At 49.2% G+C, this 72,089-nt stretch overlaps 1 pseudogene; it reads left to right on the plus strand.

The window, feature by feature from the left end:
- Positions 1-32,235: 32,235 nt before the first annotated feature.
- Positions 32,236-35,032, plus strand: LOC118671530 (annotated as a pseudogene).
- Positions 35,033-72,089: the final 37,057 nt, after the last annotated feature.

Consider the following 72,089-nt stretch of genomic DNA (forward strand, 5'->3'; position numbering starts at 1 on the left):
TCTACCATACCTCTTAACCTTTCAACCTGGAGAACTTCTACTCACCTGTCAATGACTAATCTAACAGTTTTCTCCTTATCAGGAAGGTTCTAGGAGGCTCTAGACTCAAATGCCCATGAAGTGTAGTCAGAGCTGGGGTGTGGTGGGTGCTGGAGACCTCATGTCCATTTCTGGGGCAGCTGTTACCTGGCCCTGGATAATTGTTGCCTCCTTAGATTGAGGACTCAGTGTGGCTAGACCTTCTGATTTTCATAGACAAGTCTTAGATTTTATGTGAAGTCTCCTGATTTTAAAATCTTTAAGTAGGTTATACAAGCTGAGTTGCCTCTGGAGGCCACCAATTTGCGGTTCCTGCCCTAAACTATTAGCCACCTCCCACCATAGCACATGTCACACAATGTTTCTAGAAAGCCTTCCAGATATGTAGAAATAATCTATATATATAAAAGCCTAAGCGACCGTTATGACTGGCAGACCGAATGACTGGTCAACCAGTCGACCAGTTGCTATGATGCGCACTGACCACCAGAGGGCAGACAGTCAACACAGGAGCTGTCCCCTGGTGGTCAGTGTGCCCCAACAGCCAACCTCCTGTTGGCCGGCCGGAATCAGCCCTGATCAGGACTGGGTGAGATAGCCCCAATCAGCCTGATCTCTCGCCAGACTGAGGGACCCCACCCATGTACAAATTTGTGCACTGGGCCTCTAGTTTTAAAGTAATGACCTCATAGCTGTGAACTCCCTGAGGGCAAGGGTGACCCTGGTGCTTGCCATCTCTGTAAGCCCAGTGATGCACAGAGGGCCCAATGAGCTGCAGGCTCAGGAGGCCATTTGTTCAGTCAGCACCGTGATCTCCACAGCCCTGTTCTCTGAACCAAGGTTCAGATGCTGACCTTCACTGTCTTCCTCACAGTGGCAGCCTGAATGGCTCCAAGCCCTGCCTCCTTTCTGATTCTGTCGCCCCTCTCAATTCCTTCTGCAGGCCACTCTTCTCTGAAGCAGCTCTATATACTCTGAAAGCTCCCCTCCTTCTGCAACCCTCCTCCTGCACCCCCTTCTCCCACACCCCCTCCACACTCCTGGTTGGCATCTTGGAGCCTGAGACAGTCAAAAGCCCTTCTGGCTCTAGTGTGTAAATCTGCTCTGAGATGGGTGCCTCTCCAGGCCTGTTGTCGTAGCTGAAGCAGGACACTCACAGCTGATTATCACACTCCCGCTGTGCTCATGTGCAGTGCAGATCCCCAGTGTAGACTGTCCAGCGCTGGGAAAATTAGTGCTTCAGAAGAGGCTGTCAGCCTCATTATGGATACGCCGTCATCAGGGTGTTCCAATGTTCTCCAGAGGAGTTAACGCCGCTGACAACATACATCAGACTGCCGTTCACTTCCACGTATCCAGATAAAAGGCGGCACATCCTGACGTGGGCACATCATCTGGTGATGGCAAAACATTATCTTTTCTCTATGAATAATAGAAGATACTGGGCTTGCTCATAATCTTTCAAAGACTGTAGCCATAGTAACATGTGTTTTGCCCGTTAATATGAGATTTCCCCCTCTTCAAGACAACAGCCTATTTCCTACAATGTGCTATCCCCTCACCAGTACAATATCCACTAGATTTGCAACTTGGCAGAAAAGAGATAATAAAACATTGTCCTTGCTACTTGTTGAGATTCTTGGCTATTATCCCTGTGGGGTGACATAAAAGCCAGATTCTTCTTGGCTCCAAATTGTGGTTCAGAACAAAAGAGAAAAGTGTTGATGGAAAGTATCACCAGTCATTGACATGTCTTGGGAGGTGATCTGCCTATGTTTGCCATTTTCCACAGGAAAAACTCAGGTTTCAGGAGAGGTAACCAAAACGGAGGAGAAATTCCAGGTGTATTCACACCCTAGGGTGTCCTTGCCTCTAGCATCCAGGTGGTCCTTCTGTGCGGTCGTGGGGGAAGGGAAGGGGTGTTCCACAAAGGCAGGGCATAGTTTCTCTTTCTGTAATTGACACACTTCACTAGGGGAATGCGGAGTTTGGAAGTTTGCCTCAGGGTCAGAATGATTGAAGGAAGTGGGGTCCATTGTCTTGGAAAGAGCAGCAGGTGGGTCTGACGAGACGTGATGACTAATTTCTTTTCTTTTTTGGTGTGGCTTTATTGAAATATAAATGACAAATAGAATTGTAAGATTTTTAAAGTGCACATTGAGATGATGTGATGCATGTCTTCATTGTGAAAGGATTCATCCCATTGAGTTAATTAATGGTGATGGCTCATTACAAATTCCTGAGAGGCCATCTTGGGGCAGAGGGATTTGAGCTGTTTTGTGTGGCCCTGGGAGAATGACTAGGTACCTATGGACGAGAAGACACCACAGGGAGGCATATTTTAGTCTGAGGAAGAGCTTTCTCCTTGTTGGTTATGCCCAGACAAGGGGATGGGATGCATGAGCAGTTGTGGTACCTTGGGTTAGGTTTCCTGGGACACAACTCTGAGATGTATTTATGGATGCACAAGTTTATAAGGGAGTGTCCTTGTGATCAGTACCCGGAGGAAGGTGATGGAAGCCTGAATGGGCAGAGGGAGGAGTTGAGCTGTGAGGAGGCAACAGAGGCTTTAAGCTTATCCCACAAGGAGTGCTGGAACAGAAATGGCCCTTTAGTGCCATCCTGAGTTGAGGCAAGGCAGCCAGCCCTTTGGAACCTTGCACTGACTAGTCACTGCACGCAGTTGTCTCCCAGGGAGGGAGATGACTTTGGATGAGGCGGATCACCTCAGCTGAGTGAAATTCCAGGAGAACAGTTCAGCTTAATCATGAGCTGCCTACATTCTGGGAAGCTGGAGGGATAAGCCTTGGTCCTTGGAGAGGGATCTGGGTAGTGCACCACGGCATCAGCTAGAGATGACAACTTGATGGGGACATTGTGACCTCTCCATCACACGACTTCTAGTGATCTTTACAGTTTCCACATTCTACAATAATACGAGGTGTATAGAAGATCCCACTTATTCCCCATGGGGCCTCCAGCACGGATCCTGGATGGAGACAAAAAGTGCGTTTGTATAGCTTCTAGCTTAAAGCTCTTGGCTCCTAGACAGCATCTGCCCTGTAGTCTTTGGTTCCAGAAATAACAGTTCATTCATTCAATTTTCATCTAAATAATATTAATCAAGTGCTTTCCTCTGGGAGTTAGAAACACAAGTATGAACCAAGTCTTACCTCTGATGGGGTTATATTCTAATGGGAGAAACAGAAAGTAATAAATAAAATAATCCTGGTCAGGAGACGTAGAATGATTGTGCACACTTACTCAAAGAGGGAAGTAGTGCTACTGAAACTTTGAGTAGTGATACCAGAATAATCTGAGTGCTATAAAGGAGCTGTGTTTATGAAGATCTGGGGAACAGAGTTCCATGCAGGAGGAATAGCAAGTGCTAAGGTCTTGAGGCAGAAACAACCTTGGTGTTTTCAAGAAGACTGGTTTGGCTGAGTAGGGAAAGGTGTTTTCTGCAGGCCAGCTGCTTCATAGTTGCATTGGGGGATGTAAAAGGTATTTTCAATGTTAATTAGTAAAAACCATGCATGGCTCTCATAAGAGAAGACATCAGTTCTGCTGTAGAGTACTGACGTGAGACTGTCCGTGGAAACGGACATGGTTTGTTGCCTCATCTAAAAGTTGGGATGATTGCAATTTTCACCTTGTAGGATTGTTGTGAGGTCAAAGGCTGTGATGCATAAAAGTACTTAACTAAGAATCTGGCTCAAAGTAAGTACTCAATAAATGCTGGCTCTCATTTGTGTTGTTTGATTCAGAAAGCTGAAGAGCTGGAGCTGAAATCCAAGATTTTAAATTCTATTAAAGTCTTTTCTCTAGGAGATCTCTCTCTCTCTCTCTCTCTCTCTCTTTCTCTCTCTCTCTCTCTCTCTCTCTTCTGACTACCAATCTTAATCTTTGTCTCTCTTAGTCTTTACACCTCTCTCTCTTTTTTCTGTGCATGTCTCTTGATCCATCTTTATGACTCTTGTACTCTATTTCTGCTTGTCTGTCTGTCTTTATCTGTTTGTCTTTGTCCCTTACACTGTTGTTTTTTTGTTGTTTTGTTTTTTGTTTTGTTTTGGTTTCTTTATGTGTCTCTGTCTCTTTGTCCTTCTCCCCCCACCACCTTTTTGCCTCTGTTTCTCTCCTTTCTTTTTGTCAGACCTAGAGCCCAGCCGAGCTCCTGCAGGCTCAGTAGCAGGCAGCTCTCCATGGCGCTGACGAGGAGGGTACAGTTCAGGCTTCCATCCCTCATTAGGGAAACACAGATGGATGGCTGTGGTTTTTTTCCTTGAGCAGCCAATCAGCAGGGACTCTCCATCTGGTGGTAGAGGTAGAGGAACTCCCCTTAATGGGACCAGATTCCGTACAGCACACTAGACCGGCTTTGGTCATAAGAGCAGCTGCCTTTCTGCCCCCTTCCCATGAACACACTTTATCGTGCCTTAGTCTTGCCTTCTGCATGCCCATACAGCCTCCATGGGGGTGTGGTGGGGTGGGGAGAAGGGGTGGCTGGAGCCGCAGGTTCTTCCTGGCCTCTGAGCTGCAGTGAAGCAGATTGGAAGCGGATTTATTTTTCCTGCTCTAGTGGTGCATCGCAGCTCCCTGGTGAGGGAGCCAGGGCTTGCCTTCTGGAAACACAGACAGTTTCTTCATGGAAACCCCTGTCAAGGAGAATGGTGGCAAAAAGCTGTGCCATTTCATCCCTCAAAGAAGCTTTTTTTAATGTTGCCTGAAGTGAATGAAATGAGGAGGGCCTTGGGATTTCATCTCTCCTGATCCTGTTCAGAAGGGGGTGGGTGGGGTGAAGGGCTCAGGACTGGGGGAGGAAGGGAATGTGATCCAGGAACTTAAAGCAGCCATGCGCAGATTTCAGTCCTGGCCCATCACTAACTCTGCATGATCCTAGGCCAAGGATAGATCCATTTCCCCACCTAAAACTGGAGGCAAGAATATCTGCTTCAGCTTTCTCATTGAGTTCCTCTGCGGATCACACAGAAAACGGGATGAGAGAATTTGGAAACTAAGAATTTGGAAACGAAGAAACACCTCAATACCTCATGGTTTTGAGTGCTTTCTAAGGCCAGACATGCTAAGCACTTTACATACATGATCTCATGTAATCCTTAACATTTTAATGAGGTAATTACTATATTGTCTCATTTAAGGAATGAGGAAATTGAGCCCGTGAGTTGTGTCCTCCCCAAAGTCACTAAGCTATTGAGAGAGACAGGGAGAGATATAGAGCTCTCCAGAGCAAGAGAGAGAGAGAGAGAGAGAGAGAGAGAGAGAGAGAGAGAGAGAGAGAGATATGGGAAATGAACTCAGGTCTGTTTGACGTTCTTGCGTCCTTACCACATCCCTGTCTTGGAGGATAAGCTGCACCTGAAGGTTCTGCAGCCCCTTGGCCCTGATGCACTAACCCAGGCAGATGGCAGGGTTTGAGTTGGCAGATCCAATGTAAGATGTCCATTCAGCTGACCTTGGACACACCAGAGGGCACTTGTAGGAAGAGGGTGTGGAGTTCCTTACCTCAGGGAGGGCACCATCTGCTCTGTGCACTTTCAGATCAGTTACCTTCAGAATTTGTGAATTTCACTGACCCTTTTGGGCAGCAGAGGTTAAGGGGATCAGGTGTCTGCTGCCTTATTGGTCTAGAGAGAGCAGAGATGTGCCTGAAAGAAGAGCTTCTCAGAGTCTAGGAGGCACCTCTCCTTGGCAACAAGGGCCCGGTCTGAGGATTCTGCAAATAGCGAGAGCTCTTCCTCCTTCTATCTGCAGCCTCACCTTCCCGCTCCAAGCCACAGCCATCAATGGGTGGTACTTGCTTTTATTTTGAAGAAACCAAATATGTTTTTGAATATCAGGTTCAAAATTCTAAGCAAGCCTTTCTGGGATAGACATATACATGGGAACTAGAGGGACCTAATCAGGGGAGGATTCTAAGTGAGCTAAGTGTGTACAACTAGGACATCTTGCTTTATAGGAGTGGGTATGAATATGGTCACATTTCATATTTTCAAATCAAAATGGATTTAGCAACCCTCCTTCACACTTGCCATATTAAAAAAAATTTCAGCCAATCTCCTCGAGCTTTTGGATGATAAAAAAAAAAAAAAACCCACAAACAACCTTCAGGTTGTACTTTATCCAAAATGGTCATCCTGGTGCCCACATGCTTGTGCTGGTAGAGCTGGAAACTCTGACCAGTCCACCAGCAGGCAGGCCGAGCTTTAGCTGCCGTTGATGCCGGTGTTGCCACAAGGACGGTTGTTGAAAACTGGTCCAGTACAAAGTGATGTTCTCCTGCCCATGCCAGAGATGCTGCACGTGCCCGGTCAGGTCCCTGCACTGGGGGTGGTGATCCTCTTTCTTCAGTGTCACCCTGGGCTCTGGGTGCTCCACTCTGGAACTCCTGAGCCAGCAGTTCCCTGGGTCACCTTTGTGTCCCCAGCCACACTGCTGTCACATGGCGGCAGCCATGGGATTGTGCCATGCCTGGTGCAAGACCAACTCTCTCTCACATTGGGTCGCCTCTTCTGGCTGCCCTTTTCCTTAGGGAGGCTCTCAGCCTCACAGTGTCATTTCTGCTGTTGATCTCAGTCAGGAGCATTGAAATACATCAGCGATTCCAACAGGTTTGAATCTCAGAATGGAAGAGGGCAGCAGGGGTATATTTGCTGAGAAGTTGTCCGAGGAGTCAACCTCCAAGATTCTTTCTGCTTGCCGGGTGGTATTGGCACCAGCAGCCAATACTTCGGCCAGAAAAATGCACAGTTGCAGCCCTTCTCTAACAGGCAGCAGGCACTTTCAGATCCCTGACCTTCAGAATCTGTGAATTTCACTGACACCTTTGGGCAGCAGAGGTTAAGGGGTCAGGTGTCTGTTGCCTTATTTGTCCAGATATAGAGAAGTAGCTGCAACATTTACATTTCACTTCCCAGAAATGTCTGAATTCTGCCCAACAGGTGACCCATTGCACTTAGACGAAAGGAGGAAGAAGGTCTTACCCTTCAAGCCTGCACTTCCTGCTCTGCCAGGTTCCTGAGCCTGGGGCCTGGGTCTTCGTTCAAGCCTTGGACTTGGTTTCTGCTCCAAGTTCTGGTGATCAGCTTAGTCCCTGGCCCCCTTCCTAGAAGGAAAGCCTTGCCTTGCTCTGGCCTGTTTCCCGTCTGACTGGCCCTGGTCTTGATGGTGATGGTGGTGGTGGGAGTGTTCTATTTGTTTTTCCTTTTTAAAAGTTGTAATCAATCTTTTATTTCGGAGAAATTCTAGGTTTACATAAAAGTTACAAAAGTAGTACTGAGAGTTCCTGTATCCCCTTCACTCAAGCCCTCTGATAATTACATGTTACATAGCCAGGTTCTTTTGTCAAAATTAAGAAATTAACATTGGCACAACACTATTAGCTGAACTGTAGACTCTATTGGAATTTCAACAGTTTTTCTACTAATGCCTTTTTTCTTCTGTTTCAGAATCCATCCCAGGGTACCACATTGTATTTGGGAAAAGCGTCTGCTTTTATTACTGTGTCCCTAGAGTCCAGCCTAAGGCTTGGCACAGAACAGGCAGTGTGTGTGTGTGTGTGTGTGTGTGTGTGTGTGTGAATGAATGAGTGAGTGAATGCATGAGACCAAGTGCTAACCAAGAGCAGCCCTTCCACCCTGATTAGTCGCTACTAAGATGTGTCTGGTGTCCCCCACACATGCTGGGAGACCCCAGTGGTTTACTAAGGTCCAATCACCTGAGGCCTGGTCATCTGCTGCTTGGGACAGCCCCTCAACGCTTGTCTTAGGTCACCCTGCCCCTATCACCTTGGCTGCTCTGCCAGGCTGGGATAATAGTCCAAGACCCAATTCTGAATGCTTCCATCCCACGCCTGGAGGGAGAGTGTATGCATTCAAGTGGATGTGTGGGTTCATTCGATATAGGAGCAGCTTGGGAGATGGTACATCCCCACAACATTGAGAAATGGTCACAGACCCCTGGAACTTGCTGCAGGGGTGGCCAGCGTCCTCTTTCTCCCATGAATTCCCTTGACTTCTGTATCAGCCAGGGTCAATCAAAGAAGCAGAAACATGTTGAGTTTATAGTATAAGGAATACATTATAGGAAGTAGACAAGGTGATTGTGGGAGGTGGTTAAGACCTCTGTGTAAGGGTGTTGCTTCCGTGTCTGGTGTTGATCTCAGTCAGGAGCATTGAAATACATCAGAGATTCCAACAGGTTTGAATCTCAGAATGGAAGAGGGCAGCAGGGGTATATTTGCTGAGAAGTTGTCCGAGGAGTCAACCTCCAAGATCCTTTCTGCTTGCCGGATGGTATTGGCTGCAGCAGCCAACACTTCGGCCAGAAAAATGCCCAGTTGCAGCCCTTCTCTAACAGGCAGCAGGCACTTTCAGATCAATGACCTTCAGAATCTGTGAATTTCACTGACACCTTTGGGCAGCAGAGGTTAAGGGGTCAGGTGTCTGTTGCCTTATTTGTCCAGATATAGAGAAGTAGCTGCAACATTTACATTTCACTTCCCAGAAATGTCTGAATTCTGCCCAACAGGTGACCCATTGCACTTGTTGGGTGTTGGGTCTGAAGTCACGTTAATTTAGAAAGGCCAGCTGGTGAAAAGGAAGCTGGATGTGCAATTGAGAAGAGCAAAGATGAGCTGGAAGCCATGAAGACCACGGGAACCAGTGGTGGTGGGGCTGGCTCGGATACACCTGTGAGGGCTGATTACCAAAATTCAGGAGTTTTGTAATCCAGTTGTTAAACACAGTCATTATTAACAATGGAATTACTGGTATATAAATTTACAATGGAATAAATTACATTAAAAACAAAGGCGATAAATACTCAAAATCCAGTACTTTCTAATTATTTTGCTGTCTTTGTATTACCTATGCTCTTGAGGTTATTTATGGCCATTATATCTGTACGGCAGAAATATTATTTGATGGCGTGCGACTGCGCACCTGCTCTCAGCCTCGTGTTCAGTGATGTGATGTTGGTAGCTCTAAATTAGCCCACGTGGGAGTATTTCTACCATAGACATCGATACATTCTACAAATCAGTCTCTGATTTATTATTTTGCTGATTGTCTAGACCTGAGAAGGTGATGGAGAAAACATTAATAAAGTAAATTAAACTTTAAAAGTGTGTAGTATTTGCAGCAGTGACATGGTGAAGAGAGGAAATAGTCTTTTGGCACTCAAAACTGTTTTTCAGTGTATCAAAGAAGTAGCTTACAACAATGATAAATAAAATTCCAACACACATCTTCCTTGTTTCACTTTTATCTTACGTGTTATCATAAGCAAGAACATCAGCCAACGTTCATGTTGGAGCTGCACCCGCAGAGCTCGCTGTCAAACACTTACCAGCACATTATCAACTGCGTCTGCTCCCCATGGCCTCCTTCTGATCTTGATGACACCGGTGACTTGGAGGAGAAGCTGGCATCCTTGATTGCAGAGTTGAACATATACCTGGCCCAGGACTTGAGAAAAATGAAGGGAAGAGACCCATTAGGAACTGGAGGCTAAGCCAGGTGTTTCCCCACACCTGCCAGGTGAGCCCGCATTTGAGACCTTGTGTGTGAGCTGCAGCACTGCCTGGCACCCCTCAGTGACCTTCTGCAAGGAATGGCTTGTGCTTTATTTCTGCTTCTCCAGCCTTGTGCACATTTCTCCTGGGGCCACCCTGAGCCTGGGAGCATGTAGGACAGGGAATCTCAAGAACATAGCTTGAGCTGAGCTAAGTTATCATAGTCCCATATCTTCCTTGCCTCCAAGACATGACTCAGTCCCACTGGGTGACAGCTGGCTGTTGTTCGTGTGTAGGGGGTGCATCCGCACAACCCACAGCCAGGATCAGGGCTGTGTGGAGCGGTCTGCTGTGCCAGCACTCTGCCGTTACTGTCCATCCAGGACCTGGGGTGGGCCATTTTGGGACCCAGGCTTCTGTAGGAACCAGTGGAACAACTCACATTAGAGCCATCTAAATATTAGGCTTTTGACGAGCACCCTGTGCTAATTGCCATGCTAGGTATGATCACGTATCTGAGCTGAGGGGGTGTAAGGGCAAAACCACAAACTTCCTTCATGGAGAACTGTGGGATGAGTGAGTGCTGACCTCCTTCATGCACCAGCTGAGTTCCATCATCAGGGACGAGGCAGGGGGCTCACGGAAGTACCTGGACGCTCTGGCCTTGGGAGCAGGCGCCCTGAATTCTCCTCACTGGCTGGCTTTCAGACTGTTTGCCAGCACCTGCCAAGGTTTCCGTGAGCCTCACCTGCTTTGCCAAGCTTTGCCTCGCCTGGCTGTCAAGGGCCAGGTCTTCATTTGCTTGGCTGTGAGCATAGTCAGATGGGCCAATGTCTGCTCTGGCATCGGAACTGGGAGCTGAGCGGAGAGGCTTCAGGCAAGCACGACCTTGGCCAGCTGGTGTCGGAGCCAGCCTAGCCAGGGGAGGGTGAGGTAGTTCCTGGGGGCTGGGCCCTGGAAAGGCCTGAAAGGGGACAGGTGGGTTGGTTCAGCCAACCAACGTGATCATGTCCTGGATGTGCCTCACTTTCCTCCTCATTGAATGTGATCTAGAAACTTCCCCTGGTGCTCTGTGAGACCCCTGTGTCCCACAGCCAGTGGTGATGGAACTCAGGCCCTTGCCACTTGCCCCATGGCAGGTGTTTCTTCACATCATGGCCACGTGAGCCGGTGAAAGCAGGGCTGCCGGAGGTGTGTGCAGAGGTGCTGCCTGCTGCTTTCAAGCTCACCCCTCTTAGACCCAGTGCTCCTGCATCTGCCACCTGCCCATGACCCTTGCCCCTGGATGACTTGGCTTCCAACCTGCTGTCATCCTCTTGGTTTGGGGTTCCAGCAATAACCTTTCCCTAATGGGCTTTGGGCTGGGTGTCTGGAGCCTGCTACGTGAGCAACACGTCAGCTCTGCACTCTGGGCCAGGTCACCAGCACCCGGTCCTGCTTGGTTGTGTGTACTTTAAGGATGATCCTTGGAACACAAAGATTTTTCTGACAATTCTGGTGCTGCCGATTGACCAAGCTGGCCTTCTCCTGGGGTAGACAGGGACTCATTTGTCACACAAGGCTGGGGGAAGGTAGAGGGTGAGTGCCCTTCAGGAAGGCAAAGAACAGTCTCATTTGGGCTGAAATTCTGTCCATTTCCTTCTTTTCTTTCCTCCTGTCATCTCTCGCCTTCTCCATGATGCAAAGGTATTGGTGTGCATGAGATGGTGTTATTGCTGGAGGACCCAGGAACTTCATTCACTCACATGTCTGGTGGTTGCTGCTGCCTTTTGGCTGGGGGGTGCATTTCCTCTCCATGCGGTCCACATGGGCTAGTGTGAGCTCCTCATAGTATGACGGTTGGCTTCTCCAGAGCGAGCATTCCCCAAAGATGTGCTCTGGGACAGGTGGAAGCTCTATCCTTCTTCTGACCCAGCCTCAGAAGTCATGTGGCATCACCTCCACAGAACTCTCTTGGTTGGAGCAGTCCCAACCTGGCCAGTTTTAAGGGGGTGGCGGGATAGGACTGTGGAAGTCACATGGCATGAGGGACATGTAAGATGAGAGACATTGGTGCATTATTTCGAAAAATGCCACCTGCCACAGACTCAAGATAACCCTTTTTAAAGCAGCTGAGAGTTTGATACCGAAACCTCGATGCAGAATTCCAGTGAACTGGCAGCACCCTGCTGATGGCTCTTCCTCCTAAGCTACTTAGGTCTGATTGGCTTCAGACCCAAGGCCAGGAGCGTCACGCTGCCTATTTTATCCCTTAATGCTTAAACCCAATTCTTAAATCGTGTTGCTATGGTGCAAGGAAAAGCATTTCCTCTAAGTTCAAGGGCATAAATACTCCAGGCTGTCCTCCCCCTGCCCTTCCAGGCCTGGACAGTAGCCTTGGGCCTGATGAATGTGTTTTTCAGGATTCTCTGGAGAAACAGAATCATGAGAATGTATATATATATATATATATATATATATATATATATATATATATTCACAAAGTTACAAATAATAATTATAAGTATGATTAATAGTAATTATTGTTATAAGGAATTGGCTCATGTGTTAATGGAGGCTGACAATTCCCGTGATGTGCAGGGTGAGCTGGGAAGCTGGGGACCAGGATTGCTGATGGTTTAGCTTCAGTCTGAGTCTGAAGGCCCGAGACCCAGGGGAGCTGATGTTTCAGTTGGAATCTGAAGGCAGAAAGAAAGCGCCCAGTGTTAAGGCAGTCAGGCAGGAGGAATTCTCTCTTGCTCCGGGGAGACTCAGCCCTTTTTTCTACTCAGGACTGATTGATTGGACAAGGCCTACCCACGCTGGGGAGGGCAATCTGCTGGATTCAGTCCATTGACTTATATGCCATCTTATCCCCAAATACGCTCAGACACACCCAGAGTAATGTTTGACCAAACATCTGGGCACCCCATGAACTTACCCATCGCACTTCTAGGCAGGAGAGAGGGTTTAAAGAGCAGAAGCAAGTTGGCCCACTTGCTTTTTTTTCCCCCCTAAGGATTTATTAAACATTTATACCCACTAAAATTATATGCTGCATTTACTAGGTGAAAATCAGTTACTCAACTGATTCGGGGTTAATAGTTCACATAGTTGATATTATGACATAGCACAATACAAATAACTTGGTCCCACCCTCCTCTCTTCTAGCACTGGTCGGGGACTGGTAGATCTATCACTTTCTTTGTACTAAGAGAGCCCTTTCTCAAAGACAGACTGGGAGGCTCTGAATGTCTGTGGCTCTCCTGATGGGGTCCATCATGAACATGTCACACACAGACTCCTTCAGAAGACCCCTGCTGAGACAGGAGACAATAACATTCATTGTTGAGGTGTTAGCCATTCCTGAGGGTGGACCATCTTGGCATGAACTCACTCTGTTGAAAATCCTGCTCTAGAAAAATCAGTTCAATCACTGTCCTGAAATCCAATGAGCAGACCAGGCCATTTCCTCCTTAGAAGAAACTGCCTTCCTCCTTGCATTTGATTCAGATCCATCCTTGTGGGGAGACAGGGATAAGGCGGGAGGAGCTTTGGGCCTTCTGGCAGTTAGACTCATTCCTTAGCCGACCACCAAGCTGGGCCACGTGCTGGGCCCTGGGGACCAGGAGATGGATCTGACCCTGCCTGTGAGGAGCTCACAGTCTAAGGAGGAAGAGCTGTGATGGGAAGTAGAGAGAGATTGGCCTCCAGGATCTCCCATTCAGTTCTCCAAATGGTCACCAGGTTATCTTACCCACTGTATTCCTCCAGAAAAGATGATGGCTCCCCGACTGCTTGTCCAGCTCCTTGGCATAGAGCCCCTCCCTTGATCCTCAGCCACTTGCCTAACCACTCACCAGTGTCCCTTCACTTTCCTGGGCTCCCCCACCCACTCCACTCCGCTCTAAGGTCCAACAGGATAACCAGTTCCCTTGGCCTAGAATGTCCTTACTGCTCACTCTGCCTCCTGAGGTCCTCTCATTTTCCCCAATCCCTCACCAGCACCGCCTCCTCTATAACCCTCCCTGTTCACAGCCAAACAATCGTCCTTTTTGTTTCCCTCCCACATGTTGTCTTGTGCCTTTACTCAATACCGTTGATGATGTGTTTGTTGATGGCAATAGCCACTATTCGCAGGGAACCCAGCCTGGGGCAGGCACTGTGCCAAGCCCTTTATGGGAATTATCTCCATTTAATCCTTTCACAAACCCTGGAAGCAGGTGTTCTGATCCCTTTTCACAGATAAGGAAATGGAAGCTCAGACAAGTTCAGCGTGATGTCCCCAAGGTCACACAGCTAGTAAGTGGCAGAGCTGGAATCTGAACTGAGGCTGCTGTTAACTACATACTGCCTGCCTATTTTTGTTTATTTTTGTTAATCCTCACCCGAGGATATTTTTTCCATTGATTCTTTTTATTAAGGAGAGTGGAAGGGAGGAGGAGAGACACAGAGAATGAAACATTGATGTGAGAGACACATCAATTAGTTGCCTCCCGCAGGAGCCCCAACCGAGGCTGGGGATTGAGCCTGCAACCTAGGTATGTGACCGTGATCAGAATCGAACCCTCGACCTTTCAGTCCACAGGCCGACAGTCTAACCACTGAACCAAATTGGCTAGGGCCTGCCTGACTGTTTAGTATAGCAGGGGCTCTAGGAACGCCAGTTCCCAGGGCTAAGATTGGAGAGGAAGTAGGAGAGCTGGGGATTTGGTGGGTCTGTGTGAGTGGAGCTGTTATTCAGAAGGTGGTAGGGCTGTGGGCTGTGGCCCCCGGAGAGGACGCGTCCTGCTGGAGCATCCTTCAGCCAGAAGGTGGCTCAGCTGCACAGCAAACAGGTCCCGCCCCAGCTGTTTGAAGGAAACCAGCCCCCTTGCATTTGGTGTGAGAATGGCTCCCAGGCACAACTCCCGCCTCCCACCTCCTCAGGCTCAGACAGGAAGCCTGTCAGCCTCTTGTCTGACTGAAGACAGCAATGACATGTGTGTGGGAGGCCCTGAAGCAGGAGATCCCTTAATAGATCAGATGCCTCTCAGCCCTGAGGCTTCATATCCCCTTTTGGGGGAACTGCATCAATGGGCATGCACAAAACTTGTCACCCTCTGCAGGGCAGGGACTAATGTGAGGAGAGTGACACACTCACTGATTTTAAGGGGCACCAAACACCTCAGTAACCAAGAGGAACGATGTTTTAAGGCAATACTTGAAAACCAAAATTAATGCAAAATCTCTAGGACAGAAAGGCTTTTCCTGACTTCGGAAGGCCACAGCTGTGTGATCTGATGAGCAGGTCAGCTGGTCTCCCACGGCTCTGAGTTTCCAGGGGCCTGGACGCTCTCCTGTCTGTTCCTTCCTCCCTGATCCTGTGGAGCCAAACTGCATCTCGTTCATTTGTTCACACAACGAGCACCTATGGAGTCTTTAGCAATGTGGATAAGCATGCCATTTGAAAATAATGATACATTTATAATTATAGCTTCCTTTCTAGTTCTCTTTCTGTGTTTCTCTTTCTCCTTCTCCCTCTCACTCTCATTAGCTACACATCCAGTGCAATATTGAATAGTGTTGCCACTAGCAGGCACCCTCGTCTTTTTCCTGATTTGATTGAGAAGGGAGCTTTTGGTATGCATGCTTTATTGGCTTGTAGAAATTGCGTCCTCTTTGTATTTTGTTAAGAGTTTTCTCCCTTAAAAGAAAAAAATCAGAATGGATGTTGAATGTTATTGAATGCTTTTTGTACATCTTTTTGATAGGATTATATAATATTTTATCCGTAATTGGCTAATATACTGAATTATATGAACAGATTTCCTTATATTGAGCTGCATCTCCATTCCTGGTATAGCTCCCTATTGGGTCATATTATATTTTATATACTGCTGGAATGGAGTTGTTGCTTTTTATTTAGTATTTTTAAAATCCGTATAACAAACAAATTTTGAAGTACAGTTTTCTTTTTAACACTGTCCTTGTCCAGTTTTGGTAGCAAGATCACACCAGCCTTACAAAATGAGAAGGCCAATCCCACCCATACCCCATTCCTCAATGCTACGAAATAGCTTGTATAAAATGGGAATTGTTTGTCTCTTGAGGGTTTCTAAAACTTGCTTCTGTCACTGGTTTGGCATGTTTGGGAAGGGGAAATATTTTGACTACCTATCGTATTTTAAAAATGTTATTGGTTTATTCAAGTTTTCTATGGTTTTCAGGATTTATGTTTTTATGGAAAATTGTCCACATCATCATCATCTTGAAGTTGCCCATAGATTTTCTTTTAATGATTTAAAATCTTTGTTAAATCTTTCCCCCCTGCTTGAGGTTGCATATTTTGCTAATTTTAGAGTCAAGTTTTGATTTAATCTCTAATACTTCCTCCATTTTGTTAATTTCTGCTGTCATCTTTATTATTTCCTCTATTCTACCCTGATTCTCTTTTCCTAGCTTCTTGAGTTAGATAGGAACTGGTTTGCTTTTAATTTTTCTTGGTTTTCTTAGTACTCTGAAGGCTAATTGTTTCCTTTCGTCAAACTTTAATCATGTCCCACACATTTTACATGATGTACAGTCATTGTCATTTGCTTCTAAACATTTCTACTGTGAATTTCTTTTAATCCATGTTATTCAGAAGCATTTTTTTCTTTCACAAATGCATTTTAAAACTACTTTCAATGTTGCATCCTATATAATAAAAGGGTAATATGCAAATTGACCCTAACAGCAGAACGACTGGGAATGACTGGTCACTATGACACACACTGACCACCAAGGGGCAGATGCTCAATGCAGGAGTTGCCCTCTGGTGGTCAGTGCGCTCCCACAGGGGGTGCTCTGCTCAGCCACAAGCCAGGCTGATGGCTGCCAGTACAGCGGTGATGGCGGAAGCCTATCCTGCCTCCTCAGCAGCGCTAAGGATGTCCAACTGCAGATTCGGCCTGCTCCCCGCTGGCAAGTGGACATCCCCCGAGGGCTCCCAGGCTGCTAGAGGGATGTCTGACTGCCAGCTTAGGCCCGATGCCCTGGGGAGCAGGCCTAAGCCAGCAGGTGGACATCCCCTGAGGGGTCCCAGACTGCGAGAGGGCACAGGCCGGCTGAGGGACCCCCCCTGAGTGCACAAATTTTTGTGCACTGGGCCTCTAGTTTTGATATAATTGCATTGGTTGGAGGACATGGTCTGTGAAATGGATTCTTTCCAACTTGTCGATACTACCTTTGGGACTTGGTGCAAAGTCAATTTTTATAATGTGGTTTGTGAGCCTGAAAAAATGTATATTCCACGCTTACTGGGAGCAGGGTTACAGATTTATCTGACAGGTCAACCTTTTAATTATCTGGTTCAAATAATCTATATTCTTATTGCCTGATCTATTTGTTTCTGGTGGAAGCATGAAACTCTTCTTCTGCAATTGGGTATTTGTCAATATCTCTTAGTTTCTCTTCCAGTTTTTATTTTATATATTTTGAGACAGCATATTTCGATGCATGGAAGTTCATGCGTTATTATGATGTATTGCCCTCCTTTATTTCTCTGATCCCCCCCCCCAAATTTTGTCTCACATTAGTATTGTTTTCTTTGAATATTTACCTGGCATGGGTTTTTTGTTTTCTCTTTATTTCAGATTTTCTCTGTCACTTGTAAGCAACATGTAGTTGGATTTTTAAAAATCCAAACTCATAGTCTGTTCTTTAACAGATGAGTTTAACCTGCTAACCCTTTTTTGTTTTGCTATTACTGTTGTATTGTTTCTACCACCTTATTTGTGCTTTTCTTTACTTCTGTTTTGCTGCCTTTAAACTGTTAGATGGTTAGATTTTTTTCCCCATTCCTCCCTCCTCCTGTTGACTTGAAAACTATAAAGTATTACTGTTCTTTTAGCAATGACCTTTATATTTTTAGCATTTCTATTTTGCTATTATTTTTTCTAATGAAGTGAAAGGTTATTCGCTATTTCTATTCTCTATCAGATAGCATATCTTACTCACAGAACCCTCATGTCTTTTGGTCTAGAAATTATTACTTAGTAATTATACAGTAGTTAAATAGAATTATTTAACAAACAATTAAATCTGTCCATGTGTTTTTACCAATTTCTGAGTTCACCTTTGTTTCTTGCATGACACTTTTCCGTTGATTTTACTTCTTGTTGCTTGAGCACAATACCTGCCCTTGCTTCATTTCTGTTTGCTTTGGTTTCACGTTTCCTTATTGTTATGATTCATGTTATTTCTCCTTTATCCATGTGGACCCTATATAACCAGAACAGTTGTTTGCTCTATCACCCTACTTTGGCCTGGGTGAATTAGCCTCCTGAGAATTGGCTTTCTTTCTTAGTGTTAGACTTCCTCACATCCTTTGGAACTTGGCTTTGTAGGATTATCTTGAATGGGAAGCCCACCCATTTCCCCTGCACACATTCACCTTTATAGTCATCTCCAACAGCCACCGAGGCCCCCATCAAAGGAGCTGGTCTCGATGGGTAGTTAAGGCTCCAGTTCTCTGAGGGGATGGAAGAGGATGCACTTCAGAGCCTGGCTGGGTGTCCCAGGGCCTGGCTGGAAGGCTACACCTCCCTACCTCCACCTTCCTACTCACAGAGCTTCATGCGAACCCAACCCTGGGCCGTGGTGCATCACAGTTTGTTTTTAACTCCTTTCTCAAGCGCCTGCCAGGCCCAGTGAGTTTGAATCAAAACCCCTGCCTTATGTTCGACACTTTTAGTCCCTTGTACCCCACGGGCTAGAGCTCCCGGCCAGCTCTGCCTGCCTCTTGGCACCAATCCCAGCACAGCTGCAATTCAGCCAGCACCTCCTCTTGTTTTGTCTTCTATGTCGAGTCCAGAAAGATGTTTGCCTTGCTTTTGAAAATGGCTCTGTCTTATTCATTCTCACAATTTATATTTTATCTATGAGTGTCATGGATCAGAGGGAGAGCCCAAAGCATGAACTTCAAGTGCCATCTTGGCTGGAGGCTCCTGTACTGTTTAAACCATTTTCAGTTCCTTACAGAATATTATCACTTGCAACCTTAAACATCCTTAACTGATAGAGGCACCTATCTGATAAGGTTGTTTTGAAGATTACATGGGATTTTCCAATGTACATTATCTGAAATAGAGAAAAGCTAAAAAGACAGCAATTGCTTTGATTGTGTTCATTGTCTACTCTCACCCCCACCACCCCCGCCCCCGCTTCTGCTCACTCTGGGTTCAGCTCAGCAGAACCTGTAGGCGAGGCTTTCTGTTGGGCTATATCTGCCCTTTTTTCACCAAACATACTAGTTTCTTTTGACATCTCTTCCTTCTCTTCCTTTCTCTTTTCATGTTAGCTATTTCAGAATGAATGTTTCCTCAATTTCTAGACGATTGTTTGGAAAGAACAGTCACCCATGAGTCCCGAGCCCTTGGCTTCAGCCCCTCCAGTGATACTTGTGGCAGGACCCCGGGAAGACCACCCCCTCCCCCTCCCCCGTGTGATTTCTGTGAGATACTTGAGGCGAAGTGCTTGGCACACTGGAACACTGTGCAAAGCTGAGGAAATAATTATGTTCCCGTTTATGAAACAATGCATTATTTTAACTCTCAGACACCATACAGAACTATTTTTATCCTTCTTTTAATGAGTTAGGGTTAGAGAAGAATAGTGACTTGATGAGATTATTATACATATTTTCCATGTATTTTATGAGTAAGAATTTAGGATTCCTCTTCCAAACTGTGGCAGGCCCTGGAGAGAGGGCGTAAGGGAGTCTGAGTGGGACATTTGCTGGGAGTCAGGTCCGGGGACTGGTGGCTTTGAAAAGAGAACTTGTTGCTGAAGGATGTGGGGGGAGATGGCCCATGGAGCAAGGTGACTTCTGGCTGCCGTCTCTGAATTGCCCTGGCACATGCTCGTCCTGTCTCTCCCAGGATTGCTATGGAAACCCAGATGGAGTCATTCCCTCCGTGTCAGGCTTTTCCTGGGTGTTTTTACTCCTAACCTCAAAGCTTACAAATCATTCTTTCCTACATGGAGAGCGGGTGATTCTCCTGGGCCCTGTCTGGGCAGGTGACTGACAAGTCAATTTGGTCAGACAATTGCTTGGGCTGATTATTCCGCTGAAGGGAGTTCCTTGTTTTGGCTCTGGGCAAACTGGGGTTGAGCTGGGACCGGGAGCTGGAGGTTTGGGGTTCAGGAAGGCCAGGCAGAGGACCTGAGTGGGCCCTTTCTTTTCCAGGAGGGGCTGAGAGGGAAGCTGAGGCTCTAACACCCCCAGGTGTGAAGCAGGGAGCTCGGGGCATGGAGATGGGGTGGTGGTGGCGGCGACATCATTCCCATTTTAAAGATGACTAATGGAGGCCAGGGAGCTGAGCTACTTCCCCCAAAGCCACACGACTGAGGCAGCTGAATGAGAACTTGAAGGCTTGGCCCTGAGCACAGCACTCTTTCTGTGCCTGCGTCGAGGCAGAACTGAAAGTGACAGTTGCCTGATTCTTGGTGTCTGCCTCCTTGTGATGAGGAAGGAGAAATAGCCAATGTTCATGAATCTGCAGCCGATGTTGCCCAAAAACCTGAGTGTGATTTTTTTTCAAGAGAACTCATGACAAATCTGCGTGTGAGGTGACCCAGGACTTTGGGGCGCCCCTGGATGAAACCTCCTGAAGGCCCCGCACAGCTCAGCATGCCCACCTACCAGACAGGGAGCTCAGGCTGTGAAAGGGCCATTGAAGCCGAGAGGAGAAGGCTTGCTCCTGGAGGACGGGAGATCTGGGGTTTCCTCTCGCTCCTGGCCTGGCCATGGGACCCTGTGCAAGTCCCCAGGCTGCACTGGCCTCCCTGCTCCTCCTGCCCCAGAGTCAGTGTTCTCTGTCCACTCAAAACTGACCAGGAGGCCCAGCCCTGAGCTGCTGTGTTCTCACCTAGAAGTGGCTCTTACCAGCCTCGTCTAGAGAGAGAGGCCCTGCTGGGGTCCTGAACAGGGTCTCTTGGTCTGAGGCGACCTAGACCATCATTTTGCCATGGGAGTGATTGGCAGCCCCACTGCAGGCTCAGTCCCAGCTCAGGCCCCAGGACCTCTCCATGCCCGCCCAGGCTTAGGGAGGAGGGACTGAGGCCATTCTAGTGTCCCCAAGAACTCAGCAGCAAGGCTTGAGTTGCTAGTCTGGTCCTGCCTTCATGTACTAATGTTACAAATGTTAATAATAATCATTCTAAACTATGCCCAGCAGGCATGGCTCAGTGGTTGAGTGTTGACCAAGAGGTCATGGTTCAATTCCCAGTCAGGGCCTAAGCCAGAATTGTGGGCTCAATCCCCGGCGTAGGGCATGCAGCAGATAATCAATCAATTATTCTCTCTCATCGTTGATATTTCTATCTCTCCCTCCCTCTCTTTTCCTCTCTGAAATAAATAAAAATATATTTAAAAAATAAAAAAAAATCATTCTAGACCAAATATTGTGCTCATGTCACATTAATTTCTCTAGCGATTATAAGAGGTAGGTTTTATTTCCATTTTATGAATGAGTAAACTGAGGAACAGAGTGGCTAAATGGCTTGCCTGACATCCCCAAATGCATGAGTGTTTATGGAGCCAGGAGTAGAGGCTAGTTTGGACTATACCCCAAATTTGTCCTCTGAACCACACACAGGCTACCTTATCCATTGCGCTCAGTTCACATACTCCGGCTGCAGCTCCTTGGTCAGTGTGGACCCACCTTGAGCTCCTGGTTGGGTGTGAGAATCACCTAAGGTTCTGTCACCATTGATGTCAATTGTCATGCTCCTGGCAGTCTCATCTGCTGAGCATCCCCTGACTCTTGGTTCCCTGGAGTTAAGATACAGGCTCCTGGTGTCCATTCATCTGCTGACAGGTGGCATTGCCTGTTCTAATCCTTGGCCCTCTCTGGGCTGAATAAACTTCCAGCCCCAGTGCTCATGCTCTGATTCTAAGGTTCTGAGTAGCAGAGTTCCCTGGCCTAACTGAGACGGGCTACACAGAAAGCTTGCAGGAGAAGTCTTAGCCCGTTAGCACACTAAGAAAGATACCTTCCCAGAAAGGAAAACACCTCTTATTTTCTTCCAGTAAATCAAGAATGGGAGGTGCATTTGTTTAATGGGCTCTGTCCACAGCCGATCCAATTTGATAAGTGACTGGGGGTGGGGTGGGGAAAGATGCTGACCTGACCCTTCGAAGAGTGGACTCAGAGAAGGGGCTTAGGCGGCGATACACATGGGAGTGTGAGCAGAAGAAGCAGAGGACCTAATTGTGGGCCAGGGTTTCCTGTCCCTCCCACTGTGACACATACACAAACACACATGCACATGCACATGTCCACATACACGTGCACTTCTGTGTCTGTGCTGTGCTGCCTTTTCCTTCTGGGTCTGAACTTCTGCCACATGTCTTTCCACCTGTCTGTCAGCCTGTTGGAATCACAGCTCACCAGGATTCTGAGGCCAGACTCACCCACCAACGTAGACAAGTAATGAGCATATTGGGGTGGGCAGGCATTCAGACTGAAGGATGAGAAGGGTGGTGGACAGAATAATGACCCCCGTCCCCCTAAGATGTCTACATCCTACTCCCTGAAATGTGAATGTGTAACCTTACATAGCAGAAGATGTGATTACGTTAAGAGTCTCAAGATGAAATTATCCTGGATTATCAATATGGATCCAAATGTAATCACAAGGGTCCCTGTAAGAGGGAGGCAGGCAGGTGAGAGCCAGAGAGAAGATGTAGTGAGGGAGGCAGAAGCTTGAGATGTGTACTTTGGCGATGGTGGAAGGGGCCATGAGCCAAGGCATGGAGGCAGCTTCTGGAAGATGGGAAAGTGAAGGAAACAGATTCTCTTCCAAAAGCTTTAGCTGCTGACACCTGATTTAAGCCTTATATATCTTTTATTTATTTGTTATTTACTTATTTATTTATTTGATATGGAATCAGCTCACGTGATTGTGGAGGTTGGCAAGTCCCACAAGCTGCTGTCTGCAAGCAGGAGACCTGGGAAGCTGGTGGTGTAATTGCAGTCTGAGTGTGAAGGCCTGAGAACCTGCCGAGCTGAGGGTGTAAACCCCAGTCTGAAGGGCCAAGGAGATGAGATGAGATATCTCAGCTCAAGCAGTGAGGCAGGAAAAAGGGGAGATTCCCCCTTCCTCTGCCTTTTGTTCTATGTAGGCCCTCAGCAGATTGGATGAGGCCCAGCCACACTGGGAGGACAATTGCTTTAGTGAGTCCACCGATTCAAATGCCCACCTCATCAAAAATGCCCCCAAACACACCCAGGAATAAGGTTTCATCTGGGCACCCCTTGCCAGTCAAGCTGACACATAAAAATTAACCACCACCGAGGGCATGGTTAGATCAGAAGTCACAGACTGGGGCAGTCGGCTTGACACTGCTGGCATGTCACAGTTTTGTTTTGTTTTTTTAATATTTAGACCAACTTTTACATATAATTGCATTTCCCGTTAAGTGTGAAGTTCTGATTTATCTTAAAATGTGAGGTGATCTGTCATAACTGGACCCGAACCCCTGCCTATTTCAGAGCCTCCCAGCCAATTCTGGCTGGAGGTGGAACCTTCCCCGGGGGGCGGGGGCAGGCCCTGTAGCTAAGGAGGTGCAGCCGCACTCAGCCAAAAGGAGACATATAGGCTTTTTAGATCTGGCCTCGGGGAGCCCCAAGAGAAAGTTCCTCACAGCACTCGGCCTCCAGATGCGGTTTGACAAGTGCCAAGTGCAGCGGAAGCCTTAGCCACATTGATCCGGACACTAAACTCCTATTAATGTAGTCACAGAAGGCAATTGCTTTCTGGGCAGCCACTCGGAGCTGACAGCTGACAGCTGACACAGACCTTCCCTTCAGACAGAGGCACCAGACTGCCCCGGGGGAGCCCCTGAACCTGACTTCCCTGCCTGGTGCCAAACCTCCAGCAGGCTCTGCACTCTGACCTCGCCGGCCTGCGCCTTCACCTCTGCTGCCCTTCAGTGCTGTCCTGCACTGAACCTAACCATGTGCAAAAGGGCTGCAGGATCCCGGTGCAGGGCTGAGAGTGTGCTGCCTGCCCCAACCCCTGTGGCTGACTTCCCCACTCACTTCCTGGGTGCCCTGACCCTCCGGCTTCCTCCCTCAGCACATCCTAGCCCCCTGGGTGACCTCGTTGGGATGTCTTCCTGGTTCTCTCTCAGACTCACTCAGATGGATACGGTTGTGGTTCTGACCTCTGGCCCTAAGCAGCTTGGCTGAGGCAGAGCCACCCCTTGGCTCTTGCTCTGTGGGGTCTGTCACTGGCCAGGCCCCTCCTCAGTCACAGCAGCACGGCACACTCTCCTGCCACCAAGGCGTGTCCGTTTCATTTCCTGCTGTCTCTTGCATTTGTCCATTTCTCTCCATCTCCATCCTAACCATCACCTTCTCACTTGGACTGTTCCCTAACCTCCTACCTGGTTTTGCTGTTCCAGGTGTTGCTCTTTCAACCCATTCTCCAACAGCAACCAGAGCGCCTTCTTTAAAGGCAAATCTGGCCACCGTCACCTGTTCAGCATCCTTCACTGGGTCACCACTGGCTTCAGGACAAAGCCTGGGGACCAGGCGCCCATGACTTGGCCTCTGATCCCTCCTCCAGTCTCTCGGCTCAGCAGCATCCCCCTACCCCTGCCTCATGTCCATGTTCTAGCCTCACTGGTCTATTTGCAGGATCCATTGTTCTCTCCGAAATGCGGACTTTTGTGCATATGATTCTTTTTGGACGGCATCTGCTCCTGTCCCACACCCTTCACCTGGGTACTTAACCTCTCAGTGTGGGTGCCACTCCTGCCCCCCAGGCTGGGACACCAGTCCAGCGCTCCTATGAGACCTGACCTTCTAGTCATGGCACTTGCCACCCTGCGTAGCGATTGCTTCCTGAGTTGCCTGTCTTCCCCACCAGCTGTAAACACCATCAAGTCAGGGACCAGGTCTGCTCTGCTCTCCATGATATCCCACCGCCTGGCGTAAGTCTGGACACAGCAGGTGCTTGATGTGTGTATAGGACTGAAGGAAGGAAGGAGGGGTAATGAGGGCAAAGCCAAGAGCAGGGAAAGCCCATGCGGGTAAATAGAGACCTTCCCGCATGTTGATCCCAAGTCCCCTTTAATCGACACCCTGTGGCCGCACCCCGTGCAGGGAGTTCTCCCGGTGAGGGTGGGGTGAGGAGCAGATTGTGGGAATCTTACCAACTGCAGCACGACCTTGTCCCCACTTCTCCGCCTTGTCCATGGAGAGAGCATGGGAGATGTTACCAGCTGCCTCGCCTGCCTCGCTGAGTCCAGGGACATTCCTGCTACCAAACCAGGGAATGAGCTGACTGGCATAACTGGTGTCAGGAAGAACAGAGAATGCCAAGCTCAGCTGTGTTAACACTGTCCCCTCCTCCCTGAGAGACGGCAGGGATCGGCTGGAGTTTACCTCCATGGGGTGGGCAGACAGCAAAGACCTGAGCCCTAGTCTTCCATGTGGGGCTGTGTGACTTGAGGTGAATTTCTTACCCTCTCTGAGCTTCCTTTTCATGTCACCTAATTGTCAGGGCCGTTCTAGGACTCAGCTTCCATTACTGTGGGGCTAGAGAGGGGCAGGGCCCGGGCTTCTCTAGGTGGGGCTGCCTACTGCTCAGCATGTGGCCTTGCCCATTAATAACAGCCTGAAGACGTGACTGTTGAGCTGAGAAGCTCTTTGCAGCCCACCCCCACCCCCCGAATTCCGGACTTTAAAAAATCCTTCATAAGTGAGGCGCTTGAGCTGGGTTTTGAAATGCACTCTGTCCTCACTAACTGGACAATTGCCGCATGTCACTGATGTGTGTTATTATTTCCTCTGCTACAGTGCGTGTCCTTTTAGAAGAAAATCAGGACTGTCAAGCACCATTATGTGATGAACCCCGCAAAGGGGCAGCCAAAGGCAGCGCATCAAGCTCACATCCGGCAGAGGTAGCCACGGGGAGTGTTCGCCTGGGGCCGTCACCGCTGATGTGAGGACAGCTCCACGCAGAGGTTTCCCTCTCGGGGACTCTCTCCCCCCTGGTCCCTGCAGCGGAGGGAAGAATTTGGTACGATCTCTGGCTTGAGGACAGAACTCACCTATGAAAGTGCCCAGACTCCCCTGCCTGCCTCCTACGCAGAAACCTGCGCAAATGAGAAAGGCTGAAGGGTAGGCAGGCACCATGATGGGAATGTCTCCCTCGGGCCCCTCAGATGTCATGGCCCCATTGTGTAACCCTGAAGAGGTTGGTCCCTTTTGGATCTGAGCAAACAGACTTGGGAAGAGCAGAACTGGGCATGTATGCGCTCTCCATGTGCCCTGCTGCCTGCCTTGCGGGGCCTGTGAAATACGGGTGGGGAAGCCAGCAAGAGAGGGGCACGGGGGCTCTTACACAGGGTGGGAGGGGGCCAGCCTGGGACTCTGGGGATTGGCCAGCCACACGGTCCTTCCTTTCTCCTTGTGTTGGCTGGTTGCTGGAAGGGGCCACCCTTTCCTTGGCCTGGATAGACAGGACACACAGTCCTGCGGTGGTGGCTAAGGAATGGCAGCTTCACGCTTTGTCCTCACGGGCCTGCTCAGTGGCTGAGAGTCCCATAAGCCCCACAATATTCTCAGGGCTGCCCTGTCCCTTTGCTGCTCTTCCTCCTCCTCCTCCTCCTCCTCCTCCACCACCATCACCACCACCACCACCACCACCACCACGTCCCTCCTCCCCTGGGACAGCACATGGAACTGGGAGAAGCGAGGGCCGGTCTCACATGTGAGGGAATAAAGGCTGAGCTGTGACGGTCCTGTCTGCCTCACAAAGAGAGGTTTCATGTAGTTTTTGGCATTTACAAATCCTTTGTGAAAAGGTCACCTGTTCTTGGAATCCTTTATTAGTGCTGAAGACTGGCCCCGGAAATGTCATGTCTTTTTACCATGATATTTACTCAAAAAAGTATGACTAAGCATCTGGACCTGGGCTGGACTGGGGGATCCTCAAGGGACAAATGGATGCCGATCTCCCTGGAGCTGTTGGGGCTCCACCTCCCCACCCAGAGCCCGAGTGAGGGAAAGAGAGAGGGCCAAGGGCCACACATCTGCTGCCCACTTCTCCCTGTCATCCCAGCTCTTTATCACCTCCACGGCGAAGACCCACATGCTAGAGCTGAAAAGAATATTGTAATCAATGCCCTCATTTCATAGTTGTGGAGACTGAGGCCCAGAGAAGGGGAGGTACCTGCAGTGACCCAAGCAAGTAGGGGGCAAAGTGGAGACTAAGACTATGAATCCTGGCTCCTAAGTCAGCTCCCTTTCTCCCGGGCTGTCACCTGGTCTCACTCTCACATTGAGCCTATCTCTCTATCTATCTCTATCCCTATCTCTATCTCTATCTCTATCTCTATCTCTATCTCTATCTCTATCTCTCTCTATCTCTATCTCTATCTCTATCTCTACCTCTACTTCTACCTCTACCTCTATCTTTATCTATCTATATCTATATCTTTCTATATCTATCTATCTATCTATCTCTATCTCTATCTCTATCTCCATCTCTATCTCTATCTCTATCTCTATCTCTATCTCTATCTCTATCTCTATCTCTATCTCTATCTCTATCTCTATATCTATCATCTATATCTATAGCTATCTGTGTGGGTTTGTGTAAGTCCGTATGTATATATAACATAAATGTGAGCTGAATGGTGAATAGAAAAAATAATCTATCTACATTAACAAAAGAGAAACATGCAAATTGGTGTCACTCCACTATGCCCACCAGCCAATCAGATGAGTATACAAATTAACCCAACAAAGATGGTGGCTAATTTGCATGCACAGGCATGGAGCAAAGACTGAAGATAATGTAGAAGGAAGCCAAGTGCTGCAGAAGGGAGCGAAGCTGCGGAGAAGCAAGTGGGGCTGTGGAGGTGGAAAGGAAGCAAGCGGGGCGGCGGAGGTGGGAGCTTACTTCTCTGCTTCGCTCTGGCCGCAGGAAGCCCTATTCTTGCAGGAGTCTTCCTGCAACAGGCCTCTAGTCCTATCTAATAAAATAGAAACATGATAATTAGCCTTACCTCCGCTACACTTTCCATTGGCTAATCAGGGTGATATGCAAATTAACTGTCAGCCAAGATGGCGGCCAGGAGCCAGGCAGCTTGAAACGAACATGAGGCTTGCTTGCTTCAGTGACGGAGGACTCCAACGTTCCCCGCCTGCCGCTGCCGGCCTCTGAGCTTGCAGTTTGAAACATTGTTACAAATATAGAAGCTAAACAAAACCCCAGAAACCTGCTTTCAGCCAGCCGGGATCTCAGAGCTGGAGTTGAAACAGTGTTTCGATTATAGAACCCAAACAAACCAGATACCTGCTTTCAGCAGCCAAGGCCTAAGAGCTGGAGCCAACCCTCAGAGCTAAAGCTGGCCCAGAATTTTAAAAAAAAGCAAAAAAGGAGTGGTTGGGAGCTTCAGTCACCCCCAGCCTACAAGCAGCCATCATCCCCTCATCCAGGCTGGTCAGGCACCCCAGTGGGGACCCCCGCCCTGATCCAGGACACCCTTCAGGGCAAACCAGCCAGCCCCCACCCGTGCACCAGGCCTCTATCCTATATAGTAAAAGGGTAATATGCCTCCCAGCACTGGGATCAGCGGAGCCGCGAGGCCTTTCAGCACCGGGATCAGCGTGACAGGGTTCAGCGCCCAAACCCCCTGATCACCCTGCAGCTCTGTGTGTGACAGGGGGCGGGGCCACAACCTCCCTATCCGCCCTGCTTTGTTCATGACAGGGGAAGGCGCCCCAACCCCCTGATCAGCCCTGCTCTGTGCCTGATAGGGGGGAGCTCCCCAACCCCGATTGGCCCTGCTCTGTGTGTGACAGGGGGCGGTGCCCCAACTCCCCTATCGGCCCTACTCTGTGAGTGACAGGGGGAGCTCCTCAACCCCCTGATCGGCCCTGCTCTGTGCATGACAAGGGGGAGCTCCCCAACCCCCTGATGGGCCCTGCTCTGTGTGTGACAGGGTATGGAGCCACAACTCTCCTAATGGGCCCTGTTCTGTGAGTGACAGGGGGCAGCGCCCCAACCCCCTGATTGGCCCTGCTCTGTGCATGACAGGGGGTGGCGCTTCAACCTCCCCATCGACCCTGCCTTGAGTGTGACAGGGGGCGGTGCCCCAACCCCCCAATCGGCCTTACCCTGAACGTGACTGAGGGTGGCATCGCAACCTCCTGATCCGCCATGCTCTGTGCATGACAGGGGGCAGCGCCCCAACTCCCCAATCAGCCCTGCTCTGAGCCTGACCAGGGGCAGCACCTAGGGATTGGGCCTGCCCTCTGCCACCCGGGAGCAGGCCTAAGCCAGCAGGTCATTATCTCCCGAGGGGTCCCAGACTGCGAGAGGGCACAGGCCAGGCTGAGGGACCCCCTTTCCCCCCGACTGCACAAATTTTTGTGCACCAGGCCTCTAGTATATATATAAAAGCCTTAGTGACTGAACTACTGGTCGCTATGATGTGCACTGACCACCAGGGGGCAGACACTCAATGCAGGAGCTGCCCCCCGATGGTCAGTGGGCTCCCATAGCAGGAACACTGCTCAGCTGACCGACTTACAAATTTCTGTTTCACACCCTCATTGGATAATTGGGAAACTGAGGCCCATACACAGGCAGGGACTGTCCGAGGTACATGACATTCAGAGTCCGGAGTTCAGGAATGTTCAGACCTTCCATGCCAAGGCTCCCACCTCCCCACAGAGTTGGTCTGGAAATTAGAAATCCTGACATACTGGGCAGCTCCTGCCTGTTCCTCCCTATGTGGAGGCCGTTTTGTTCTGGGATCCAGAAAGCGAGCTCTGGCATGTACACACACACATACACACACACACGCACACACACACACACTCTAGATGTGATGATCTTGGGTGGGATTAGAAGAAAAGCAGACACAGAGGAGGTGACAACAGGAAGGAAAAAGAGGTTGGAGGCACTACCTACATGTGACTGTTCTCCTCCTACCTTACAGCTCCTCCCCCACAGGAGCCTGAACAGCCCTAAGAAGCACTTGCTCCATAACCCATTGTGCAGGCAGGAGAGACAGGCCCTGACAGGTACTATGACTTATCCAGGATCAAGAAGAGGTAAGAATGAGGGGTTGAGTCTGAACCCAGGTCAGTTTCCTCAAGTCTGGGACCCTGGCTGCACCCAGAGCTTCTAGGGGGCTGGGCAGAGGGGTGTGCTGGTGCCACTGTGTACAGATAAGGTGTTTCATGGAGAGGGGTCTGCAGACAGCAGCCCACAGGACTATTTGCATAGCTCTCATGAGATGAGGGGACTCAGGGAAGACAATCCCAAGTATGAGGTCAATATCCAATAGTACTTGGAAGCCCCGTAACCAGGCACCCACATCTAGCCCACCAGGCAGCTCACTTGCCAAGAGGCATTTGCCAGTGCAAGATGTTCTCTTGCTGTGTTCCCAGTGATTGGTGCTCTTGCTTCCGGAGACCCCACAGTGAGAGCTTTTCCAGACGGTGCCGACGTTGGTTCAACCCTCGTCCCCGACGTATCTGGCCATTTTCTAGAATATGGCCTCAGGTAACACAAGGTGGCCTGGGTCAGAAGAATCCTGGCTAGGCCACCTCTGTGCGCCATCCCTGTGCAGCCCACATACCCCTGGGAGAGAAAGAGGTTTCTGGGTCTTGGGTAACCTAGCAGTCCTGTCATGGTCACACCCCAGGACAGGGCAGGCAGGTGGAGATGGGCTTCCAGAGGGGTCCCTTATCTGTGCCAATGGGAATCCTAGGCCCTCAGGCTGTCACGCCTTTTCCTCCCCTTAGGGGACCTAAGTGGACCATGGTGTGTGTGTGTCTGGAGTGGAGGGTCACAGGGGCAGAACCAGCAAAACAGGGCTCTGAGGCTTTTCCTGGTGACTGGGAACTGTCTTTACAGAGCTCCGCACAGGAGAACTGAGAGGAGCTGACAGATGGGGTCCTCAACTCCATGCCCCTGCAGGAGGCACAGGTGCCCCATTCATCCTCCAGCGTGCAGTACGGCTGCAGGGTGAGTGTAGGTGCTGGGTTGACCCAGACTCCATGATCCCATGTAGTCAAAGGGAGCCCTCAGGTTTGAGAAGGCTCCCTGCTACTCCCCTGAGATCCCTCCTGAATTCCAAATTCCAAAGGAATCTGGGTCCTCGTCTCCTCCCCCAACCCACTCTCACTGTCCATCCTCTTTCAGATGAGTTCAAAGTCACTGTCCACAAAGTTTTAGGAATATCAGAAGAGAGACTTTTGTACCATTTCACATCATGCTCAGTCAAGAGTATTTTTCTTCTTTTTACAGAGTTTCCCTTTTAAGGCCCGTGTCCAAGTGCCCATGTTGGCCTGACAACCCTTACACACCTCCCACTCTGACACATCATTGTGATGAATAGGGATGCTTTTTCCAAAAGGATATGGGGCTCATGGTACCAAGTCTGTTGCTTTGCCATTTGCTGCCCCAAGGACCGCGTCTTCTTGGCCCCTCCAGGTCAGGAGCTGGGGCCTCCCTGGGCTACACAACATACCAGGAGGGGGACCTGTTATCAGGGCTGGCGATCCAGCTGTTCACTGCTGTGGGACTGGACGTGATCCCATCCTGTTGTCATGTCAAGGTGCTGCCCTGAACATCCCATTTGTCCTAAGATCCTGACTCTCTCACCCCAGGAAAAGCCTCTGTGTTCCCATGTTAGAGTGGGATGCTCTGTCAGAAATCCCCAGGTGACCTTGTTAACACAGGGAGGTGCTGTCCATCCTCTGCTAAGAAATGACTAAGATACGAATGTTTTTCAGTCCTCACCTACAGTTCTACTTTTCCTGCCAAGAACCCTTTCTCTTCTCAATGTAAGAAACATTCAAACCTGAGAATTTTTGTGAATTTCTTTGAGTCAAACTGCTGATGATTGCAGGAAGCCAAATCTTAACGGATTGAGATAATGCTCTGGAGAATGGCAGTTTTGCACCTTATTTTAGACATTACAATCAAAAGAGGAGACATATGTGGGCTCCATAAAATCCATGGGTGATAGATTGGGGAGCCAGGAGAAAGCGAAGGGGGGAAACCTCTGGGATTCGATAAACACTAAAATCATAGACACGCACTTCTTTCACTTAGGTGTGTGCAGGGTAGTTAACAGTCAACAATGAACTCAGTAACAATGAGGGGATTTGTGGTCTCTGCAGAGCATTGCCTATGCTTTGAGGGGCCTGGAAATAGGGAAATTCCTTTGACATTCCAAATTATATGTTATTGTAGATGCCAAAAGGCAATAGACAGGCTCAGTTAAGGTTAAGATTGACCTTTGTCAGGGAAGATGCCAGCCTAGGACATGACTACCCACCATAAACTGCTTTTAGTTTAAAAGTTTTCATTTCAGAACATCCTTTGTGATAACTTTAGGTCTCTGACTTTGCAAGAACACCACACAGGCCTTCCCTGAGCTAGTCAGTGAGCATGTGGTTCCTTTTCACACACACTGTCCTTGGAACATGTCCCACCTCCTGACAACAATCACTGAGTGCTTAGGGGTTCAGTCTGCACTTCAGCCCCCAACCCACCTGGCAGTTCATAAGCTGCCCCTGAGGGAATGTCCCTCCTCTGTCCCAACACAGGAAGAGAAACCATCAATCCCGAGTAGTAATAAGACCTCCTTGATGCCTGCAGCTGCAGCTTTATGGCTGCCCATGGGCCTGGCCAGCATGCCCACCACCCTACACAGGCCTGTGCCCTTGAACTTCTTCTCTACCTGGGAGGTGGACTGCTCCAGCCCCAGCTGCGTGCCCAGGTTGTGTAGCCTGACTTTAAAGAAGCTGCTGATCTACAAGGAGCTGGAGAAGGAGCTCATCACTGTGGTGATTTCCGAGAAGATGCAGGAGATTATGCTGCCTCCCAGTGGACAGGTGGAGACTGACTTGGCGCTGACCTTCTCCCTGCAGTACCCCCACTTCCTGAAGAGGGAAGGCAACAAGCTGCAGACCATGATGCAGCAGAGGAAGTGCAATAACAAGGGGACCATCCTGGTCTACAATTCACTTGCCTTGGGTGCCATCGACATGGCTGAGGTGATGCAGCGACCCCTCGAGGTGGCCAGGTGCTGAACCTCAGGAGCAGCATCAAGGGGTCCTCCACCAACGTGGCTGAGGTCAGCATCTCCTCCCTGTCCAGTCAGCCCATCGAACACAAGGACAGCGCCATGCAGGCCAGCCCCACGGCCAAGTACAGGGTTCATTACTCTGCAGGGGAACATGAGAACTTCTTCTCTGAGCAGGAGGCCAGCGATGATGCTGCACAAGGACAAGAGCTGGATGAGGACGACATCAACGTGGAGAAGCCCAAGAAACAGTGGCCAGTGATTATAAGAATGATGTCCATGATCAGGCACCAGTACATCAAGGAGAAAGTTGGGGCTTGGCTGAGCAGGGCCCAAGTGTCAGAGGAGGACCTGGACCCTGAGCAGGAACCTGCAGATCATGTCCCTGCAAGTAGAGGAGAACCTGCACCTTCTGTCTAACATGCTGGAGAACCTTCTCAGCACCACCAAGCCCAAGCTCAGGCCATACTGCGAAGGCCTGTCACATTCCAGCTCAAACAGGAGCATCCACAGTGTCCGGAGCAAGGAGGAGCCTCCGAGTTCGCCCTACATGACCAAGAAGACGTGGGCCTCAGACGGCAAGCAGCCAAGTGATGTCTTGGACTCAGTGCCCCACAGAATGCCCACCCAGGGGAGCAGCCAGCACCGCCCAAGGACAGCCCGGAGGCAGAGACCTCAGCCCTGGACATGCTCACCAAGAAGATGCTGCTCACTAGGCGCATCACCAAGACTGAGTCTCTCATCCCCTCCACCAAGGCCAAGGGGAAGCATCCCAGCCACCATGGCTAGGCAGGTACCTGAAGGAGTAGCAGAGAGCACATCCATAGGATAAGTGAGCCAAGAGACCAGACAATGAGCATGGCCAGACCTAGAGAGCCAGCTGCAGATCCCCAGGAAGACCATGTACAACCAGCTGAACCGCATCCTCATCTCTGATGACCAGCTGCCAGAGAACATCATCCTGGTCAAACCTCTGATTGGCAGGAGCAGTTCCCCTCAGACACCCTGCAGGGGCTCATGCTGCCTGTGCTGTGCATCTGCTTCATGGCTGACGTCCGGTGGCCTTCAGCTTCACCATCTGGTGGATACAGAGATACTGTAACGATAATTCCAAGCCCCTGAAGCCGGTGAAGATCCTGGTGGCAGGGGCACAGCACTACTTGAGCGCTGTGCTGCGGGTCTTCCTGGAGCTGCTGTCCTACAAGATGCTCGACTGGCTGGGCTATGTGCACTTCCTGGTCATCCCGCTGGGTTCCAACCCTGTGGCCAGGTACCTGGGCTCCATGCATTACCGCTACAACAGCTTCTTCCAGGACCTGGCCTGGTGGGACCTGTTCCATAATCTGGAGGCCCAGAGCACCATACAGGACACACTGGACATCGTGACGAGAATCACACAGTACATCACGGGGACAACTGTGCCTCCCAGCTTCCCATCGAGGAAGCCCTGCTCTCCTACAAGCAGAAGAGACCCAACAGGAGTCCTTATAGTTCATTCTTTTCAGGGAGGCAGGTGAAAGCTGGGATAGTGCAACAGTCCTCAGACACGTCAGGAGACTCAGATGATGGACCCCCTTGGGCTGCAGCGTGCTTTTATCCTTCCCATTGTCCCTACCTCTGTTCACCAATGAGGCCTTGTCATCCCATTCATCTTGTCAGTGAGTGGGTTTTGTCCTCCCCCAGCCAGGGCGATGGCGCCAAGCTGATGGAGCGGCAGGTGGATTACTGGACGGCAGCCCAGCCCACAGACAGGAAGAGAGACTCGAAGAAGAAAGACCTGCCTACCGCCAACAACACCCTCAAGTGCACCTTCCAGTCTCTCCAGGTCAGCAGGCTGCCCAGCAGTGGCCAGGCCAAAGCAACACCCACCATGTGCATGACAGTACTCACCAAGGAGAAGAAAAAGAAGGTGCTGTTTTTGCCCAAGAAAACCAGGACAAGGTCGTGGAGTCCAAAATCCAAAAGCCAGTGCCTGGAGGGCATAAGCCACCTGGTCTGCAGGGCGAAGCAACAGGAGAACATGCTGCGGGTCCTCATCAAAGGTGTGGTGTGGAATGACGTGAAGTTCTTCCAGCTGGCAGCCCAGTGGTCCTCCCGCATCCAGCACTTCCCCATCTGCATCTCCAGACACTCCGACTCCACCTTCCAGCCCTGCCTGCGGCCCTGCAGATGCCAAGCACAGGAGGGCCCACCTGCTTTTCTGTTCACCTTTCAGTTTAGTACAGAAACCGACCCTGGAAACACAAAGAGAAACCTTCTTAAGTACAAATGTGCTCACAACCCTGCTGCCCCCACCTCTCTCTCTCCCCAGGGCCATCTACTGCCTCCTGGGCACCTTGCTGGACCAGTACCCTGAAGATTTTTTCAGCCACCAGAAATTCCCAGCCTGATCATGCTTTTGGCCTCCATAGAGCTTACCTTTACAGTCCCAGACCTGACAATCCAGGCCCAGTATCCCTACTCACAGCTGGAGCACCTGAGCCCACTGAGGCAGAGAGAGAGGTTAAGGAAGAGTCAGAGAGTCTAAGCTGGCAGAGGGGATGGGGCTGGGCCACACAGAGAAGAGCTCCCAGAGGCTGGGGTTAAGCAGAATCATACAGTTGCTCAGGTCAGTGCCCAGGGCCTGCAGTCTGGAGGACTTCCTGGGGTGGGGGCTTGAACTGGGACTTCAGTGATGAAGATGGGAGGTTCCTTCCTTGGAAGGCACACAAAAGGCAGTCATGGTGGTAACATGGTCTCTTCCTGGATCTACAGAAGCAGCTCCAGAGCAAGATGAAGAAACACCTAAAGAGGAAACGCCAACTCTGGTGCCCTCTCCTGAGCCAGAGCAGGCTCCAGGCACAGCTGTCCCTGAGCTCCCAGATGTGGACCCACCTGCAGCTCGCGAGCCACTCACCTCAGGTCCTGTGAGGCCTATGGTGCCAGATCCTGGGGCTCAGTGTGTGTCAGTTGCCATGACAGAGAGGGCTTCCCCTCTCCAATAGTTGCAGTTTTTAAATGTTTGTGTTTATCTTACATATACTTAGAATTTTAATGTATTTTTCTTATACTATTGAGTAAAATAAAATGTATTTTCAATAAAATTTAATAAAATATTATTGCAATAAATTTAAATAATATAACATTTAACTCTATGATCCTTCAGAGCATCAATTCCAACATCATGAAGCACATTCACAATTTTTGGCCACCGTCACATCACATTTTTATCCAGACCAACCCAGGATTTGGTAGTCCGTCACTGCTCATCCTCCCCGCACAGGCCCTGACAATCCCTGATCTCCTTTTGTCTGCATGGATTCCCCTATTGTGGGTTTTCATGGAAGTGAACTCTTAGCATATGCAGCCTTTCATGTCTGACCAGGTAACTGGGGAGAAGAGACTGACTGTGATTGTAAATCAGTGGTACTCATTGTGCTTGTACAGTTTTCACTGACATGTGCAGAGTGGCAAAACTTTTTTGGCTTTGATTTGTTAATCCTCACCCGAGGATATTTTTTCCATTGATTTTTTTTTAGAGTGGAAGGGAGGTGTGGCGGGGGGGGGGGGGGCGGGGGAAGGTAAGAGAGAGAGAGAGAAACATCTATGTGAGAGAGATATATCAATTGGTTGCCTCCCACATGTGCCCTGACCAGGCCTAGGGATTGAACCTGCACCCCAGGTATGTGCCCTTGACCAGGAATAGAACCTGAGGCCCTTTCATGCATGGCGCTGACACTAACCACTTAGCTACACCAGCCAGGACAATTGGCACCTTATTAACTGCATTTTATTGCATGCCTCCCATATATGGGAGCTCCATGGACATTATTCCAACGTTGAAGGTAGGTATTCTTGTTCCCACTTTGGAGATGAGGAACCTGAGGACCACAGATGATGTTACTTTACTAGGTTCACAATTTGGTAAGTGGCAGATCCTTGCCTTTTCACTGTACACATATTTCTCATTAGGACCATGAAAATACACCGTACCTTGAGCAGCATTGAACAACTGTACAGGACTGTCATTACACTATCCATCAATTTTTAGTGATGCTTTTTCTTTTACTAGTTGAACAAATACCCAGCCACTTGTGCAGGTCGACAACAGCAGCGTTGCCTACGTGGCCCCAGCTGTCTCCTATAGGATTGATAACAGATCTTCAGCCCCCAGTGACCACAAGCAACTGGGGGACAGAGGAGAGCGGGTTTTCCAAACTGCCTCAATTCTACTTCCATTAGCCGGCTGCCTGAGAAAATTCCAAGCTTGTCTTTCCCCGCAACTCGAAGCCACTTTGTTGCACTGGCATAATTTCCTACAATAACATTAACATATCATCGGAGCTCATTACCTTTGGTGTAATAGTTCCCTACTGAACTGTGTCAGACTGATTATGTCAGTTCCTTTTCATTCCAGTTAGTGCTTCTCCAGAGAGTCGCAGTGCAGCACCGCTAATAATGATGAAGCTGCTGTCGGATGCTCCGCTGGACGTCCACACCAAACAGGGGAATGCCTCGCTGAAGATGGCACTCACGCGGCCCTTGTACTTGATGCCATTTGGTCCTTTCAAAGCCATTACCGGGCGGTCATTTCCACAGGACCATGGGGGCTGGTGTTTCTTGGGGGCGGGGAAGAAAAAGGCGACTCAGGGAAGGACATGGCTCCGCCAGGCGAGGCAGGGTGAGCAGGGGCAGAGGGGACACAGGTGCTTTCACTGCCCAGTGAGCCCTCACGTTCTGATCGGAGCCAAGCTTTGCCACTCAGCCGGCAGGGGTGGGTGTCAGGGCGAGGCCAGGGTAATGAATCAGGACAAGCCAATATGAAATGCTTAGAGCTCTGTTGCTGGTGTCAGCTGAAGGAGCCCGGGGAAGATGGATGAAAATGAAGTCATTTTCACCTTCCTGCGGTCTCGCACGGAGCGCTGTGCTGCAGCTGAAATCGAACATGCCTCTGTCTTTTTGCCTAAAATAGGAGGAAGGAAGTCTTGCGCTTTAACAAGAACATCCACAGAAGGTTGGTGCTCCTCTCCTGAGGATGCGAACCTCTTCAGAGCACCCGTTCTTGATGATGATTGGTGATCCTAATAATTGTAACTATTGTCTGCTGAGTGAGCGTTTTGTGCCAGGCATTGTGTTAAGGATTTCCTATCTGCTGGCTCATTTAATTCATAAAATAACCCCATCAGGTAAGAAACCGGGATGCAGGGAGTGTAACTTGATCACCAGATCTCCCATATCTGACTCCAAAATCTGTTTGCCGAGCTGTCCTCCCTCTTCATTCAGTCAATCACTGTGATTAGGGCCCATCCATCCTCCAGCCTTGGTCTGTGACCCTCAGACATATTTTGAGCCTCATAGATAGTCTTGGCCTTCTTGGGGCTAGAGCTCAGTGGTTAATTTCAGTTCAGGGTGATCTGTTCTTTGACTGGGCAAAGGTAGAGGGCTCCGATAACCCTTAGTTCAGTCCCCCACAAGGATTTATTTGAGTGCCTGCATGTGGCAAACACTGCCCCAATCATTCATTCATATCTACTCAAGAGAAATGAAAACATACACCCTCAAAAAGACTTACATGCAAATATTCACAGCAGTGTTATTCATCGTAGCCAAATGCCTGGAAACAACCCAAATGTCCATCAATCCATATGTGAATGAATTCACAAAATGTGGCGTATTCATACAATAGGATGCCATGTGACTATAAAAAGAATAAAGTACTGATACATGCTGCAACATGCATGAACCTGAAACACATTTCGCTAAGTGAAAGAAGCCAGACAGAAAAACCCACATATTGTATGACGCCATTTACATGAAATGTTCAGAGTAGACAAATCTACAGAGAGGGAAAGTACATTAGTGGTCTCCTAGGGCTGCAAGTGGGAGGGCAGGTGGGGAAGGGTGGGAGTCACTGCTAATGCACGCACCTATTTCTCTTTGGAGGGATGGAAATGTTCTAATGTTAGCTTGTGGTGACAGCTGCCGGATTCTGTAAGGAAACTGATAATCAGTGAACCGTACTTTTAGATAGGCTAATTTGACGGTATGTAAATTATACCTCCATATCGCTTTAAAAAATAAAGAAAAAATACCTGAAACCTCTGAACAAGGTGAGCTGGAGGCTCCTTACGGTCCTCACTTACTGAGGCTGCCCAGGGGGTCAGCCCCTCTCCCCTGAGCTGGTCTGTTTTTGCTTCTCATCTGATCTGAGCCAGCATTTTTGCAGAGCTTCAATCTCTGGGGGCAAAGTTCAACTTCTTATTCACCATTAAAGGCACAGAATCCAGGTCAGCAGAAATGCAGGTCTCCTCCCTTCCACCCACCCCCACCCCCCCATACACACACACTACGGAGTGAGGTCAAGGAGCAGGTGTCAGGCCAGCAAATTAGGAAGGAAGTTGGGTGGGGCAAGACACACCATCTGCCTCTGGGCTTGGGGTGGGGGAGGCGCTCCTGTTCAGAACCTGGGAGGCTCAAGCAGGTGAGAACAAGTGAGTTGAGCTGGAAATAGGAGCTTTTGTAAACGTGGGGCAGTGGAAGTTACTCGGTGCTGGGAGGTGCCCAGGGAAGAGAAGGTCAGGTCTGGGGTTGCTGAGGGTGGGAAGAGGCAGAGCAGAGGCCAGGGGGATGGGGTGGTCAGAAGGCTAAAGAGGGGAGAGACACTGAGTTCACCTACATTGGCTGAGGAAGTCTTTCTAGAGTCAAAGTGTTTTTTCCCCAGGAGGAATTATTCTCCTTCCACTTCCCACTCCCTGAACACTTTTAATCACACTGTTACTTACAGAAAGTTGCACAAACTATTAGTGTGGAGTAGGGTACAGCTGCATGGATTTCACTGTTCGTGCAACTGTAGCCCACTCAGGCTGCTACAGAACACCACAGAGAGGGCGGCTTCACTGCAGGTACTGATTTCGCCCAGTTCTGGGGGCTGCAAGTCTGAGAGCACGGTGCCAGCAGTCAGGTTCCAGTCGGGGCCTTCCTCTTCCTGGCTTGCGGATGGCTGCCTTTTCCTTGTGGCAGAAGAGAGACAGAGAGATAGCTCCCAGCTACCTCTTTAAAAAGTTATTAAATTTATTGAGGTGCATTGGTTAATAAGATTATATAAGTTTCAAGTATAGTGCACCTTCTGTATATTGCATTGTGTGTTCACCCCCCAAAGTCAAGTTTCCTCCCATTACCATATATTTGACTCCCTTTACCCTCTTTGATCTCTCCCATTCCTCCTTCCCCTCTGGTAACCACCATACTGTAGTCTGTGTCCATGAATTTTTTGTGTATTTGTTTGTTTATCTTGCTTGTTCTTTGTTGCTTTCTGTTTTATAGCCCACATATGAGTGAAGTCATATGGTTCTTGACTTTTTCCATCTGACTTATCTTGCTTTGAATGATATTCTCAAGGTCCACTCATGTTCATGCAAATGGTAGTATTTCTTTTCTTATGGCTGAGTAGCATGCCATTGTATATGTGTACCACATCTTCTTTAATCAATCAATCATCCATTGAAGGACACTTAGGTTATTTCCATGTCTTGGCCACTGTGAATAATGCTGTAATAAACATAAGGGTACATATAACTTTAAAAATAAATCTTTTCAAATGTTTTTGGGTAGCTACCCAGCAGAGGGATTGCTAGCTCATATGGTAGCTCTAGTCTTAACTTTGTGAGGCAACTTCACACTGTTTTCCATAGTGGTTGTACCAGTTTACAATCTCACCAGCAGTGAATGAAGGTTCCTTTTCCACCACAGCCTCTCCAACACTTGTAACTGATAGCCATTCTAACAGGTGTGAGCTATGGTTTTGTTTTGCATTTCCCTTATAGCTAGTAAATTGAGCATCTTTTCACATACCTGTTGGCTATTTGTATGTCCTCTTGGGAGAAGTGTCTGTTCATGTCCCCTGCCCATTTTTAAATTGTATTGTTTATATATATTTTTGTTGTTGTTGTTGAGTTGTATGAGTTCTTCATTTATTTTGGATATTAGCCTCTCATTGGAAGTGTTGTTTGCAAATATTTTCTCCCATTTGGTTGGTTGCCTTTTTGTTTTGTTGATGGTTTCTTTTGCTGTTCAGAAGCTTTTTAGTTTGATGTAGTCCCATTCATTTATTTTTGCTTTTAATTCCCTTGCCTTTGGGTCAAATTCATAAAATCCTCTGTGAGACGAAGATCCATAAGTTTAGTATCTATGTTTTCTTCTATGTGTTTTTTCAGGTCTTGTATTTAGGTCTTTGATCCATTTTGAGTTCATTTTTGTTTATGGTGACAAAGAGGAGTCTTGTGTCATTCCTTTGCATGAAGCTTTCCAATTTTCCCAGCCTTTCATTGACGGGCCAGCCACCACTTCTTCTAAGGGCGCTCAGCCCATTATTAGGGCCTCCATCCTCATGGCCTCTTCTAAATCTAATCAGCTCCTAAAGTCCCCAGCCCCAAATACTGGGTATTAATACTTCAACATATGAATTTGTGGGGGGACACAATTTAGTCCATGGCACACAGGTATAACCAGCCCCCAGATCAAGAAACTGAACAGTTCCAGCACCCTGAAGGCCCTCCAGGCTCCCTCCCTTTTAGTCCCTCCCACCCTCTAGCCTTATCCCCTGATGGTCAACACTGACTGGACTCCTGACAACAGGGGCATCCATTACTTAGGTTGCCTATCTGTAAACCTTGTACAAATAGAATCCACTCAACATTATGTGTGTGTGTTTCACCCCGGTTGTTGTATGCGATTGTCATCCCTTCATTCTCCCTGCAGTGTGGAACAGTCCATTGTGTGAACACACCACAGGTTACTTAACCATCCAGGTGTTGGTGGGTGGCTGGGCAGCTCCCAGTCTGGAGCTATTAAGAACAGTGCTGCATGAACACCTGGTGCCCATCTTTGGATAAACAGAGGCTTGCATTTCTGGAGGGGGTAGACTTGCTGGGTCGTGAGGTATGTGTACGTTCACCTTGAGGAGATGATGCCCAATAATGCCCCAAGGAGGTCTGACAAATCTGCACTCGCACCACCAGTGTGTGTGAGAGAGAGGTCCACTCCACCTGTCCTCAGGTTATGGGCTCAATTATGACACCGACTCCCAGATTCCTGTGTTGAGACCCTAACCCCTAATTCCTCAGAATGTGACTATATTGGGAGGTAAGGTCTTTAAAGAGGTAGTTTAGTTCAAATGAGGCCATTGGGGTGGGCCCTGTTCCAATCTGGCTGGTTTCCTTGTAAGAAGAGGTGATCAGGACCTGCAGAGACACCGGGCATGCATGTGCCCAGAAGAGAGACCACACGAAGACAGTGAGAAAGTGGCCATCTGTGTGGCAATGAGAAAGGGCTCAGGAGAAACCAAACCCTGCTGGCACCTTGATCTTGGACTTCCAGCCTCCAGAACTGAGAGAAAACTTATTTCTGTTGTTTAATCCACTCAGGCTGGGGTATTTTGTTCCAGCAGCCTGAGGAAACTGATATAATTACTGTCTTGTGCTCAATGCATGCATCATCTCACTTAATCCCCACATCAGCCTTGTCGAGGGGGAGCAAGTATAACCTCCATGTCACAGACAAGGAATGAGGCTTAGAGATTGATGACTTCCCCAGGTCATAACACAGGTGTCTGCCTGGGCCAGGACCAGAACTCAGGTCTACCCACCCAGACCTGACGTTAACTGTACACCTGCCTCCCAGTCTACTAATCCAGAATTGACTGTATTTTTGTTTCAATCATGACGATAGGGCATTCACACTTCATTCCTCATCACAAGGTTATTAGAATAATGACTGCATTTGGTTTGCAGTTTGGGGGTTAAGAGGGAGAATGGACTTGGGAAGGAGAAGGTCTGGGTTTGAATTCTGGGTTCTTGGCCTCTTGCTGAGTACAGGTGGGCCAGTCCCTCAGATCTGCGTGCCTCAGTGTCCTCCATAAGGCCTCTTCACGGGCTGACTGTGCACCTCCATGTGATAATGTATGGGAATATGCCTTGTAAACTGTAAAGTGCTTGCAAAATGGTAACTGCTCCAGAGATCGTGTGAGTTTTGCTATGCTTTTGCTGGAGATTGAATTGTTTCTCCATCTAGTCCCATGTGGAAGCCCTGAACCCGGAATGAGATGGCATCTGGAGGTGGAGCCTTTGGAAAGTAAGTAGGGTTAGATGAGGTCATGAGGGGGAGCCCTGATCTGATGGGATTAGTGTCCTGATAAGAGGAGACATTGGAGGAACTTTCTCCTATCACACAAGGACACAGCGAGCAGACAGCTGTCTGCACACCAAGAAGACGGCTCTAGGTACCTAGTCAGCTGGCACCTTGATCGTGGGCTTCCCAGCCTCCAGAACTGTGAGGGTGTAAATTTCTGTTGTGGCACTTTGTATGGCAGACTGAGCAGATGAAGACAGTGGCGGAGCGACATGCTACTCTGTTTGCAGAACTTCATAGACACACACCACACACCCTAAAAAAAATGGAGATTTCTAGAAGATCAACTTTTTGGCAAGCATTCGCTCACAGACTTGGCTGGGTGCAAGCTCCTGCAGTGGAAAATGGGTTGTACCAGTGTGTGTGTGCCTTAGGGCTGCTGCTTGAGAGGAGCCCAGTGTTTCTTTTTTAAAAAAATATATTTTTATTGATTTGAGGGAGGGAGAGAGAGAGAGAGAAACATCAATGATGGGAGACAATCATTGACCAGCTGCCTCTTGCACGTCCCCTATTGGGGATTGAGCCCACAACCTGGGCATGTGCCCTTGACTGGAATCGAACCTGGGACCTTTCAGTCCACAGGCTGATGTTTTATCCACTGAGCCAAACCGGCTAGGGCCCAGTGTTCCTTTTCTATGTTTGTTTCATGACCCAGGATGCTGGACCACTCTTGTCCTGGACACTCAAGAGTAGAAAGGCAAGGGAAGGGCAGGAAATAGGGAGGGAGAGGGATGACAGCAGCTTTTCCATTTTATGAAGATGCTCAGGGTGGCAGGTTTTGCTGTTGTCCCCATTTCACAGATGGAGAGAAGACTCAGGCTCAGGGACTTGCCCAAAGTTGCTTAACTACTAAGTTGTAGAACCAGGACTGAAGCTGACGGCATCTGGCTTCTGGGCCTGCTGATTGCATGGTGTTAGACTGAACAGACTAGGTTAAGCTGTAGTCACAACCATGACACCCAGATCTTTGGTTTATGGAAACTAAAGCTTTTTTTTTTGCTCAGACTATGGGCGAGTGGTGCTCTGCTCTTGTCCCTTCACTCTGAATCCAAGCTGACAGAGTGGCCAGGATCCTCAGCTGGGATTCTGGAGGGTCTTACACCAACAATGACATGTTCTAACCCAGAAGTGACATTTATCATTTTCAACTCAACTCTGGCCCACACTCACTGGCCAGAATTTGACAGATGGCCCCAAAGAAGGAGAAGGGTTGCAAGGATGTTCATCCTACACGGGCCCCGAAGACAGACAGGGAAATATTTCTGAGTAGCATTAATGACCATCACAGGATGAGTGAATGCATGGATGATGAATGAATCAATGAAGTGCTTGGCACCCTCCCCTGAGTTTGGTGGCTGTTGAAAAGAACAATGTAGACTCGAAACCAGCCCAGCGCCAGGGCACTTGGGCGCTTCAGGTCCTCATAATAGGTTTGAAAATGGTCACAATGTACCAGAGTTCTTTTGCTCTCCATCGCTTACAGTCCCCCATGCCCACATGTTCTCCCTTTCGCCAAATCTCTTTACCATTTACGGAGAGCTGCAGACCCACCGACCCTCACAGGCCCCATTCTGGGCTGATTGATGATGCTGGACACACACAGATGGACACGGAAAGAAATCTCTACTTCTTGCACGAGCCTCGGGCAGCTGTGTGGACGGCAATTTTTCATGGGAGTGTTAGCTCCGAGTCTTTCTCGGGCTCCTGAGCGTAACTATGCCCAGACAGGCTCTCTGAGATGAAAAATAAAGCGTTGTTTTTATGGTGCCATGAAACGCCGTCTTTTTCCTCCTAAAAAAGAAACTTATTTATTTCCATGTGTGTATGGCTTTGCAGTAAGTGTGGAAGGATTAAGCCTTTGAAACTGCCGATTTATATCCATGAGTAATGGGAAGTCTTTGTCCTGGAGAGGAGAGAGCTTCCAAATCGGAAAAGAAAATCAGGCCCCTTCCCGCATTCACTCAGGGGCTCATTCCTTACGTATTTCCATCTATCCAAGCATCTGCCAGGCCGGGGCCAGGGACTGGGGGCGGGGGGGGGGGAGCGGGGACAGAGCCCAATAGGAGGACACGGTGCCTGCCCTCACTCAGTTTGCAATCCACAGCCAAAGGCTGAGTGCCAAGGGCATGGGGACACCGAGCAGCAAGTGGTGGGGAGGCCTCGCTGAGGACGTTGGAGGAAACAACCAGGTGAGGAGGGTGAAGAAGGTGATGCTGGCATCGTGCAAGGGGAGGAGGTAGGTGGGGGTGGAGGGTGGTTAAGTAACTTTCTTGGGTCCCAGGACTTGAACCCAGGCAGTGTGGCTTCCACAGTCACTGTCCTACCCACTCTACTATATTTCAGGCAGGCAACCAAGCTGGGGCGAAGCGCATGGCTGATTGCTGGTTGGGATGTGAAGGGCGATCTATCAGCTCTCCTCCCGCCCACGGCCTGCCGTCCACTCCTGCTGATTTCTTCAGAACAAGGGAGCATCCGAGAGGCCTGAGGCCTCCGTTCTCTGCCTGGGTCTCGGTGAGCTATGAAGACGTGCCGTGCTGAGAGGTAGGAAGCAGAAAAACAAAAGGAGCACCTGCATTTGCTCTTTGTGAAAGCAACAGATCCACATCCTGAAGCGATGGGAAACAGAGGAAAGAAGAAAAATTACCCACAGAGACACCATTTAACTACAAGCACGGTTAGTATTTTAGAGTATTTCCTTTTATTCTTCTTCAAAAGGAGTGGGTGTTTTCGTTGCATGTGGCAGAAAATGAAGGACCCGGAGGGTTTGGAATGTGTAGGTGATGATATGATGTTATTATGTGACAGGAAAATACAGGCGAGTGCAGTTTCTATTTAACTTCCACATTCTCCAAAGTATCAGCTTTCCCAAACAATTTGGGGCAACAGATGGAGCCTGTGACAGATCACTAGCGACTGGGCTTCAGGCCGGTTCGTTCCTTCTGGGACTGTCTGCCTACCAGCTGATGGCCGCCTAAGCAGTGCTGTCACCTGGTTCCCTTGGTCAGCAAGCATTTTGGTTGCACATCCCTCTTAGTAAAGAATATTTTAGCGTCCTCTCTCAATACAGGCACATACATTTATACACCATACTACTACCGATCTTCAGACTAAATATTAGTATCATACTTAAATACTGGTATGTATAATGCAGTTTACTTTTTTAAATTTTTATTTAGTTTACTATTTTTTTATCCTCACTGAGGATATTTTTATTGATTTTTAGAGAGAGAAGAAGGGAGAGAGAGAGAGAGTGACAGAGTAATATTGATGTGAGAGTAAAACATTGATCAGTTGCCTCCCATTTGTGCCCAACAGGGGATCAAACTGGCAAGCCCTCCCTCTCCCCCACCCCCCTTTTTTTGGTGTATGGGACAACAATCCAACCAACTGAACTCCCCGACCAGGGTTAATTTTTAAATTTTTATATAAAAATAAAGATGTTCTAATATTTTCTTCCCACATTAGCTCTTGAGTTGCTTGTATCCCATTGATTTTATCCAATTCAGAGACAGTTTCGTAGACAGACATGGCATCTTTTTGTAGAGTGAATAAATGTGTTACTTAACACCAAAATGGAATTTTGACCTTGGAATGGGGGTTGGCACAGTCAATATCAGTGGGAAAATAAATCCCAGACCTTCCATTTAGAGAGACAAGTCTCTGTGTGTGTGTCGGGGCGGGGATAAAGGAAGAGTGAAATTTTGAGGCCTCTGCCAGGCCCTGTGTTGGAGGAAGACAACCCATGGAGGCCACAATGCTCTCTCTTTTGAGTTTTGGACTTGAGGGCAAGGTCTGGATCCAGAAGACAGGGATGAGGTTGAGACGAGTTTTGCTGAGTGGAGGGTCTTGGGGGAGGAGTTGCTAACCACCGACCGGAGCTGGCTTATTGGCCAGGGCAAGGCCCAGGGGCAGAACCCACAATGACAGTTTAAAAAATTGTGGTGGCCCTAGCTGGTTTGGCTCAGTGGACAGAGATTCAGCCTGCGGACTGAAGGGTCCTAGGTTCGATTCCAATCATGGTCACTTGCCCGGTTTGCAGGCTCAATCCCCAGTAGGGGGCATGCAGGAGGCAGCCGATCAATGAGTCTCTCTCATCATTGATGTTTCTCTCTCTCCATCTCCCTTCCTCTCTGAAATCAATAAAAATATATTTTAAAAAACTTAAAAAAATTGTGGTAAAACAGACATGACATAAAATTGACCATTTAAGCATTTTGAAATGTACAGTTCAACAATGTTACCTACATTCACATTGTTGAGCAACCCATCTCCAGAACTCTTTTCATCCTGTAAAAGTGAAACTCTGTCTCCATTAAACAATCACTCCCCATCCCCCTCCTCCCAGGCCCTGGCCACCACCATTGTCCTTTCTGTCTCTCTGAATTTGGCTGTTTTAGGAACCTCATATGAGTGGAATCATATGGTATTTGTCCTTTTGTGTCTGGCTTATTCCACACTGCATAATGTCCTCAGGGTTCATTGATGTTGTAGCATGTGTCAGCATCTTCTGTTTGTTTGTTTTTAAAAAACATATATATTTTATTGATTTTTTTACAGAGAGGAAGGGAGAGGGATAGAGAGTTAGAAACATCAATGAGAGAGAAACATCGATCAGCTGCCTCTTGCACACCCCCTACTGGGGATGTGCCCGCAACCAAGGTACATGCCCTTGACCAGAATCAAACCTGGGACCCTTCAGTCCGCAGGCCGACGCTCTATCCGCTGAGCCAAACCAGTCAGGACAGCATCTTCTGTTTTTAAGACCAAATAACAGTCCACTATATGAACGCACTGCACTGTGTTTATCTGTTCCTCCGCTGATGGACACTTGGGTGGCTTATACTTTAGGCTATTGTGAATAATGCTGCTATGGACATGGCTGTGCAAATATCTCTCTGAGTCCCTGCTTGCAATTATTTTGGATATTATGAAATAATAAAAATAATAGATATTGGTCTCTGTCCCTGGGTCCTGGCACAGGACTCCCAAGTCCCTTGAAATTTCCTAAGTAAGAAGAGTACTGGGATCACCTATTTGCTCTTTGGCCCTGGTTCCTAACACGGAGTCCCTGAATCTCTTGGAATTTCCTGGGTGACACCAGTGTCCTTTGTTCTATGGAGGCAACTCTGGGTGGCTCCTGCATGGGAGACCAAAAAGACCAAGCCATGATTAGAAGTTTCGAATTTTCAGCCCCGCCCCCATTCTCAGAGGGGCGGGGGCTGGAAGTAGAGTTGTTAATCAGTGATCCCTACGGAGGAAGCCCCCATAAAAATCCCAATAATAGGGGTTCGAAGAGCTTCTCAGGCGAACACATCTATGTGCTGGGAGGGGTGATGCATCCCAACGCCACAGGGACAGAAGGCTCTGGCTCAGGACCCTTCCAGACCTCCCTCTCTTCATCTGGCCGTTCATCCTTTATTCCGTAATAAACCAGTAAGTGTGTTTTCCTCATTTCTGTAGGTTATTCAAGCAAATCATTGAATTCAAGGGGTGGTGTCATGGGAACCTCCAATTAGTAGCCAAGTCAGAAGTGGTGGATAACCTGGGGCCCTCCTACTTGCAATTGGCAGCTGACCTGGGAGCAGCCCTTCACTTGAGGGACCTGTGCTAACTCTGGCTCCTGTCAGAATTGAACTGAACTGGAGGACAGCCAACTGGTGCTGAGGAGAACAGCTTGGTGTGGGAGAAGGGCCACACGTGGTATCGGAAGTGTAAGTGGCAGTAGTGAGTGAAGGAGGAAGGCCACACGTGGCATCAGACATGCAAGTGTGGCAGTAGCGTGAGAGTGAAGGGGGCCACACCAGAACAGAGGAAGGTTTGTTTCTCTCCCACTCAGTGTACCCCCAGAAGCGGAATGGCTGGGTCCTCTAGTGATTCTGTTGTTAATTCTTTGAGGACCTGCCACAGTGTTTCTACAGCGGCTGCTCCATTTCACATCCCCTCCAACAGCACACATGCCAGTGATGTGTAGAGAGGGGTCCACGCTGATGCTGCGTGGTTTCATGACATGGATGCTCTCCACCGCCAGCAGAGCTGCTCGAGTCTTCTGCTCTGAGTGCATGGGTTAGGGGTCACATCTGAGTCAGGTCAGAGGAGAAGGGAGGAAGCTGGACAGAGACGCACCAGAGGGTAGGAGCTTGGGCTCTGGGCATAACCGCCTCAGGATGCTGCCTGTGTTCGTGGGCAAGTCACTTAACCTCTCTGTGCCCCTCGCAGGGACCTGTGAGAAGCATATGGTCTAAGATGCATGGAGCGCTCTGCAGTGCGAGCTCCGGAAATGTTAGCTGTTATTTTTGAAGCGAGCGTAGCTGGAATGGGAAGCTGCCATGTGGAGCTGAAAGTCACTGTGCGAGCCTGGCTCCTGACAGCTCAGGGATTCTGCGCGGGGCCAATGTCATCCAAGTCTGAATGGATGGGACAACCCCGGCGACCAGCTGACTCCCTGTGGTGGCTGGGAATGGGCTCCAGCCGCACAGCCCGTCTTCTTTCCTGAGTGATGAAGTAATGGGAGAGGTTTGCTCTTCTTGTTGGGAGGGAGCCAGGCCTCTCCGCCCCACGCGGCTCCTCAGGGACTCTTCCAGAAAAGTGAATATTTGTAAAGTGCTCTAAGGATGCGGAGCCCCGGAATAGCCATTATCTGATTGAGTTATCAAAACAACACTATGACCCTTTTAGAGTGAGAGGAGAGAGAGAGAGAGACAGAGAGAGACGAGAGAGAGAGAGAGAGAGAGAGAGAGAGAGAGAGAGAGAGAGAGAGAGAAGAGAAAGGGTAGAGTAAGTAATGCGAGACAGGCTCTCTTCTTTTCTCTTTTGGTTGTTTTTGTTATTTTTTACTAAAAGTCTGGGTCTCTTTGGCACAGATTCTATGTGCTTCCTGCACCACCAGCTGGCAGTCAGGTGGGGGCAGTGGGCCCTCCTCAGGCTCAGGTTGGGGACAACTGCTGACCCAGTCCCCAGCAGGAGACAGGTGGACCCAGGAGCACTGCTGCCCTGACCTTGAACCACTAGTGCTGAGCTCCAGCTCTGAGGCTGCTGACCCAGTCCCCAGCAGGAGCCAGGTGGACCCAGGAGCACTGCTGCCCTGACCTTGTGCTGCTAGTGCTGAGCTCCAGCTCTGATGCCTGGGTCTTGGCCAAGAGGAGAGCTGGGGGCCTTGGCCGGCCTCCGGCAGGCTAGCCATGATGGTAACCGTGCTGTGAGCTGGCCTTGCCTTCCTCACAGAGGTCATGAGTAATCACTCCATGAGGCAGATGTCAATCTCATCTCCATTTTATGGCGAGGGAACTGAGTTTCAGGGCAATGTGCACCCTTGACGTCAGAGCCAGGTCTGTCTGACCTCAGAGCTTACCTCCACCCAAAGAAGCCGAGGGAGGCACAGCCTACAGGGAAGGGTTATGGAACCCTGCTCATTTGCATCACTCAGACCAAAAGAGCAACAGAAAGAAATTAATTTTTAAACCCAGCAAACTTGTCATTTGCTTGGGTTTATCCTGCTTTAAACAAGAACTGAAACATAGCCTGAAAGACTGTTTCCCCCAAAAGGTGAACAATGGTCTGATTATTCAGGGATCCCCAAGTAGGACTGCTGGTGGGGGGAGCATTTTTCAGACCTGAGGCCTGCGGGGGTAGAGGGGTGGGGAGTTGAGGGGATTCTGGGCGGGGGGGAGGGCTGAGACGGTGAAGAGGAGGGAGAAGCATGTAGGGTAAGAGCTGAGGGGGTGAAAAGGAGGGAGGGGTGGAGCAGGAGAAGGGGCCGCCCTGGCTAAGCAGACACTGGCAGACTCCCCGGGGCCAAGGTCTCACTCTTGTCACCGCCTTGTCCCAAGACGCCCCTGGGCACAGTTAAGTGCTTCAGTGGCAGCTCTGAAAAAGGCCATTTCCCGCCAAGACTATAAAGTGGAAAAATGGAGATGGCGTATTCAGGCAAAGAAGCAAATGTGCGGAGCCTTCCGCGGAATTTATAAATCAGTTACGGGGAACATTAAAACACCTCTTGCTGCACTTAATCTCCGCGTCCTTTTCTTCTCTTCCTCCAACACCTAACACATCACTCTTGTTACCGGCTCTGCTGGACTCTTCACTGAAGTCTGTTCCTGTTTCAGAATAAACATATGTGTTTTCTCTTCCCTTCTCAACTTGACTGCGCAACAAACAGTGACCCATGCTCCCTTGGCTCTCTGGGTAGTAGCGGGGCGGGCATTGCTGGCCTTGGGGCTGCATCTCCCTGGGAGCAGGAAACCCAGCTGAGCCGAGCACACTGCCCACTCCCGGCAGCAGGATCCCTGGGAATGTGAGGCCAGGCAAAGTGTGGCCTAGACCAGCAGTCCCCGGACCACTGGTGGTTCGTGAGGTCTGAAAGGTTGGGGACCTCTGGTCTAGACAGAGTGAAGGCTGAGTCTATAATGGTGGGCCTACCAAATTGTACTCCAAGGTGCATGTAAGACACTTGTGCAATAGTAGTCGGCGCCCAGAGGCTCTCCCTGGGCCAGGCACTGTGCTAAGCACAGTACATTTATTGACTCGGTTTAATCCTCACAACAACCCCAGTGCTATTGCGATCCCCTTAGTACAGACAAGGAAACGGAGAGGGAGACGTTAGCTTTCCTAATCCATATGACTGGTGCGTGGTGGAGGTGGTGTGAACCCAGGCAGCCTGACCTTCACAGCAGGCTCCTCACTGCCCTGGCCCATAGCCCTATGAAGCAGGCGAATGTCTCCATTGGCCACAGTTGTGGGAGGATCCAGGGTCGCTGGCTCTCATGAGAGGGCAGAGCTGGTGCGAGCCAGCCTCCGATTTGGTTATTCCCTGCACATCTGTTTGCCCGGCTGGCATGCTGTGGGCTGTTTCTGTAGTCTCCACCCTTTAAAACACATTCGGTCAAGTCATAGTGAGGCTGCCGCTGGCAGGGTTCAAGTGCCGAGAGCTGAGGCAGCTCCCTCCTCCTCCTGTCCATTACTCCTGGGGGAGCCGCCCGGGAAAGTTGTCCTGGGAATAAGCCCGCGTCAGAAGACCCAGAGGAGAGACTGTCCCATGACGAGTTTGGAAAAGCTCGGCTCAGACAAGAGGAGGCGAGGTGGGCTCCACTCAGAGGGGCTGAGGGGCATCTCTAAGTCGTCCATGACACGCGTGGGGTAATGAAGTGCTTTGGAACCTGGGTACCGGGCTATGGTGAACTGGTGGTGTGGCATCCCTGCCTGAATTTCAGCTTTGGCTCTTCCTCGAAAGCATCTCTCATCTCCGGGAGAACACCTGTGGGTACGCCTCTCCTGGTCAGGATAAACCTGCTAGACTTGGGTCACTCACCCTCCAGACCAGTTCTCTCTCTCCTAGCGTCCTGATATGGGCCCACGTGGGGCATTTGATGGCTCCCTTCCGGCCACACCCACACCCAAGCATCTGTCCAGGCTTTTGGACACTCAGCCTCAGCTTGAGCCACGTGCCCTCGAGTCCCCTTGTCCAGAAGGGATGGGGCGGGTCCTGGTCTGGTACCCATAGCGGGGCTCCCTGGCCTCTCTGAGCTTAGCTGGGGTTGACACCTGTGCTCCCTCATCTTGCGAGGGGGTGGCTGTGAGACCCAAGGAGAATGTCGGCAGGAGATGGCAGGAATTCTGTGTGGCCGGTGAGGGGATGAGTAGCAAAGGCCCATCAGGAGACCCGATGACCTCACCTGTGGGGTCTCTTTCCACCCTGGAACCCCACAATTCTAAATGGGGATCCAAATGGAAATGTAGGTAGAGATGACAGGTTAGTGAGTTGGATGACAACCTCCAGCTAAACAGCTGAGTCGTAAGAAGAAAAGGAAATCGTGGGGCCCAGAAGACAGCAATGCGTCACTGGAAAGAGACCACGCCGAAGACTTTTCCTGGGAGATCTGGTAGCCTATTTCAGCATGAAAACATGTAAAATTTCACAGTTGCATGCTACTTCCCAGTTTTTAAGGCATTTTCCTTTACTATGATCTCCCCATCCTCCCCTCCCCTCTATAGTTCTGGGAAAGGCAGAGAAGTATAGCATGCCCATTGCACAGATGAGGAAAAGGAGAGAGGAAATGGGATTCACTAGGCTCACACAACTAAGTTATGGAATGTGGACCCAAACTCAGGCCTTTTATCTCTGCTCAGGACCCTTCCCACAACTCAGCACGGTGTATCTTTTAATTTTTACTGAGAGAGAGAGAGAGAGAGAGAGAGAGAGAGAGAGAGAGAGAGAGAGAGAGAGGCATTGATGTGAGAGAGAAACATGCATACATGGATTGCCTAACTGGGAATGGAACCTACTACCTTTAAGTGTATGGAACATGGCTCTAACTAACTACTGAGTCACCCGGCCAGGGCTGCATGGTGAATCTGGATTTTAGGAAAACATTTGACAATTTGGGTGATCTCCTGGAGGACCAGAGAGAAGCGTCACCAGTGCGAAGGGAAGTATGGTGTGTTGAACATCAATGGCCTTGGCTATTCAGTGGCTGAAGGCAGGGGTCTCTGGGCATGCCTGCCACAGGCCTCTTATACAGGCACTCCTCCCATGGCACAGAGCTGTGGTTATCCTTGATGCCACCGTGCCACAAGGGAGGGACAGCTAATACACCGAGTGGGAGGATTGAGCACAAAACAATTGAGAATGTTTGACGTATTGGAGAGGGCAAGGGCTGTGGAGTCAGACCAGCTGTGGGAACTTAGGCCAATTACTTAATGAGAGCAGATGCTCATGAAACATCCCTTCCCTCCCGCTCCCTCCCTCTGGTGAAGAAGAGGCAAGAGTGTTGCCTTTGGACGCTTGAAGCCCCATCCTAATAAAGAGGATGCTGCCTGCACCCGCCGCTGCTGGCTGCAGCTCAGGCCCTGGCGCCTGGCAGCCTGGGTGCACACCCCAGCGCCACGGCACACCAGCTGCAAGATCTTGGGCGAGCGATGCCATCTCTCAGGGCCCCCTGGTAACATGGAGGTAACAACAGTGCCCATCTCCCAGGATTGCTGGTTGTTACTGTTCTGTGGCCCCAAAAGGTAGAATGAAGCCTAATGCTGTAACGTATAAGGAATCAAATTTTTATTCCTTGTGGGAGAGAACTGTTGAACACCTTTCATTTCAGCTTTGTCACCCTCAGGAGGAAGACAGACATCCTTAATGCAGCCTTTGTAGCCCTGCTCACATGGCCCTAGACTCCTCTCGCATCCCTTCAGCCCCCACTCACCGTGTTCCATCTGCACCAACCTTCTAACGGGTCTCACAGGCACCATGTCCTTGCCACTAGCCTCAGGGCCTTTGCACACACACTTTCCTCTGCCTCTGGAACACTCTTCTCTCCTTTTTCTGGTAAATCTCTACCAGCCCTTCAGTTTTCAGCACAGGTGTCGTTTCCTCAGGGAAACCTTTCTAGATCCTCCAAGCAACGCTAGACCTCATGCTACATACTCTTGTAGAACTCTATTCTCCCCTGTAATAGTGTCACAGTAGTAATTACTCATATAATCATTTAATTTAATGTCTACTTCTAATGGGAGCAGGAGCCATCTCTCTTTCTGCTCGCTGTCTCCGCTGCTCTTAGCACAGTGCCCGGCACATGGGAGGCAGCCAGGAAACATTTGCGGGGTGAATGAATGCACTTTCTCTCTGGCTGAGTTATACCAGGCTGCCTTTGGGGGCCGTGATATCCACCACTGCAGATGTGGGACCCGATCCCAAAGTCTGGGACGCCAGGGGCTGAAGCATGGAGGTCAGCTGAGGCTTCTGGCTTCCTCCAGGGAGGACTCACTGCCTTGTGATGTAAATAGGCTACCAACCTTCAGAAGTTGGGAGTCACCAGCTGAGATGGACGGGGGTGGCAGGGCTGACATATTTCTGCAGTGAGGGGTGTCAGCTCCTGGGGGCAAAATGGGGAATGGACACACCCAAGTGGAGAGGAGCCAGCAGGAAGGCCCGGCTTAACAGGTGCCTGGTGCAACATTCCTCCACCCTTGTCTCCACCAGCATGAAACCCCGCCTCCTCCCTCCATAGCCGGACCCTCACAGTAAAATGCTCACAGGGGCACAAGGCAAGGAAGGAGAGGAAGGCAGTGTGAGCAGAGGCAGGGCGGGGCCTCCTGGCTGAACCGGACGGGGCAGGGAGCATCCTCATCAGGCAGCCAAGAGCCATGGTTTGGGTGCAGCTAAATGTTACCTAGCACCACTTGCTGGGGGACTCCCGCATTATTCATTGTTGTACTACATGGTCCTCAAGCAGGGCATGGTAACAGAACACTAGCCCTGCAGCTGCCCCTCTCCTGCCTGGCTTGCGGAGAGTCCTACATCCCACTGATCAGCCCGGGTCAGGAATCGCACTCGGGACCCAGCGACGACTTTCTCCCTCACCCAGAGACACGTCTCGGAGGAGGGCCGGTTATTTTTGACTCTTCTGCGAGCAATCTTATCCCCCATTTCCAGGAATTGCATTGGCACCGGAGGCTCTTGCAAGTAGCAATTTACTAGAACAAAATCAAATCCCTCGTCAGCTGCAGAAAGCAATGAAATAAATAGAATGGCGTTTTCCAGGAGGGTGGAGACACACCCACTCGCCGCTCAGCTCGAAAGCACCCTGTCTGCTTTGGTCCTTTTAAAGAGACACCACCGATCAATCAGCCAGCACTTTCATTTAAAGCCAGGAACACAAGGGAAAAGACAGACCCAACGCTCCCTTCTCCTTCCGGGAGTCTCTGAAACCAGCTGTTCCCATTTCTCTCATCTGCAGGCCCCCCACGCCCATCCTCCCCATCTTTCTCCTACTTCTTTTCCTTGGGAAATATTCAGCGCACGGGGAACATCTGGAAATTCAGGTTTCCATGGAAAAGTCAGCAGGCTGAGCGTCGTTCTCATCTCCACCTGATGGAGACAGACCTTGTGGGGGCAGCAGGGAGCCACTGTGGGGGCCACTGCAGTGCTGGGCTTACAGAGCCTCCTTCCTGCAGTGGGAAGTCCAGGGGACTGGGATGAGGGAGCAACACCCAGAGGCCCCACAGAGAGCCCCAGCATTGACATTCAGAGCTTTGGGAATAATGCCTCTTAAGCCCTGAATGCCTCTTAAGCCTGCTCCCAGGAAGAGGTCACAGAACGCACCTGGGTTCGGTTTCACAAGACAGGCTGGCCAGGACCTGAGACCAGAGGAGGAGGGGCTTGGGCTTCCATCTCCCTGGCCCACCTGACCGAAGCCTTTTCTCCTGCCCCTGAGCCGCCCTCACAGCCTGGGAGCTGGTTCCAGGCACTGACCCCGCCCACCGACAGCTGGCTCTTTCCAGCTCTCTCCTCTGTTTCGCTGCTCCAGCCTGGCTCGGCCCTTCCTCCAGGGTCCTGGGATGCTTGTCCCTTCCCTCACCTCACTTCCTCTCACTGGACCTTCACCATTCAGGTTGCCTCCTCCCAAAGGCCCCCACCCCCAGCTGGGGTCACACGGTCCCCTGGGCCTGGCCACACTGTGCTTAGTGCCCTGAACTGTAAAGTGACTTGAGCCCCTCAAGGATGGGTCCTGGCCCATTTCACTCCCTGTTTCCTCCCCTCCTCCCAAACAGACTGGCACAGAGTGGGAACTTGGGACACACTGGTCCCAGGAGATGAACTGGCACCTGGAAAGCAAATCAGTATCAGCCTCTCAGCCCAGAGGGGGTCCAGCTGCTCACACCCACAGAGAGAGTAGGTGGCTCATTAAGAAGCCAGATATGGGGGTTAGTCTCCACTTCCCTAACCTTCCACCCACCCAAGAGGCTTAGACCCAAAGCATCACAAAAGCAACAAAGAGAACCTTGGGGGTGTGAACTGGGAGAATCCCCAAGAACACAGACTCACCCATCCTGCCCCCGGACCCTGAGGGAGCCAGGCACAGAGAGGGAGGGGCCCCGAGGGCACAGCAAGACCAGGAATATTATGTCAGCTCTGTTTATTTATGGCTCTGGGCAGCCAGTCAGAGGACTAGACCGAGATAGCCTTTGGGATCCAGGGAAGGATGGGGGTTGGGGGAGGGCGGGCCTTGGAGATGGTAGAGTCTTTAGACATGAAGACCCTCAGGCCCAGAGTCACACCGCCAGTCAGACACCTGGCCTCGGCTCCAGTTCAGCGCTCTGTCCATTGCTCCACTGAGCCCGACATTTGAATCGGCCCTTCTGAGCCATGTCCTTGGTCGGGGAAGTGGAATGAGATGTCTGGCAGAGCTGGGCTCGGTGGCAGAATGACAAATGGCTCCCTTGCATTGCTAGGAAGTGGGTTCTGGGAACAAGGGCAGCCAACTGAGCCATTTATCCACCTCCCAGGCAGTGACTGGGCCATCAGGGTGGGGGTACGGGAGAGCAGGGGGCGGTGAAGGCTATGGGCTCTCCCACTCAGTACTGGCAGACACTGCCACCGGGTGGACCAGCGCTTCAAACGTGAGGCCTGTTTGTCCGAAAGGCCAGGGCTCGGCGAAGAGCAGCCTTTTAATTTAAACTGCATTGAAAATCAGAGCTTTTCATTTATGTTAATTGCAACTCCAAGCCTTGCGATTCCTCATCTATCCATAACGTTTTTAAACGGTATCCTATAGGCGATGAAAGAATAATGTTCCAGGGGACCTTTGGCAAGTGTCTATGAAAACCTTAGAATATTTATACTCTTTGTCTTAGGAAATCCATTTCTAGAAATAGATCCTAAGAAAACGATCAGAGATAGAGATAAAGATGTTTATAGCTGCATTAAATTAGATTCCATCTTAATATCCTGCCATTAAGGTACAATGGTAAACCATGGCATATCCATTTGGTAAATTTTTATGAGTCATTTAAACATGATGTAAAGCATCCCAACGATGTGAGAAATGCTTATGATATAATGCGAAATGAAAAAAGTAGGGCATGCAACTGTCTACGCATATATTTTAACTGTTTATCTATATTTTTATCTCTTTTTCCATCTCTTTTTTAATCTCGACATAATCTTAGAAGAAGGGTAAGAAGGAGCCATGTCAAATGTTGACAGTGGTTTTTCTCTGAAGGGGAGGCATTTGGGGCAATTTTAAACACCTTCCCAAGTGCCCCATGCTGGTCTTCTGTTGTGTTTAATGATTATGAACACGTGGCAGGGGTTTCGGCTGGGCTGAGCTGAGATTTGGTTATCTCTGATGGGTGCAGGTAAGGGACAACCTCTCTCAGGTATCAGTTTACCTCTCCTGATCTCCTAGAGGCTGGCAGCCTGTGTCTTTGGCCTTCAGACAAGTGTGGGTTTACCTAGTGAGCCGGGCTGGGGCCCCAAACCCTCCTCTCCTCCTAGTGGGTAAAGGACCCCAGGAGAAGCCTGGCAAGTGGACAATACTCAGCAAGGGAAAGGCTATTCTGAGGAACCGTGTGGTGGCTGTTACTTGAAAGCCCACCCTTCCCCCAGCCTGTTGACCTAGTCACCATGGCAACCTGTGTGGACCCTGAAAAGAAAGATGTTATTGTCAGAAAGTGCCATAACCCCCAGGGGCCCAAGCAGCCCAGCTGTGGGCCCATCTGGGTGCATGAGGATCCGTGGAGCGGGGTGTGTCTCGGTTACTCTGCAGTGTGGCTAAGAGCATATGGGCAGCAAAGGGGGGCCTGTGCCTGGGGCAGGGGAGCAGTGGGCAGCAGTCTGTTCAGTGGCCCCGGCAGAGAGGATGGGAGAGCCGGGCAATGAGCCGGAGACCAGGTCCCAGTGCAGAGCAGCTGAGCGAGGAGGACAGAGGGAGGGGTCTTGGGGAGAGATCTGGGAGCTTGATGCTGTGACCTGTGTGTCCAGAGGAGGGAGGTCTGAGGACCCGGGTGTCGCAAAGACAGCTGGAGAGAGAGCGCCAGCCACCACGGCCTGTCTTTGTAATGGTTGTGACACTCTGTGTACTGAAAGGTCCAGAATGGAAAAGGAGTTTCAAAGGCAAGTTCAAAGTGCAAACATACTTCATGGGGTCAAAAACATTGGATACCTTTAGGCAGGTCCACCCACCCCACCCCTCCTACTGTCTCAGGTATGTCACCTGCCAGAGCCCTGCAGCCACGTGAGTGAGGAGCCCTAGGTGGATGCTAAGGGCCTTGTCAGCTGTCATAGTACAACACACTTTCGAGGTCCGTTTCTCTCCCCCGCCTCCCCCCCCCCCCACCCGGAGCCACTGAGAACCACTGCCCTCTAAACATGCCTCTTCTCGCTGACCTTTGCAGAGCTGCTTCACCCGCTTTCTATCCCAGGGACTCCCCCCTCATCTCCCCTTAGGCTGCTCCAGCGTCATGTCTTTCCCGATCCCCTCCCAACAGTCCAGCCACTCCTGTCTGTGTCCCACTTTGGCGTGGCTCTGGGATGACTTCTGTCCTCCTCTCCCTCCTCTGCTGGCCTGGGAGCAGAGCTGGCCTACGTTTGGCTCAGTGCTGTTGGAGCAAAGATGTTCTATCCCAGAACTGCTGAGAAATCACAGGCTCAGAGAGGTACAGGAAGTTGTCCAGGGTCACACAGCTCAGTAGAGAAGCAGAGCTGGGACCAGAGATCAGGTCTTCTTTCTTCAAATGGCCACTGGACTTTCTTTGAATCAGTTATTACAACTGGTTGGGAAAACCAGTGTGTTTTAATTACTTGAAAGGGACAGGACAATAGATTAGTGATAGCAAATAATGGATATGGCTGATAGATAATTTTTTTTGCACGGGGATGCGTGAGTGAGTGGTATTCACAAAACACACCTGGGTTAGTTCTTTTCCCCAAAATTTGATTTCCTCTCTGGGCGTCCTCTTCTGGATTGGCAAAGGCCTTGTTTCCTAAGGACTCCAAAAGAGTTAGCTCAGTACAGTGCCATTGTTCAGTGTCAGGATCGGGGAGAGGGATGTCCAGTTTAGTCACATGGGCAGCCACACTGCAAAGTTCAAATCCCATCTCTGCTGAGTGACTTTGGACAAATGAATTAATCATTCTGTGTCTCAGTCTCCTTATTTGTAAAATATGCATGCCAGTACTTCCTGGTCTCATAGGGCTGTTGAGAGGATTACATCAGAGTAATCCATACAAAGTGCTTAGAAATAACCTCTAGCACATAGTAAGCCCTTACATGAGTGCCACGCTGTGATCACCATAATTTTACCATGTGATGTGGGTGGAAGGGCATAGCCCAGGGGTGGGCAAACTTTTTGACTCGAGGCCCACAATGGGTTCTTAAACTGGACCGGAGGGCTGGAACAAAAGCATGGATGGAGTGTTTGTGTGAACTAATATAAATTCAAAGTAAACATCATTACATAAAAGGGTACGGTCTTTTTTTTTTTTTTTTTAGTTTTATTCATTTCAAACTGGCCGGATCCGGCCCGCGGGCCGTAGTTTGCCCACGGCTGGCATAGCCCTAAGAATCAGGAGGCCTGGCTCCTGGTCTTGCTGTGCCCTCAGGGCCCCGTCCTCTGTGCCTGACTCCCTCAGGGTCCGGGGGCAGGATGGGTGAGTCCGTGTTCTTGGGGATTCTCCCAGTTCACACCCTCAAGGTTCTCTCTGTTGCTTTTGTGATGCTTTGGGTCTAAGCCTCTTGGGTGGATGGAAGTTTAGGGAAGTGGAGACTCACCCCACATCTGGCTACTTCTTAATGAGCCACCCACTCTCTCTGTGGGTGTGATCACCTGGGACCCCTCTGGGCTGAGAGGCTGATACTGATCTGCTTTCCAGGTGCCAGTTCATCTCCTGGGAGCAATGTGTCCCAGTGCGGATGCTGGGCCAGCCTGTCTCAGGGGGAGGGGAGGAAACAGGGGTGAAAGGGGCCAGGCCCCGTCCTTGAGGGACTCAAGTCGCTTTACAATTCAGGGCACTAAGCACAGTGTGGGCAGGCCCAGGGGACTGTGTGACCCCAGCTGGGGGTGGGGGCCTTTGAGAGGAGGCAACCTGAATAGTGAAGGTCCAGTGAGAGGAAGTGAGTTGAGGGAAGGGACAAGCATCCCAGGACTCTGGAAGGAAGGGCTGAGCCAGGCTGGAGCAGCGAAACAGAGGAGAGAGCTGGAAAGAGCCAGCTGTCGGTGGGCGGGGTCAGTGCCTGGAACCAGCTCCCAGGCTGTGAGGGCGGCTCAGGGGCAGGAGACAAGGCTTTGGTCAGGTGGGCCAGGGAGATGGAAGCCCAAGCCCCTCCTCCTCTGGTCTCAGGTCCTGGCCAGCCTGTCTTGTGAAACCGAACCCAGGTGCGTTCTGTGACCTCTTCCTGGGGGCGGGCTTAAGAGGCATTCAGGGCTTAAGAGGCATTATTCCCAAAGCTCTGAATGTCAATGATGGGGCTCTCTGTGGGGCTTCTGGGTGTTGTCCTCTTATCCCAGTCCTCTGGACTTCCCACTGCATGAAGGAGGCTCTGTAAGCCCAGCTGCAAAGCCAGCGGGGGCCCAGCGCCTGGAGGCTGGGTAGGCTGCGCAGAGACCTTCTGACACCCTGGGCCTTTGAGCAGAGCCGCCCTGCTCACTGCTGAGCAAGGGGCCAGACCCTACCTTTCCGAGCCTTCAGATTTCCCACCATCTGCTTAGCCGGACCCTCTTTTAAATTCTCCACTTGTCTCTCCTTCCACAAATTAATTAGCATCCATTTGTTCCTAGAGCTCGCTTGGTGACATGAGTCATTGTAGGAGCTTTCAACGCAGCTCACAGAAATTTCCATTTGATGCAAAGTTGAAAATGGCTTAAGTGGGACTCCACGGGCCCCCCTCGCTTCTGTGGGCTCCCCAGCATCTGGCACCTCCACTGGCTCCCTCCCACCCGTTCCCGTGCTGCCTGCTGAGAGGTGATGACAGGGAGCAGAGCACAGTGTAATGAGAGGGGATGCTGCCCTTTGGGGCCACTGTGCAGAAGGAGACTCATGAGGGGGAACCCCCTGGGTGGGAGGGGGAAGGAAAGAGCTCTTAGCACTGCAGCCACCCGGGCCCTTAGCGGGGACAGAGCTTTGCTAAGGGAAGGCTTTCTGTGCTGAGCTGTGAAGGCGCGCACATAAACGCAGTCCCAGCTAGGCATCACATCTGCCGCAGAGCAATTCTGGGACATACTTGCCGTAGAAAATGAACACGTACCATCGCAGTGCAGCCTGCCCCCTGCCCCAGTGCTCAGGGCCTCGTGCTTTTCCTGTGAGCAGTTGCCCTCGCTCTGAGAACAGCATTGCTGCGGTCTGGCTCAGGTTATAGAGTCCCTGCTGGTCTCCTGGCTCTCCTGAGGGGAATGAATGGATGCTGGGCAAGGGAGTCCCCAAATCATGCCTCATGCTCTCTGGGGTGCAAAACCCTCACATGCATGGTCTGCTTTGATCTCTCAAACAGCCTGTCAGGTGTTTATTAAGGTCCCATCTGAGACACAGAAAGACAGAGGGACCCGCGCTGTGAGTCTGGGCCTCTCTTTGCTCATCTGTAAAATGGCCAGATTGGACAGGATGCTCTCCGAGGGGCTGTCTACATTCATTCTCTGCCACGTGGTGTGCATGGGACTGAGGGGTTGATCCCTTTGCCTGTCCACTGGGGGACCCTGCACGGGGCAGCACTGGTGGGCACTGGACTGTGGCAAGCTGTGTGGCATGGCTGGCTTCAAGCCCTGGCTTGGCTCCTTTTCAGCTGTCTGGCCTTGGGCAAGCACTTTGCATGGATCTCAGCTCCCTTCTGATCCGCAAAGTGGGGTCATCATCCCTTTTGTGCCTGCTTCACTCCATTTAATGTGAGTCAAATGAGACAATCAGTATGAAAATCAATGCCTTGTGGATCAGGCAGATGTAAAGGTTTGCTTCTTTTGTGAAAATGATATATGTAAATTGTACAAAATTCAAACATGGCAAAAGGGTGACGAGAGATAAACTTCACGCTCATCCTAACTATGGTCTCCCACTTCCGCCCCCTATACAAAACCCATCATTAATGTCATGTGTGCTTTTGCTTAGAGTCTCTGTATGTCAAATATATATATGAAATGTGACATATATATCATGTATATATATTGCATAGATAGATGATTTTTAGAGCTTTTAAGAATAGTTGTTTGGCAAATGTTTATTTCTTCTGCTGATGTTAGGCTTGGCCATGATTTGCTCAGGCTAATGGGATGTTAGTAGGTGTGAGCTGAGCAAAGATTTGAAATATGCTGACTTGGTTGAGCTATCCTCTCATGGTTCTGCTATGACCATGAGAGGGATGTGCCCCAGGTAGATGGCTGGTCTTAGAAGAATGAGAGACATGTGGCTCAGAGCTGCACAGCTTCTCTGTAGTCTGGGGAAGTAGAGCTGCCTCAACTGAGTGCACACCTTTGAGCCACATACTAAGTGCATATTTTTGTATGTCACTGAGGTTTGGGGTTGTTTGTTATGCAACAATAGCTGACCGATACAGTGTATTCATCTACTTAAAAAAAAACACTGAGACAGAAACATTAATGTGAGAGAGACATTGATCAGTTGCTCTCTCTCTTTCTCCTTTCCTCTCTCTTTAGAAATCAATAAAAACATATCATTGAGTGAGGATTAAAAAAAAAGAAGGAACTGTTACCTTTTGTGATAGTATGGATAGACCTGGAGGGTATTTTGCTAAGCTAAATAAGCCAACCAGAGAAAGACAAATACCATATGATCTCACTTATAGGTGGAATCTAATGAACAAAGTAAACTGATGAACAAAATAGAACCAGAGGCATGGGTACATGGCTGACTGACAGAGGTCAGAGGGGAGGGGAGTGAGGGGACTGGATAAAGGAAGGTGAAGAGAATAGCCAAAGAACATATATGCATAGCTCGTGGACACAGACAACAGCGTAGTGAAGGCCTTTGGAAAGGAGGTGCGGGGCCTGGATGGAGGTGGGCAAATGGGGTAAAAATGGGGGACATCTGTAATAGTGTCAACAATAAAAAATCAACATATAAAAAAAGAAATAGGAGCATACTATGTATGCTAGTATGCACCTTGCTTTCTTCATGATATATATATATATATATATATTAAAAATAATACGCGTTGGAAACTTCTATACTGGCACATGTACCTCTTCTCATTCTTTTTAATGGCTGTAGAATCTTTTATTGTGCAGTATGTTTCTTATTGATGGACACTTAGGCTGCTCCTGTCATTTCCTATTACCAAAAATACTGTAATGACCCACAATTATATTTGTAGGACAAATACCTAGGAGGGGAAATTACTAGATCAAAGGATATGTTCAAGGAAGTTGGAACCAATTTACACTCCCTCCGTCAGTCTAGGACAACTGCTATTTCCCACCCCAGGGATAGCACTGTGACTCTGGGAGGCTCTGCGCTCCAGCTGTGAGCCTTCTGACTCTCGTTCTGTAGCCCATGGTCTTCAAACCTTTCCCCAAGTGGCATATGATTTTAGGTGGTAGCAGAAATGAGTTTAAAAGGTGCACAGACAAGGCACTAACTAATATTGAATCCCATAGAGGGAAAATGACTTCTCAAATCTCTCCCACTCCTCTGCTTCCACCAGGGAGGAAGTCCCAGCTGGATGCTGATATATTTCAACACTTCTCTAGCAGTTGCTAATTTCCCTTCTTAACAAAGAGGAAAGAGGACTTGGGCTCAGAGCCTTTGGTGGGCAGCAAGCAGTACCTAGCTGTTACTGTATTATTTTTTTTAAGTTAACTTTATTTTCATGGCTAATGATTTTGGTCTTTCATTTTGGGTAATGAGAGCTAGTTTCCTTTGAAAATAAAAATTTTAAAGGAGTGTCTGGCTGATGTGGTGCAGTAGTTGGAGTGTCTGCCCGAGTACCAAAGGGTCTCGGGTTCGATTCCCAGTCAAGGGTGTGAACCTGGGTTGCAGATTCAATCCTTGGCCCTGGTTGGGGAGCCTGTGGGATGCAACCAGTCGATGTGCCTCTCTCACATCGATGTTTCTCTGTCTCTCCCCCTCCCTTCCACTCTCTCTAGAAATCAGTGGAAAAAATATCCTCAGGTGAGGATTAACAGAAAAAAACAAGAATAAAAATTTATCTCATGAAGAAAAGAGCTACTTTTGAAAAGTCATAAAATATATCCTACATACAGGGGTATATGTAACTTATACCATTTAGGAATAATAAAACAAAACATATTCCTAAAAACAGTATCTTGAAGTTCCCTGTGATAAAGGGACTTTTCAATCAAAAGGAACAACCCCCCCCCCACCTCACCACCACCAACTCCAGTGCAGGGAGCACCTGGGAAGCAATGAGCCACTCTGGGGCCTGTCCACTATATTGGCCTCAGAATTTAAAAAGTCACCAGGACATGACAGGCCACCTTCTCTTGTACCAAGCCCCGTACTGAGTACTCTACAATAGTGTCTCACTTAATTTTCACAGCAACCGTGAGGTGCTAGCAGGAAAAAAATACCAGTTAAAAACAAAAAGTATGTGGTCAGATTCCTTTTACTTATTTGTCAAGATAGTATGGGGTATTCTCACACACCCTTCCCCTAGCTTCCTCCAGTGCTGACATCTTAAGGAACCATAGCACCATTGTTGAAAACAGAAAATTGATGCTGATTCAATGCTATTGATTAATCTACAGATTTTATTCGCATTTTGCCACTTTTCCCACTAATACCCCTTTTCTGGTCCAGGAGCTCACGTGTCATTCAGTAGTCCTATCTATTTAATCTCCTCCGATCTGTGACAGTTCCCCTGTCTTTATCTTTCAGGATCTTGACTCTTTTGAAGAATACTGGTCAGTTATCTTTCTTTCTTCCTCCCTCCCTTCCTCCTTCCTTACCTTCCTTTCTCTCTCTGGTCCACAGGGATGCCTCTCTCTCTCTCTCTCTCTCTCTCTCTCTCTCTCTCTCTCTCTCTCTCTCTCTCCTTGCCAGAGGATATTTTCCTATTGATTTTTAGGGAGAGTGGAAGAGAGGGGGGGAAAGACAGAGAGACACATCGATGTGAGAGAAAACACACCGATTGATTGCCTCCTGCACAAGCCCCCATCAGGGCCCTGGGCCAGGGAGGAGCCTGCAACCAAGGTACGTGCCCTTGACCGGAATTGAACTGGGGATCCTTCAGTCTGTAGGCTGACGCTCTATCCACTGAGCCAAACCAGCTAGGGCACTGGGCAGTTATTTTATAGAAAGCCTCTCAATTTGAGTCTGATGTTTTCTCATGAATACCACAGAAGCGATGTTTTGTCCAAGTCACTGTATCACATCAGGAGGTCCTGATACCTTAGGACATGTGTGCGCCTGAGGTTCGGGAAACTCTTCCATAGACACCTGTGGCTTTGGCGATGTGGGTTCGTGTCTGCCAACAGTTCCCCACTCCCGGCCTTCTATGAGAAGGCTGAGGATCCTCTGCCAGTGTCATAACTCACGGCCCAGCGCCATGGTGGCCATTATGGAAACCAGCGTCCGCATACCCACCCCTGCTCCTCACAGGTGGTCCTGAATGGTGACTGGGCTACGGCTCTGTTCAGCTTTTATCCAGTGCTTTCTGAGACAGGCGCACGCTGGCTCAGATGGACTGTGTGAGACAGCTCTTTGCATTTGATCTTCCCTTGGATGAAGCTTTCAGGCTAGAAAATAAAGACGTCCCGGGCAGGTGGGAGTCGTCCTACCCTTGACAGAGGCATCTCTGCAGTTTTTCCTTTCAAGCCCAAACGAGATTCCCCCAACTGATCTTGCTCACCATCTGTTGCCAAAGTATTGCTTTGTCTGACTTGCTTTTCCTTCATGGTTAGGAAAACGCACTGTGAAATCACAACCTCTCTTCCCTCTGTGATCTGAAGAAACACTTGCTTTTGGCTTCTATCCCACCCAGGCTCTCTCCCTGGAACTCGAGAAAGATGCTGGGGGCTTGGATCTGCTGCTGACTCCTGGGTAGGCGGCTTTGGTTCAGGTCTGATAATGTTGTCCTGAGGAGAAAAGCCAATTACTGGAAGTTATGACTAATTAACTAGCTCAGAGGGTCAAATCTCAGAAGGAAATATCTGACTCTCCCTAAGGTCTGTTTAATGAGACAATGGTCAGGGATGCCCCAGATGATTTCAAGGCCTGCAATGGATCCCACCACTCAACTCACACGGAATCTGGCTCCCAGTGTCACCTCTGCCTAAGTTCTGGCTCATACACCAACTGGTTTCATATGTTGTCAAAGCTGACGGGTGAAGATGAGAAATGTTAGTTATGATATTTTTGTCAATATGAATCATTCTCTCATTTTTCTCTCTTGCATGCAAAGTCCTGGTTTAGGCACCAGAAATGCATAGGGGACTTTGAGGAGTTCCTATCAGGTAGGGGAAGTCGGGGAAGTAAACAAATGGGTATAAGAGAATATGATTGAATGCTCTAATAGAGCGATTCGTTAACTCAGCAACTATATATTGAGTATTCACTATGTGCAAGGCACTGTGGTTGCTGCTGGGGAGATAGCAGTGAACAGACTATAGATATGATCCCTGACTTTTTGGAGCCCGAAGGTTAGAGGGGATTCAGATAACAACATTGAAGAGTGATGAAGTTTAAGATAGGGTGCTATGGGAGTGAGGAAGAGGAGACCTAACCCACTGTGTGGGTGAGGAGTAAATTTCAGATGGGGACTTGAATGATAGGTAGGAGTTACACAGCTGGAGAAACAGAGGCGGAGTAGATATGTTGCAGGTGGGGCAACAGGACCTGATACTCAGAGAAGGGAATGACAAGGTGAATTTGAGGAACTGTGGGGAGGTCAAATTAGAACCCAGAATTCAAAGAGAAGAGTAGAGAGAGGTGAGACTGGGGACGGAGGTGGGGAGTGCCCTGTAAGCTCCGGGGTTTTGACTATTTCTAAGAGCAATGATTACGATGTTCATTTCAGAACAACCAACCTGGCTGCATTCTGCAGTCTGGAAAAAAGAAGGCAAGAAGCAGGGCAGAAACTGCAGAAATCCTGGGAAGAGGTGATGGTGGCCTGGACTCAGGTGGGATGGAGAGAAGGGAATGAACTGAGAACAGGTCTTTAGTACCACCCCCAACCCCAGGAATAACAGCATGGGAAATGCACTGAGTCTGAGTTCTAATAGGCCATATCCTGTTTTTTATAGATAGTCAGTCATATTTTTGTCAACATGAGTCATAATTTATTCTTTGAGGCAAAATCAGGTTGATCAGACACTGAGTTCAGACCAATGCAGTGTGGACAGAAATGATGTGAACCTTTCCCATGATTGGACTCATATTTTTCTTACCTCTTTCATGGCAATGGTTTCCAACTCTCCTCATCCAGGGAAGAGTGAAAGATGACATTGCAGACACAGATGGAGAGGGAATTGTTGGGTGTCCATGGGGTGGGTAAGGAGGTAAAGAGAGTCATACAGATTCAGAAATGCATATATACACAGATATGCAAGGCCTATCAACCAAGGTACCTAGATAGGCCCAGGAAAGCACTCAGCAATAAAGATAACAATAAATAATGATAAATGTAATAATGACATATAATAATACAATAATAAAAATAAATAAGAAATAAAATTGAAATTCTCTGAGTGTCAAGGACTGAGCTAATATTTCATGAAACCTCACAATAACCCTACCAGATTAGGTACTATTATGATTCATTCTTTTTCTTTTTTTTTAAAGATGAGAAAATTGAGGCCTACAAAAGGTGAGTAATTTAAAAAAAAAATGTATTGTATTGATTTTTTACAGAGAGGAAGGGAGACGGATAGAGAGTTAGAAGCATCGATGAATTAGAAACATTGATGAGTGAGAAACATCGATCAGCAGCCTCCTGCACACACCCCCCCCCCATCCCCCGCTGGAGATGTGCCCGCAACTCAGGTACATGCCCTTGACCGGAATCGAACCTGGGACTCTTCAGTCTGCAGGCCGACGCTCTATCCACTGAGCCAAACCAGTTAGGGCAAGGGTGAGTAATTTTTGAGGTCACACTGAATTTAAGCCCAGGCACCCTGACTCAGGAGGCTGTCCTTCTTGCCACAACACAAAGAGGACAGGATGACAGAGAGCACGTGCCGGCATGCTCACACGCACGACAGAGACAGAGAGAGTCTGGATTGTCCTTGTCCCCAGAGTGAACACCGTTCCATTTTCAGTGGTGACAGGAACAGAGCATTCCTCTTACCAAAGACTTCCTTTAATGAAATCCTCAGCTGGCTCAGGACATTTTGTTTCTCTCTAGATAGCTTCCTGATGCTATCATTTTTGCATACCGGGTTTATTTCCCCTGCTCCACCTCGCCTTGGCCCATAAAGGAGGCTCGGCTGGTTTGTCTGATGTTCTTTAAATACAAATGGTCCTTCCCTGAATAACAAATAGGATGCACCCTTCAGAGGAATTTATGATTCCCCTCTTATTCTACTAGTTTCTAAATGGGATATTTGCCCAGTGGTGCTTCTTCCCCAGTCAACACCAAAACTTCTTCGCAAATGGGTTGTCTGCTGAGCAGGTGGGTTTAGTTTTTCACATTCTGGGCTAGAGGCTATGGTCTCGGAAACTCCACTCTCCTAGAGTGGAAAGGTCATGAGCCATGAGCAACCCTGTCTTGGTATATGTATGGGTGTGGGGAGCACTTCCTATGGGTAGTGACAGAACTAAGAGTTTCCAGGTTGGATAGGACCCTAAAGGTCTTCTCTTCCAAACACCCATCAGTTCCAGTTGTTATTGCTGCAAATGGAGTGGTGTAATGCAGCCCTTTCATGATGCTTACAGATTCTGTGGGTTAGGAGTTTAGACAGGACCCATCAAGGACAGAGTGTCTCTGCTCCATAGTGTCTGGGATCTCAACTGAGCAGACTGGAAGGTGGGCGATGGAGGGGAGGTCGTCATTCGATGGTTGGAGCGGAAATCATCTGGAGATGTCTTCACTCGTCTCCGAGGCTGATGCTGGCTGTCACCTGGGCTGTGTGCCAGAGGACCTGCACTTGGCTTTCTCATGTTGTTTCTCCATAAAGGCTGGTCTGGAACTGCACATAGCCTGGTGACTGGGTTCCTAGAGTAAGTGTCCCAAGAGAGCAAGGCAAAGACCATAGCACTTTGTGATCTAGCCTTGGAGGCCACATAATGTTACTGCCATACTCTATTGGCTGAGGCACTTACAGAGGGCTAGCCAGGTTCAAGGGGAAGGGACATTGATCCTACCATTCAATGGGGAAGTGGAGAGATTCAAAAAGAGGAGGTGGGATACGTTAATTGATTTTAGAGAGAGAAGAAGGGAGAGAGAGAGAGAGAGAGAGAGAGAGAGAGAGAGAGAGAGAGAGAGAAACATCAACTGGTTGTCTGCCATAAGTGCCCTGACCGGGGATTGAACCTGCAACCCAGGTACGTGCCCTGACTGGGAATTGTACCCAAGACCTTTTGGTTTATGAAATGATTCTCCAACCAAATGAGCCACATTGGTCAAGGCTTAGCAAGTTTTTTAATTGCTTCATGCTCAGTTTCCTCAAGTTGCAATGAGGACATTAATAGCCACGACTTTGTAGGTTATGTGAAATTAAGTAAGGCAATGCTTACAAAGTGCTCAGCTCACGGTCCGGCACATGGTAAATCTCCAGTAAATGTTAGCTAACAACACCTACTGCATTAGAGCAGCAACTACTATTATTTTTGTTGGTTGCTCCTGTGTCTAGTACAGGATCAGGCACAGAGTAGATTCTCAGTAAATAGCATCAAATGAATAAATAAAGGAACAAATAAATGATTGATTTCTACTCCAAGGAAGTTCCTTGAAGCAATGACGTTCCCTGAAGCCATCTTTAGACATGTGCACTGCTTATAACTATGTCAAAACCAGAAAAATCAGCCTCCACGAATCTTAGAGCACTTCAGTATTGGTTCCGTCCTCCTCAGTAATTGTTTTCTCCCTCTCCGGTTCTCACTCTGAAAAATGACCCCTGGTGTTGCTCCTTGCCGGAGTCCTTCACAAATTCTGCAAACGGTAAACAAAGAACTCCACTCAGAGGAGGTGAATAATATGCCAACGAGATTGCATTCCCCATCAATTCTTGTGTCACCCTTGATTAATTTTATATGTAGCTTCATTACGTCTCATCCCTCATTTCAATGGTGTCCTTCAGGGGGGACACTGGAGGAAGCAGAGAGGGGAGACCAAGCAGGGGACAAACTGGTGCAAAGAATTCATGAGCGCCCAAAAAAAGGTAGTGACTGAGATTTAACACTCTCAGAGCCCCATTTCCGCTCACGGAGTGAGCTCATTGCTGGCACAGTGGCATTTCCCAGGCTTGAGACACGGTGCCCCAGCCACCGTGAGATAGCCACTTCACACACTATTAATCAGCTGAGTGGCCAGCAAATGCTGACCCACTTAGCTGTGATACCCAGGCAGGTGATGGCTATTGGAGCTGATGGAATCTGGCCCCCGGGCACATGTCTCCAGGTGGGCTGCCTGGGGCTCTGTGATCTCTGTGTGGGTGACAAAGGCAGCTCATTGGCTAAGAAGATACTTAAAATGGGTCAGGGCAAGATTGAACTCTATCTGGTGAGCCTGAATGCCAAGCCCTTGCTCTTCAGTGCTGATGACATCCTCTCTCTCCAGCCCATGTCCCACCTCACCTTGGGACTCCGCGGAAGTATACAGCATTGATTTAGCTCAATCCACTAATTACTGATGGAGCTATGTAGCAGACACTTCACCTGTTTGTGTCATATCTGTTCCGTTGGTCCACCTCTCATTTCAGCGATAGCTGTACAGATATATGACCAGAGCTGGGACTATGAATCTTGGCCCAGACTGTTCCAATCATAGTCACAGACTGAGCTCTGATCACAAGAGAACTCAGTGAGAGAATGACTGGGGATGGCTCAACCCAAGTCACCCCCACTTCTGTGGCCACAAGTGGGAGCCATGCCCTCTGGTGGGACATGAGACCTGGAAGACGCGGGGTGCAGGCATCCTGCTCGTGACCTTTATGGCAGCTTCATTCCTGGGTTTCTAACTCAGGAGAAGCCACTGCCGTTCCAGGCAGAGCCTAATGAGGTTTTCAGAGCTGTGTTTTGTTTCCTTTAGCTCACAGAGGTTATTGTGCTTTGCAGGAAAATTAACTGGCAATTAAATTTCTGAAAAAGTGTTAGAAACTCCTACAAGCTGTGCCTCATTGTTTTGCAAGATTGGGTACACAATGAAATAATTCCATCTGCAAATTAATTTTCTCTCACTAATGGCTTCTGCTGTAACTGCAATGTCATTCATTTAGTTATTCATTCATCCCTTTACTCAGCGCACATTTACTCTGCACCCAATGGGACCTGGGCAGCCCGGGGAAGAAAAAGGCAGGTCAGATACAGTCCCTGTCCTCCAGGCAGCTCCCGGTCTAGGAGTCGGGCAGAATCTTCTCAGAAATAAAGGTCCTGAGAGGCAGGCTGTAAGGGGA

This window comes from Myotis myotis, unplaced genomic scaffold (genome assembly GCF_014108235.1).
Source record: "Myotis myotis isolate mMyoMyo1 unplaced genomic scaffold, mMyoMyo1.p scaffold_m19_p_17, whole genome shotgun sequence".
Classification (NCBI taxonomy): Eukaryota; Metazoa; Chordata; class Mammalia; order Chiroptera; family Vespertilionidae; genus Myotis; species Myotis myotis.